The following is a 66,643-nucleotide window of genomic DNA, read 5'->3' as shown; positions in this document are numbered from 1 at the left end:
GTCACACATAAGATGTGGAATACACATAGCCCATCAAGCCTTTGGGGGCAAGGGTCTCCAATTTGTAAATCCACAAGGATTCTTTCTGCATTATTAATAAACCTCTGTTTCCACCCCTACGTTGCACAGGGACATGATCTATTAGCATGTGACGAAACTGGGGGAGAGTATGTTTGCACTTCAACCAGTGCTTAGATACAGGTTGGTCAGCTTTGCCCGTGGACAAAGCCAATCTGATCGCGCTTCGATGATTGTTCATTCTTTCCCTGTATGTCATCACAGTTTTGCCAATATAATATAACCCACAGGGGCACCATGCCATGTAGATCACGTGATCAGACGTACACGTTAGTCTATGATTGATACTGTACCTGTGGCCAGTTCTGGGGTGTGAGAAGTACGAACCCTGAAGCATTCCACTACAGGTCAGGCAATTGGAGCATTTAAAACATCCTTTTTTCAAAGGCTTGTTGAGCCAAGTCTGTGACCCCTTGGCTTCAGCTGTTACATCCTTCACCATCAGAAGATCACCCAAATTCTGTCCTCTACGGTAAGCTAATAAGGGTCTCTTTTTATCAAGAAAAGGGAGATGTGTGTCAGTGTTGACAATTTCCCATCTGTCGCTTATTGCCCTCCTCAACTGCGTGCTTGCCGTAGACCAGTGCTGTCCAACTTCTATGGTACCGAGGGCCGGAATTTTTCTAATCTACATGGTGGACGGCTGATAACGGAAGCCAATGTTAGCCACTCCCTGTTTTTGACCACACCCACTTTAAACCACACCCATGTTACCGCAAGACCATGTCCACATTAATAGCACACCAAAAAACCAAATGGTTGGTGCTCACTGCAGGGATCAGGGCCGGAACTAGGGGTAGGCAGAGTAGGCGGCTGTCTGGGGCGCCATCATTGAGGGGTGCACTTTTAAGGGGATTTTGTTTCGTTTTTTTCAAGCGTTTATTTAATAATTTTTTTCAGTAATAATGGTCACCCAGTCGGGTGGTATTCATCTCCTTCCCCTTCTCCCTCTTGCCTGCATGTAAACGCTCCTTCTGTGCGGTGCAGCACGATATGCGTACACGCGTCAATGACGTCACTGATGTGTTGGATGACAGAGAGAGGCAGAGAGCTGGCCGCCTGCTTGGTGTGGCTCTCGCTGCTCTCAGCCTTGCACAGTTTCACTGAACTGAAGACATTCTTTATATTACTGTAAAGTGTGAAGCTTCCTGCTGGCACAGCCAGGTAGAGATTTGGGGCCCATATGTTTGCTGTTGCTGCTGGGCTGGGCGCTGGCACAGGTACATAAATACTTGGGGGCAATAAGATGTGTTCAGATTTATTTTTGGCTGCTGCTGGCACAGGTAAAGATTGGGGGCAATATGATGACTGCAGGAGGGCTGTATGATAGATGGCTGCTGAGCTTGCTTGCACAGGTATGGGCAGGGTGTATTATGGATGGCTGCTGGGCTTGCTGGTACAGGTACAGGGGGCAGCAATATAAATTAAAAAATGTTTTACACTTTCTTGCTCTCTTTATTTAAAAACCATCATGGTAAGGAGGGAAATGGTAATGCAGGACAGGGGGGCACGGATTGAAGCTCTTGCCTAGGGAGCCGAACTACCTTGTGCCTGTCCTTGCAAGGATGTCACTCATATGTGAAAAAAGCTAAGTCATATAAGACATAAATCCACATGCCTCCTCCTCCCCTGTGTATAATACAGAACCCCAACATCTGATTAAACACCTTAGGGGCCACTTACAATAATTTTCAAATGCTAACAAACCCCCAGAACAAATACCAAAGTATGACACACACAGGGAAGGCAGAACAGAGCAGGAGACAGGAATCAGGACCAGTCTAATATGTACTACATACAGTGACACAGTGCTGGTGCTCCATTGGCATTTTGAATAACGTGTGAACAGGTGAACAGGTGAACAATGTGGTCAGTTTCAGTCTGGGTCTCGGGTATGAACAGTACAGGGCTGTTGGTGTATGAACAATAGAGGTGTCACAAGTGTGAACAATGCAGGGGCCAGTTAATCTCTGTAGTGATACCTTTTAAATGTTACATATGGTAAGTAGACACAGCAGGCAGATTTTGATGTGAAGGGCCATATAAAGGAGGGCGCGGGCAGCCAGTTGGACAGCCCTGCCGTAGACCATTGGGTAGTAAAAATCAATTCTGGTTGTACATTACTTATAATCTGTTCCTGTAGCAGAGATTCCTGTCTCCACGCTTTGGCTCTCCGTAGTTGCTTGTCAATCAGCACATTAGAATAACCCCTGCAACGAAACTGCTCAGCAAGTTCTGTGAGTTGTAGTTCAGTGTTAGAATTGTTCCTGATCACTCTCAGGAACTGTGAATATAGGACCCCTCTGGGCATATGGGGGGGGTGGAATGAGTTAGCCTGTATTAAGATGTTCCTATCTGTAGGTTTTTTGTACAGTGTAGTGCCCAACCCCTCTCCCTTCCTGTAGATCGTCAGGTCAAGGTAATGAATCATATGCTGATCGTAAGTCATGGTGAGTCGGATGGGTGAGTCAAGGTTATTTAATTGCTCACAGAACCTAACCAGTTCATCAGAGGTGCCCGACCAAAGCAACAGCAAGTCATCAATATATCATTGGGAGTAACCTCTCTGTCTCATACTGTTGCATGTAAATATTCGCAAAGGATGGAGCTACGTTCGAAATCCATAGCGGTCCCTGATATCTGTAGAAAGAAAGAATCTTGGAACATAAAGTAATTATGTGTTAACACCATGTCTAGTAATGCAATCAAAAATTCTAATGTTGGTGAACCATGGTGATGTTTTTGAAGTGCCCTCTGGCAAGCCTGCAGTCCCTCTGTGTGTGGAATAACAGTATACAGACTGGAGACATCCATCATCACCAGTAAACAGTCTGTGGGAACCTGGACATTTTTTAATAAATCCGGTAAGTGAGATCCTTTGATTGTTTTTATTTATTTCACTCACAGGGTATGCTTTTCCCTGTCACAACAATCACGTAATTTGATACTGGGTGTTTAATTAGCATTGGGAGTCACTGTAGTATTCACCTATACGTGATAGGTGCACTCCTATGACACTACCACTGATAACTGATATAATGCACATGTAAGGATCAGCCCGGGACTCGAACCTTTATTTCCCAGATTCTGGACATTGTGTGTTCTTTTGAGCCACTGGGGGCTCTTTGAGGCTGATCCTTACCCTTGTGTGTCTTGTGTTTCATGTACCTGTCAGTTTCTAGTGTGTTCCTCCCCATTCTCCACCCACCTCGTTTACCCTCATGTGTTTCCCATTCCCAATTACCGTCCCTTTATTAACCCCGCCCTGAGCTTTGCTCAGGGCTGAGTCATTAATTGTAATCGTATCCTGTATCTGGTTGCTGTATCTTGTTCCTGTGATTCCTTACCTGTATCCCAAGCTCCTGGATTCCAAGCTCCTGTGTTGCCTTGTTCCAGCATTGTTTCCTTATCCTCACCTTCCTGGTAATTACCTTATTTTGAACTGTTCCTGTGTTATTTGCAAGCTCCAAGTAAACCTGCTTTATTTTCACCATGTCTGCCTCCCTTATCATCTATGGGTACACCCCTGGGCTTCCGCCATATCCTCTCCCAATGGAATGGCTATCCACTATCACAGCGGTTCCACGCTGTAACCCTTACAGCACACGATTGGCTCAGCTCCATGACACTATCACTGATGCACTCAGTACTATAACCTCACCCACTTTTTGTGATGTCACTGGCATGATTTTGGCGCCATTTTTGAATCCTGTGTGTGTATATAACTTCATGTTCACTTTAGGCTCTGCCCTTCCTGATGACGGCTAGAGTTTGTAAGCCGAAACGTTGAAATAAATCTACCATCTTTTTTTCACTTATCAAGACCTATGTGTGCGGACGTTTTTTTGCTATATACCCGGGTGCACAATAGATTAGGGTACAGTATTCATTAAGACCAGCAACACTGGGATTTTATGCTAAACAAAAGCATTGTATTTATGTGAGCATATACATCTAATATACATAGTTTCTCTTCTGTATAGGACAAAACCAGTTGGCCTTTTTTCCTACCAAGGCTGCAACCACACTACAAAAATTTCATAGAAAAGCATTGCAAGTTGCTATAGCGAAGTTAAGAAACTAGCACACTAGCACAAGTGCAACCAAGCATTCATCTTTGTTTCTGAGTTATTATTTTACTTCTGTTATCAAAGCAATTTTTGTTTGTCTTATATGCCAATGGATTATTCCATGCATTTTGTCCAACAGTTTTTCTGCAGAAATGTCATGGCTGTTATATGATTATGGTGAAAGATAAATTCATTACTCAACCATGCAAGGAAAAGGGAGAATAGCTAACGGCTTACCTTGAACTTTTATCTTGATAACAAAATAGTTATACAGGTATGGGACCTGCTATCCAGAATGCTCAGGACCAGAGGCTTACCCTCTCTCGGCAGCCTGTCTCTCTACCGGCAGACTTTGTGTTCTATATTTTTTTGATTGACACTTATCTCAATATATCATTGGTCTATGCTCTCTTTGCCTAGACACTTTATTCTGGCTAATGCCTCCAACACAGAGTCTGCATATAGAGACAGATTGCTGAGAGGGGCAGAGTAACCTGATTATTATATTTAGAAGTTTCTTATTTCCTCAAAACTTAGTTTATATATTTGGGTTATTTTATGATAGTTCATCTTTAACTGACAAATCATTAGCACCCTGAAAACGAGAGCATACGAATGAACTTGTTTCAGTTAACTGGCAGCGTGCATTACAGTGCACTTGAGAAAGCACAGTTTGGTTTAAATGTTACATTGGATGTTTGTTCCCTCTAGGCAAGAACTATATAACAATCATATGACAATCTGTTACTTTACTTAAATCTCAGACAGCATCTGTTATAAATAGTGGATAAGGCAAAATCAAGGTAGGTAGCAAGGACTAAAGAGCTGCAAGCATAAAGCTCCAAGCATAAAGCATCACGAATCCTCAGAGGAACATGAAAATCTCCTGTCCTCTCTACTTCCTGAAATTTCTCTTGTCATTGGACAAAGAATAGCAAAGCAGATACTGTGTGCTTGTTAAAATCCAACTATTTTATCCTAATACTCCTGTTACCGCAAACGTAGCCGTCACAGCTTTGGCTTCACATATATAACACCCACCAGTTATATAAGCCTCCAACGGAGATATAACAATTAAACCTACACTTGAGTGAAACTCTCAACACAACAAAACCCAACAATCATACAAAAAAAGTTTCTAGAAGTAGGGCTATGGAGGTTTTCCTTCATCCAGTTCATGGTATATCTAATAGAAATAAATATTGAGCAACTGGACTTGCTGAATAATCATTGAAGACATTTCACTACTTATCTGAGCAGCTTCTGTATGGGATACGTAAGCAGGACTAAACACTACCTAACCAGAAATAATACACACTGAATTGGTGGAGGAGAAGGCCACAGCTTGGTTTTATTTTAATCTTTAGTTACGCAATCACATCATAACCATTTACAAACAATATACATATTAATTCTTACCTGACCAGCCTGCAAGCTGCAACAATTGTTTAAAAAAGTTTTTTTTCCTTGTTTTTTTTTTTAAAGTTATTTAATTTTTAATATATAACTTCCATTCTAGGATGGGAGGGTGGGCAGCTACTTCCCTGCTGCTGCCATGAAGCTTGCCATCTCTCAAATCTTTTGGGACGTCTTAAAGGAGAAGGAGAGGCAAAAATGAAGTAAGCTTTATTAGACAGGCTTCTCTATTCAGTTAAACTGACTTGGTATGGGAAGTCCTCAGCATTTAAATTATTCTAATGATCCAATCACCAAAATGCAACCTAACAATTCAGAGGAACACAGAGGTTGTGACTGCTGCAGAAGGTGTTACCAATAAATCACAATTGTCACTGTTCTCAAGCCTGGCAGAGCCAGTACAGCAACGTCCCCATAGTAATAAATTCCTGATATTTTACATGTTCTGGGATCAGTGGAGCCACAAACTGCTTGTTTATGCAACTATATGGCTCCACGTTTTCTAGGGATTTGTAAGATTTATTTTCTACCCAGAAGTGTTTTGCTGATGCTGCGCATTTTGCCAGCCAGTTACAGAATTCTCTGCAGCTTCTAATTTGACATCTACTGAAGAGTCAAACATGAGCTAGTTTGTTTTAACATTGGTAGGTCTGGGCTGTCCGTAGGCTCAAATGGTACAATTCTGAGTAGTTCCAAAGAGATTTTGAATATTTATAGGCCATATAATTTCTTTCCTTATACTGTAATAAGTTGTAGGGGGTGATTAGTTATAAATATTTTAATACATTTAGATGTCTAATGTATGCTTAATACATTGCATTGTGGGAATGCACTCAAATGACAAAGGTGGAACAGATAATGGATCCCTTATCTGGAAACCTGTTATCCAGAAAGATCTGAATTATGGAAAGGCCATCTCCCACAGACTCCATTTTAATCTAGTAATTCCAATTTTTCAAAATGATTTCTTTTTTCTATGTAATAATACAACAGTACCTTGTACTTGATGAAAACTGAGATAGAATTGATTGATAGACAAAGTAATCCTACTGGGTTTATTTAAAAGGGTTGTTCACCTTTAAAGGAGACATGTAGGATAAATGAAAAGAACCCTCATTTTGTTTGAGTGAACAAGAGCACCAGCCTGGGGTACCTTCCATAGGAAGGTGGCAGCTATGTTTTGGTTGTGGGGGTGTTTGCCTTCTATTTTCCCTCTTTATTTCTGTAATAGTGTAAGCTTTGTTGACAGTTTAGTATAGTGAGAAGCTGAACCTCACTTTGGCTTGTGTGTGAGCTGTTGGGCAGATTATAGAGTGTTAACAACAGGAATCAACAGAAATACTTTCTGTGTTTAAAGGACAGGGAAAGGCTGGACCCAAAGTATGCAGTATTTAATAGTATCCCCCATGCTGTACCTGATCGCTTAAGTAATATGTTTTCTTTTGCTGTGCCCTTCGATACTATCTTCGATAAATATGCCGTTGCAACTTGTTTCTTCCCCTGATGTCACTAAGATGGCTGCTCTGAATGATCTGAGCATGAGCCAAAATTCTGCTCCCCAGAGTGCATCACTTATTTATACTCAAAGTAGAATTCAAACTTAAAAAAACCCTACCCCCTACCCTACATAGTACCCCCCTCCCTCCTCCTCTCCAGCCTAAGTGTTAACCCAGGCAAATGCCCCTAACATTTTACTTACCCCTCAGTGCAGATTCAGGTATCGGAGTTAATGGGCGCTATTTTCAGCCGCTTCTGTAGTCTTCGTAATAAGACCGGCACTTTACCAATTTTCGTGAGTTTCGGCAAATGCGCAGTTGTCACAAAACAGAAAATTGCTCCAACTGCGTATGCGCCGCCATACCGGTCTCATTCCGAAAATTTCCGAAGAGAAGAAGGTGGCACCCGTGAACTCCAATGCCTGTATCTGCACCGAGGGGTAAGTAAATCGTTAGGGGCATTTGCCGGGATAACACTTAATCTGGGGTGAAGAGGGAGAGGTGTCTATGTAGGGTATGGGGGGTAGTGGGTTTTATGTTTAGGGTTGAATTTTCCTTTAATTCTCTCAGAGTACAAGACACATTTGCAAATTTTATTTATGTGCATGAACCTCCTGGTGATTCAACGTTCAGTGCAAGCTCAGCGGTCTTGGAGAAGTAGAGGTACTTAAGTCAGCAGTTTTTACTAAAGTGAGGCAATTGAACTGAAAATGGGCTTGACATAGAGGAAAATGTATATGACAGATGGCAACACTGGAGGTATGCCTTGCAATGGAGGTAAATTCTTTACTAGCCTTTCCTTGTCCTTAAAGGTGAGGAGCTGTCACCTTTCAGTCATGCGGTCACTGGTGGATCAATAAGTGGAAGACCTACAGAGGCACAGAAGATGCCTTATTGGATCAAAAAGTGATGTGGGAGAAATAAAGACCAAGTCACACTAAGAAGCAGACTAGTCACCTTCAAAAGAGGAAATGACACCTCCAAAGGTAGAGAATGCAAATGGGGGTCAGACAACACCAGAAGAGGTCTTTCAGCTGGGAAAGAAGAAGCAAGTCCAGCCTAGGAGGTGATGAAGAGGTCGGTTGGGTCTGAGCAATGGCCACATAATATACAGTAGGTGACTATATCAGAAGCATATACATTGTTGAAGTCACTTTTTTCTGCTTTCATACCCAATAATGTCTCCATGCAGTGAAGTACAGGCGTGGTTCACACCATTCATATCTATGTCATGTAAATCCATATTACTGGCTGTTTTATTTTTATTATAGAATTATTGTCCTTCTTGCTCTAAAGGGGTGAGAGACATAGAACCAAAGCCAGAACGTTCACTAATTGGATAGAGGCATTTTATATATAGGCTAATGTTTTATCTGGTCCTAATCTGGTCAAGCATATTGACATTATCCTTGAGCTGCCCCAATCCTAAAATATATTCCACCACATGGGAATAAAGTATATAGAAATTTGATTGATGGCCATCTTATCTCCTACATCTCCATTTTACCCAGAATGTTAGATATCAGTATAATAACCGAAACAGATACAAAGAATTGCCTTGGCAATGTCAGTGTTTTGCCCAGGGGATCCCTCAACATTTTGCTATTATAAAAGATTGGGTGTAGCGTTCAACAAGTTCTTACACATCATATCGAATTCCACAACAGAAAACCTTGGTGAAGCAGAAATGTAATTCGAAGGAACTTTCCAATATATGTTAATTAAACATTGTAATGGATTTGTAAATATAATTGTAGTTGAAAGCAGTATTTGTTTATACCATTCTGTTCTCTGGTTCTGACTCTTTATCAGCTGCAATTACATTTACAAATAACTGTGAAACCGCTGAACATTCGTAATTAATGCCCATTGAAAAGGTGCTTACCATTCCATTTTCTTTCACTATGCAAAGAAAACAGTTGTTGGTGGTGGACCAATTTAAAGTTAATTGAAAGGTGAACTTCCCCTTTAAAGGTCTCTATCAATTTGGCACACTAACCAACGTGTCTGTTCACAGAATTGCTGCCATAGCAACACATTCTTTTAGTGACTTGTATCCATGGAGACTGGGTCTTGAAAACCTAGATATTCTGAATGCCATAGTAAATAAATATGTAGACTTAACACAATATTCATAAAACTGGTCATAAATATTGACAGAAACAGAAGCAATGTTGAACATGCATACTGCAAGGCTGGAAATTATTTAACTATTTGCTTCCTAAAAGGCAAAATATAAATATATATATATATATATTTTTATATCTATTTTTTTTGACATACCTGATTCCACATTTTAAAGGTAACTATGATAATCTGCCTCTAAATCACAGAGCAGGGATAGAACTAGAAGCAGTGCCCAAATTGGTCATAAATGGGGTGAGGGTGCAATTGAAGGGGGAAGAGAAGACTGGAGAACAGTGGGGGTAGTGTGCAAAGAAGCCAGGGTGCAGGGAAGGGCGGCAGTCAGGGAACCAGGCCTTGGGTGCCAATACTGGCCAGGCTCTGCCCATAGTCATTCAACCCCTCCAGCATTTTGTTCCATTGTAAAGTGTTGGACTCTGGGATTTACAGTCCCTCTGTTTTCCATAGAATCTGCACATCACCCACTATCAAAAGCAGAGGCACTTCGAGTTCCAGGATCCGTCACTTCATCAAAGATGGATGAAAAGAGAAATTAAATTTAACTGTGAGCATATGGTGGAACTGGAAATGGTTCTTACTAGGGATGCACCGAATTCACTATTTTGGATTTGGCCGAACCCCCAAATCCTTCCCGAAAAGCCGAACATCCAAGGTGCGGAACAGCTGAAGTCCCGAAAGCGGCAAAAAGACCCAAAGTCCTGAGGCGGTGAAAAGACCCGAAGTCTAGAAGGGGCAGAAAGACCCAAAGTCACAAAAGGAGGCGAAGTTGAAGTCCTGAAGCCACGAGTTCAATTCTACTGAACACCAATTTTTTTTTTTTTTAATCCCCTTGCCACCAATGTATTATTTTAATACTCTATATATATATATATATATATATATATATATATATATATATATATATATATATATATATATATATATATATATACCCTGCCACCAATGTTTTTAAAAAAAATGTTCTCTGGGGTCCCAATTTTTTTTAACTTGTAAGGGGGCCCTGGCGCCAATGTTTTTTTAAAAAAAAATATTCTCTGGGGCCCCACATTTTTTTTACTTGTAAGGGAGACCCTGGCGCCAATGTTTTTTTTGAAAAAATATTCTCTGGGGCAACAATTTTTTTTACGTGTAAGGGGGGGGCCCATGTTTTTTTTAAAAAAAACTCTTGGGGGGGGGCCCTGGTGCCAATTTTTTTTTAACTTATAGGGGGCCCTGGTCACCAATTATTTGTTTTAACTTGTAGGGGGGTCCGGACCACCAGTTTTTTTTTTTTTTAAAAAAAAACTTTTATGGGGGCCCTGGTGCCACAGTTTTTTTTAACTCATAAATGGTCCCTGACCATTAATAACTTGTGTGTCTGTTACCTTTTTTAGCGCTGATGTCTGTGTGGTGTTTTAACGGTGGTGTGGAGTGGGCTGGATCTGGGGTGGGGCTTGAGGTGGGCGGCCCAGGGGGCCCCAACAATTTCTTTGTACAGGGACCCATGATTTCTAATGGCGGCCCTGGACAAATCCGAATACTGCTGAAAGAGGCCAAATCCAGGCCGAATCCTGAACTGAATCCTGAATTCGGTGCATCCCTAGTTCTTACAGTAACATCTCTTCCATTCAGTCTCTGGAATCGGGTATGTTTGTGTAAAAAAAGAAAACATCTACATTTTTTTATCAGAAAGTTTAGATTGTATTAAGGCATGTTTTCTGCATAAAACACAGAAAGAAAATGCCAGCGCTCAGTTTAACCCACAATCTGGAGTTGACCAGCTGCTATAAATGATAAAAAGCCAATATTTGTGCACAAAGAGAAAGATTGCCAGTGCACAGTTTGCCTTTAAAAATAATTATTACAAAAAATGAGGTGTTAATACCACACATTGGCCAAAATATGTAAGCTCACGTGTCACATCAAAGCCCCTCATTGTACATGAGTCCTATACTATCCATTACTAGTAGTGCATTTAAAATCAAGTCCCCCAGAAAACAGTGTAGTAAGACCAACAGTGCACTTACCCTTAACTCAGAAGCTCTGGTGAGAAAGCAAGGAGCTTTGAAGCCCCAGCCCATTAATAAACTCCTGTAAATCATTCCCTGTTTTAAAGGCTGAATGGCAGCTATAGGCAAAATCTGGCTACAATTTGTACAAAGAAATCACCAGCGCTCGGTCTAACCCATGAGCTAGGGCATAAAAGCTCCCTGATTTCTCACTAGAGTTAAGTGCCCTGTTGGTCTTACTACTCAGTCACACTGTTTGCTGGGGGTCTTGATTTTACATGTACTACATACTTAGAATGCTAATGGATAGTGTAGGACTCATGTACAATGAGGGGCCTTGAGCTTTTCTTCATAAGCCAAGCTGAATGAGCTCATGTCAAAAAGGGGAGGTGTATTCTTCGTTAAAAGGGACAACCATGACCTAAATGAATGACCTACAAAACAGAAATTCGTATCACAGGCCTTTGTGCATGGGATTACACAGTGGGCTCACAATTTAAGCAATTGTGCACAGTCACTGTGTCAAGCAAAATGAAGGAACTTGACAGTAAATTTAATATAAAGCAGTTGAGAGCAAGGCCATTATTGTTTGTAACATTATTTTAACACCCCGGTTTGCTATAAATTATTGTAAAGCGCTTTTGCTATATAAATAAATGATGGTGATAAAATGCAGGCCAGAAGGTCAGACATTACCAATTACTATCAAGTGTATAGTATTATAGTGTTCATTACTCTGAAAAGAACAAAGCGATGTGTAAGATATGAGTGGAAGAACAGAGGGCATTGATAAGCAGGGCTTTTAAACACAGCGAGACCTCAATTTTACATAACCTAGTTTTAAGTTTTATTTCATTTTACACTGTTTTTCTGAGGTCCTGCCAATTTATAATGCATAATGCATTTCCGTGATTTTACATTTTCTGGATTATTTTCCGTGTCCTAAAAAATGTAATGGGAATTCTGCTGTAACATTATATTGCTATGGGTGCATTATTAAATATTATTAGAAGGATCCTGTCTCAGAAAAACATGTTTTTACAAAATGTATCAGTTAATAGCGTTCTTCCAGAAGAATCCTGCATTGCATTCAGTTTTTCAAAAGAGCAAAACTGTATTTTTTTTATATTTCATTTTGAAATCTAATACGGGGCTAGACATGTTCTTAGTTTCCCTGGTGCCCTCAGCCATGTGACTCCTGCTCTGATTCACTATTTACTGCTGCCCTTCCTCCCACCCCACAACCCCTCCCCCCTCAGGGGCAATCCTGGACATTTTGCCGTCTGAGGCGGCCTTCCTTTTGCTGCCCCCACCCCTCCCCACGACACACACCTTGCAAGTGCTGGAGGGGGTCAGGGCAGTCCACGTCGTTAGTGTGGAGATCGCAAGTGCGCTCTCTGCACTGGAAGAGCTGAATTTCTGGGTTGAAAAACTGAAATTCGGCTCTTAGTTACCAGGAGCGGCATTTCAGGGGGGCACTGCCGCCTGAGGCGAGTGTCTCAACTTGCCTCATTGGTGGAGCGCCCCTGTCCCCCCTGTAGCATATCGCTAAAATATTAGAACAACACTCAATTGTAAAAATTCAACTCCGGCTAGAGTTACACATTGAGTAGGAGAAACGGTAGTTTATCTGAAAGTAGTTCCACTGTGAAGTGCTGACTATTTCTGGAAGCACATGACCAGACACTATAACCTGAGTTGGCCTACACACCAATATTACAACTATACCAATATTCTCATTCCTCCTAAAGCTTCTATTTCCATTCTCAACTCTTGATCATATAGCTGAGCCTGAAGTCTCTAAACTTCTCCTATCCTCTCCATCAACAACTTGCTCACTTGATCCTATCCCATCACCTCTACTAAAACCGTGTGCTCCTGTCCTTACTCCAGCACTTACTTATATATTAAATTCCCTGGTTCTCTTTCTAACTTTCTGACCACTCCTTCTCTGTTACTTTTGCAAACAAAATCTCTTCTCCTGTTCATCTTAATGTGGGGGTGCATCAGGGTTCAGTACTTGGTCCTCTTTTGTTCTCCTTGTACACTCTCCTTGTACAAACCTTATATCTACATTTAGCCTTAAATATCACCTGTATGCCGATGACATTCAGATATATTTAGATACTCTCTCACTAACCGCTGATGTTCAAACCCAGATAGCAGACTGCTTAGTAGCTCTCTCTTCCTGGATCACCCAATGGACACCTCCCACCCGACATAGTGATGTGCCAGCAGACAGCTCCTGAGTGCCCCCAAACAGAGATTTTTGAGGCTTGCAAGTAGCCCATGATTAAGTGCCAGCAGGTACAAAATGTGTAAGGGTTTTTTTTGTTAAAATAAACTGCAGTTACTTTGGCCAGTTCAGTGGCGTAACATATACATGTACAGCAGACCCCATGGTCGGGGGGGGTGGATTTGGGGTTGCCTGAACTGTAGGGTCTGCTGTATGTTAGCCAGTGCCGGATTTAGTGGGCAGGCGCACCTAGCACCCGCATACCCCCCTCCTGTGCTCCCCGGAAAGCAGTAGGGTGGCATGCCACTCTAGGCCAGGGCCTTAGTGGCCTTGCCACAAATCTGGGCCTGATGTTAGCACCCTCTCCCCAGACCCTCTGCTACCTCTAAAAAGCTGAGATATGAGCGGGCTTGAGAAGAAAGGGGGTATTGGAAATGAGATTATTCCTGCCAGGCCCCTGGCCTGCAGGGAGGCCCAGTCTTTGGTTACATTTGGAGTACCAGTCTCAGGTGCCAGTGGCAGTCTCAGCCCAGTCTTTGGTTACATTTGGAGTGCCAGTCTCAGGTTACATTATTTACAGTCCACTCTTCTAGCTGAAGGTTTGGGGCTTGGCTCCCAGACCCCACATTTCTGCTGGTGAGCATTCTTACATTTGTACCATTCTTATGAGAGGTTTCTCTTTATATTTCTATCTGGAAATAATTTGCACCAATACTGTGCCAAGGTCACTACATAATCCATGAAGTACAAACTTCTGATTTACAAACACTCACAGATAGTCTAAGGGGAAAGCCCAATATCAACTTTTGACCATTCAGCAATCCAAATGCCTCCAACCTGAACTGCTATATTTAGATGAGCCAAAACATTTAAAAAACCTGGTGAAACATATAGGGGCAGATTTATTTTAAGGTTAGAGTTGTGTTTTCCACAAAAAAAAAAGTTTTCGAGGTTTTTTCTCTAAACATCAAAAAACTAGAATTTTTTGATATTTATTATACCCCGGCCCTGGAAATAGCTTGAATCCGAAAATACACCATCTAAAACCTGTTTAGGTCATGTAAAAGTCAATGCCAGAGGACCCTTGAACCATTTAAAGATGTTAATAACCTTCATGATGTTCAAGTTTTTTTCTGAGGGTTTCACCTGCAAACTCCCTCAATCCGAGCATTTTGAGATTTTTTTTCGCTGAATGAGGTTTTTTTTTTTTTTCTTGATTTTTTTCTTAAATTAGAAACAATTGTTGTGAGTTAATTTGAGGTCTAAAAAAACTCTAAAATCGACCTTTGATAAATAACTCACATAAAGGGGCAGATTTACAAAATTCGAGTGAAGAATTCGAATGTAAAAAACTTCGAATTTCGAAGTATTTTTTGGGTACTTCGACCATTGAATTGGTTAAATTCGATCGAATTCGAACGATTCGAAGTAAAAATCGTTCGACTATTCAACCATTCGATAATCGAAGTACTGTCTCTTTAAAAAATACTTCGACCACCTACTTCAGTAGATAAAACCTACCGAAGTCAATGTTAGCCTATGGGGAAGGTCCCCATAGGCTTGCCTGTGATTTTTTGATCGAAGGATTTTCCTTCGATCGTTGGATTAAAATCCTTCGAATCGTTCGATTCGAAGGATTTAATCGTTCGATCGAACGAAAAATCCTTCGATCGATCGATCGCAGGATTTGCGCAAAATCGTTCGACTTCGATATTCGAAGTCGAACGATTTTAGTTCCCAGTCGAATATCGAGGGTTAATTAACCCTCGATATTCGACTCTTGATGAATCGGCCCCAAAGTCTTTGGTGCTGAGGGTCTAAATAGCTGCCATTTGGGAATTAAGCATTTCTGGATATATCATTGGCAGCGGTTGGAAAAGAGAGAGCTCATTGGTATTGATGGTCGAATTTGGGGTGTTTAGTTTCGCCGATAAATGTGCGAATTTCCTGCGAAATGGCAAAAAATGTGCGAAACTGCACCAGTGTCTCGTTTTTTATGCCGGCGTCCATTTTTTTTTTACGCCGGTGAATTTTCACGGCGGTTTCGCAAATGTATTCGGAATGTACTCGGGAATTCGCCGCACATTTGAGCCTGGCTAATAAATTCGCCCATCACTACTCATTGGTGGCTCAATGGGATAGAAAACAGAGGACACGCGAATGCTTGCCTACATGGCTACCTTTTCGGTGTTAATGGGGGATCAGTACACTGGAAAGAAGAGGGAACAGCAAGTGGCATCAACCAACAAGCTCATTTATGAAGCCTTTAAAACCAGATTTAAGCCTGCTGCAAAGAATACAAGTGGGAGTATGCTTAAAACATAGGTACAAATGAATTCAGGTGTTTGGGTGGTTGTAAAAGGTGCCTTGAAAAGATTATAAACCCAAAAATAAAATGTGCCCAATAAACCAAGGTGTAATTCTAACCAGATTTCTAATATACATTTCAATGTACTTTTTACTAGTAAATGTTATTGAAAGCAGTTATCGGTCTGCCCATTGCTATTTCCTACAAGTGCAGCACAATTACATTATTTTACATATGAAGTATTATGACCCCCCTCCTTTAGCAGACATAACCGGATCCATTGCTGTATGTAGAAAGAATTTTGGTTTCATATGGAATTCTACAGAGTAAATATACGACAATGTATTCAGTAAGCACTTTTGACCAATCAAGATTCCGGCCAGCATCCAAATTATAGCAAATGGTTAAGGTTTGCACATTTAGCTAAACTCTCCATTCTTTCATTTTCTAGGTATATACAAGTCAGCTTTTCTTCCTGAAATTGGGAGTCTGTCCCAACCTTTCATTGAATTGCTCTTTCCTCGTAATGTATCTCAAATGTTTGAGGACATAGAAGACCATTTACTTTGAGTCAAGGATAGCGATTGTGCTACAGATTGACAAGTGAGCAAGAAATGATAGAAACAACGCTTTTCTATACGTAAACTATTTTTAATGTCACATTTTGACAATTGTAAATGGATTATGCGATCTGCAATAGATGTGGTCAAAAAAGGCAATAAAATGATTCTTTTTTTTTTCTTCCTGTTTTAACAGTGAATGTAATAAACAGAGCTTGTCCTCATTAACATATACACAGTTCACATCAAATTTATGACATCCCAACTGTATTCCTTTTAAAGGATAACGATCTTCAGAGATTTTGTTGGTTTTTTTTTTTACAATGTAACTAATACTCTGCTACAAGAACGCTTTGAAATTAAAATAACATAATTCAGTAAAGGTCAAGTTTTCAGTCACTAATTCATTTCATTGGCCAGATGAAAGAGGAAAGAAAGCAGGAGAGAGCTGTTACGGAGTTTAGATGAGGCAATAGAAAGGGGGCGCACTAGTGTGCGATGCTTCACACAGATTTAGGATAGACAAAAGATAACATTAATTCCAGACACTTTCATCCTGCATGACAAGACTATTCTCAAACAAGCAACAGAAACTGCTGCTGGTGAACTTCTGTGCGGTTCTGACCCAAGCATTCATGTCTAGTAAAATATATGAACAGCACTGAGGTTTATATGGATCACAGGGAATCCTTTAACCAGGTTAGTTTTGTTTTCACCCATTTATATCTTAAATGATCCAGCACTCTCGCCAGCTTTCATTTCTAAACCACTTTTTGGGATAAAATGCTGATTAGATCTAGAAGAGAAATTGTGCCTTATAATAGACTCTGGGCATATTTATCCAATTTTGCACCATTCCCCCCCCCGTTTGATATTTTCCCCACTTGACCTATTACCCAGTGAAGAGAGCTGGGTCAATTTGTCAGATGTGTTCAATCTGAGCAGTCAAATGCCATTCTGCTTGATGGGGTGTTAGAGTTCAGCAGCAGCACTGAGTTCTAACACCCCTCTAAATCATGAATCACCACTGCTTAACTGGAAATGGGGATTTATGGATTCAAACAATTTCTTTCCACGAAGGATCAGTCATTTCTATTACAAGGAAAGACACATCTAAACACATCCTATTTGATGGCTTGCAAGAACACTGCCTTTATCATTGCAGGCTATTACACAGATTCCAACTAAGCATCTATAAAGTTTATTATAATAATACATTTAATACACAATCGTAATTTAGTAGAAATATTCGAGTCCCTTATGGCCATGTAACTATAAGAGCTTACACCTGATCTAGTGACAGGTCTAAAAAAAAAAAAAAACATTTTATATTATATATATATATATATATATATATATATATATATATATATATATATATATATATATATATATATATATATATATATATATGTATATATGTATAAGGAAAATTGTTCCAATAATGCTTTCAATATGCTGCTTTGAAAATGGTATCTACAATGCAACAAAACTGCCCTAACGTACCAATCTCACATGCTCTGGCTTCCCTGGGCAGAACACAAATGTAAAACAGGTTTCTTGTATTAAAAAGACATTGTGGGACATTTGCCGATATCACTCTCGCTCTCCACCCACTGGAGTTAATGGAGTTAGCTTGGTGGTCAGTACAAAGTAACCAGTACCATATTCCCCGTCTAAATAAAACATACAAATGTAAAAGGGCTGGTTAAAATATACTCTTTTTATCCCAGAATTGCCACATTCACAGGAAACTAGTTAAGCACATATTGAAGACAAAGAACATCACTGCTCTCCTTGAACTGTTTAGGAAGTAAACATTGCCGTGCATAACTTGTTCTAGCAACATTCTTATTCTACCAACCTCCTTATTCTACCAACCTCCTGAAACCTCAACTAAAGTGCTGCAAAACTTTACAAGAAATCACAGATCCCTGCGTTCTATGAATAAAGCGCCTTGCTTTTAATAGGAAATGATGGCTTATTATAAAAGCACCATTTATATAGACTGTCTGGATAAATATGAAGAGACTCTTCATTAAATGCTTCAAAGGTTTCAATCGTTATTTCTCTAGCACAATCACATTTTCTTCCAGAGGTAAATCCTTACAGACAGGGATAGAACACATGGAGAGAATCAAAGAGAAAACAATACAATAACTACAAAAAGGAAGGTATCCCTGGAATAATTATTATATACTTCCCCTTTACTCATTACTGTTCCTTTGACAGTTTGAAGCCAGATTTCTGATGGAACATTTTTAATTCATGTGACTCCAGATCTAAAAATCTATTCTACAGAAATACTGCTAAACATTATAACCAGTTTGATTTTTTTACTATTCTGCTATACTTCAACGTTTTTCGCCAAGTTCTAATTGGTCACTTTAGAAGGAGCGAATGGGAATGTAGAGTCTGTTAGCCTTCACTGAGAGCTACAGCATTTATAGCAAGCAAGACAAGGAATTTAAATTATAGGGGTAGTTCACCAAACAGTCCCTATATTATAGAATATGCCTATCCTTGGCAACTTTTCAATTGTTTTTATTTTTTAATAGTTTTTCAATTATCTTTCTTCCTTTTCTGTCTCTTGTGCTGGTTCTGCTTCTTCTAGGAGTACAGTAAATTGGAGGCTAGCAACCAGATTGCTACTTAAACTGCAAACAGGAGAGCTGCTAAACAAAAAGTGAAATAATTTGATGGAAAAAAAATGTAAAATGTAAAAAAAATGAAGACCAATTGCAAATTGCATTAGCCTATCACTTAAAATGTAATTTAAAGGAAACTACCCTTGATAAAGACGAATCTCCATGTTATGAGACACACAGTAAAGACATGGCTCCCTTATATATTTAATGAGAAGTTTTGTATGGAGTAAGACAGTATTATATAGAGAACTTTTTTTGATTCAATTATTTACATTTCTGTAGAGCGGTTCTCGGACTTCAGATTTTAACCGCAGGGGGTTTAATTATTCTTGCAACCAGGCAGCAGTTTGAAAGTCAAAAAAGAAACAAGGAATAGGAGAGGGAACTGATACAAAAATAAGCACTGAGATATGAAGTGATGCATCAGTGTCCATCTGTTTTTTTGACATGATAGCATTTTTTAGGTGCATACTGGAAAGAGGCAGAATATGATCCCTTATCTGAAAATAAAAAATGACCTGAATTATGGGAAGGTCATCTCCCACAGACCAATTTAAAAAAAAAAAAAAAAAGGTTCCTGTTCTTCCAAGTTAATACCACAGATTCTGTGATCTAGATTATTCCTATGGGAACTGTTGGAGGGCATTTGGATGGTTAAACATTAAGAAAAACTAACCAGCGCTGTTTTGCAATAAGAATATAGTTATGATATTTAAGCGAATGTCAATTAAAGGGCCTTATTATTACACAAGAAAAGGCAAATGAATTAAAATGAAGATGTTTTTTAATAGGATACTATGGGGGAATGGCATTTCCAAAACACAGACAGTATTGCTACTTTGGATAAAATAAGGGAGGCCTTAAGAGGCTGCCCATAGAGCTTATACTATGGAAACCCACCATGCCATGAGCACCAAACTGTCCGCAGGGATTTTCAGTTTAAAAGCATGATGGCAGCGCACATATTGGGCAGTTCGCTGTGAAGTGCGGATTTAAGTCTTTCACAAAGCAATTTTTTTGCAGTTTATAACATTCATACAGTCCATTTGTTTTGCATTAGACAAATGTAGAGGGGTTCTGTTTGTGTCCAAGACTCACCGGGTCCATTTATAAAAGCTTGAAAGAGCCCTGCCTAAATCTGTAGGGTATGCTTACTGTACACACACATTAGTTTAGCAGACAAAACAATAGTATCTTTGATATTCACAGAAAAATGCAATACCGTTGCCCAAGACTACTAGTTATCTCATATAAACATTATGGAGTATAAACAGTCACTACAAATGCTAACCATGCACCATGAGATTTTGCCTTAAGAATAAATAGAAGCTGAAATACTACTTTTTCCTCTGAGATGAGATACTTTCCAAAAACGATAAGGGAACCCAGTGGCCAAATGAGAAATAGGATAACTCTTGCAAAGACAGGACTGTCCTATAGGCTGGATGTGGCCCTTCAAAAGACTGTGGAACTAGGCAATTGATTTCTGTATGACATGTAAATTGCCCCAATCTCCCCTCAAAACATTTAGTATAGTGGTTGGAAAGCACCGTTTTCATAGAGAAATAACACTTGCTCTTAGCATCTCCCTGACATGGGATGTATTGTTTTATTCATTAATGGCACATGGCATAATGGGTTTTTTATACTTTGCTTAGTATACATGTCTCTTTAAAGCGATATTGCCTTGCCTTGTACTGAAATTGTTTTCTCATTCCCAGGAAATAGTTCCCACAGTTTTATAGGGGGTCCAAAAGCACCTGGACATTTTTCTGGCCACTCACTGCTCATTTATAAACACTGGGCAAATTTGCACCTGGGCAGTAATCCATAGCAACCAATCAAATATTTGCTTTTATTGTTCAACCTGCAGCTACAGAAAAAAAGCTGCTATGGGTTACTGCCCATGGGCAAATTTGCACAAGTGTTTATAAATAAGACACTGACTCAAAACTATGAATATCATTAAGCTTGCACCTACCTACTGAGTTACCAGACATACAACTTTGTTATTTAAAGGCAACAACATAAACTGAGCAACAATAAATCCTGGATGGACCAATCAACCATCTCAAAACAGATATAAGGTAACTGGCTTGTGCAGAATGCACAATGTACTTAACGTCAAAGTGTGCCAATATAACTGACCAATGGTCCCATAAAAAGATTTACGAAATGCAAGTGAATGAAGAAAGCTCATGGGATTGGGAAAGTTACACATAGGAACTATTGCTAAATCTATTATAATTGGCCCAAAAGATGTACATTTTGGTTAAAGTGCACTGCTTGCTTATATGCAGACTGAAGGAAAACTTCCTTAATGGTACTAGAACAATCTCCCTGCCCAAAGAGATGAAAATGAGTGAAAAAAGGAACATTGCTGAAAAACCTTTTACTGCAACAATGCATCATTATCATTTAATAGCATTAAAAGTTCTCACTTGATGCACTGTTGCGTTCTTCAGAGAAAATGTATTATGGAACTGTAAGTGCTTCAATGGGGAATCAATTATGCATTACCTCTGGGAAATATTTCTGGCGTACGCCTTTTGTTTGTTTATTTTCTGCTTATTAGCAAATTTGCTGCTGGCGATAAAGCAAAGTTGTTCTTAACTGTGACAAACAATGGGAAATTGAAATAAAGATAACAGAAAAAAAAATAAAAATTCTAGTGTAAAATTTCACGTTTTGTTAAGATTACCGCACGGCGAAAATGTTGGAAATATACCAAATGCACTTTCCAGTAGAAAAATAAAAGGCATATCCACTGCTCAATATTAGTTTAAACCATGAATAATCAGCCTTCAACAATCTAGGTACAGTAGAACTACAACTGTCAGCATTGTAGAGCTAGACATGATAAAAGTGTTGCCTTTCCTAGAAAGATGGCGCTCCAAATGTAGGCTAAAGGAGTAGTTCACCTTAAAACGCCATATACAATAGTATTTTAAAGCAACTTGCAATTGGATTTCATTTATTATTACTTTTGGTTTATGAATGGAACTTTAACAGCGGATTGTGAATGCTTAATTACCTTAGCAACCATGTAGCAGTCATAAAGTGAGACGACCTTATGAATAATTGAGGGACTAAATACAAATTTGCAATAAAAGATTTACAGTAAAATGAAAGGCTCCCAGACAACCTGATTTGGGGTTGCCGGGGATCCAGATAGCATATTCAGTTGCAGACGAGAAAGAGGCAGAACAGGAAGGATTAGAATTCATTTAAGGAAAAAATGAAGAGCAATTGAAATGTTGCTTAGAATAGGTTAATCCAGTGATCCCCAACCAGTAGCTTGTGAGCAACATGTTGCTCCCCAACCCCTCAGATGTCCTCAAAGCAGGTGCTGATTTTTGAATTCCAGGCTTGGAAGCAAATTTTAATTGCATAAAAACTAAGTATAGTGCCAAGTAGAGCCTCTTGTAGGCTGCAATTTCACATAGGAGCTACCAAATAGCCAAGCACAGCCCTTATTTGTTTGTTGCTCCCCAACTCTTTTTACATTTGAATGTGGCTCATAGGTAAAAAAGGTTGGGGACCCCTGGGTTAATCTATAGCATACTTAAAAGGCAACATCCCCTTTATATAGTCAAGGAGCACTTGGTAAAATGTCTAACTGGATGTCCAGTAAGGGGAATGGGCACATACACACAGGTAATAGAGTACATTCATTAATTAATGCATAGCAACCAGTCACCTGTATCAGTCCTGATAAGCCAATACAAAACTCAGACATGGCTGTACTTGCCTCTAAATACATGTGCCAGAGCTCGGCATACCTGTAATTCTCTAGCTTTAATAAGCACCCACTTACTTACTTAATTAATTACAACAGCAGAACTAGAAGTACAGAGGCAACATTATACTCCGGATCTATCCCCAGCACCCGTAGCCGTGCTGCCCTTTTTCTATGGTAATCTAAATTCCAGAGTTCGGTAATCTAAATTTCAGAGTTTGGTGATTACAGCCATAAGAAAGAGCACAGAGCTTCACGTTTCTAAGGCATACTGACAGATTGAAAATTAATTTCACATATCAAGATAGCTAGCAGAAGCCTTTTTTTTCAAAAAGGCAATTCATTTTTTGAGTTAACTTCCCTTTTATAAACATTGCTACTGGAGGTAAAGCAGTTTGGCAACATAACGTGCCAATAGAAAACGTACATTTAAAAAACTAAAAAAAGTGAAGCCAAATAATATTTCTTGGCTTCTTGGTTTCTAAAGATGATTTCTATGGTTGTAAAAATATATTAAAGGAAAACTTATTTCTAAAATGACAGGCAAGGTAATACATTTTTATTAGAATGTCTGAAAAGTACCAGCCGGCCATGTGTTTCCCAAAGCAGCAGGGGCAGATTTGGGAGCTTGAGCATTGGTTGAAATACACCCCGTGTACATCAGTCATTGCATTCAATCACTCTGCTTCTATGCATACAGCTTCCACAATATAATTACTATGCTATTCTCTTACTATTTAAAACAGAATCAGTTGGCAAGACATCTGGGGGGCCCAGGAGTTGCATGCAGCAAGGATTTTAGGACTCACTTGCTCAAGGGTTTTATACTTACTATACGTAGAGCTATTTTCTACACTGGATAATTAGCTCTCTATATGGAAAATCGGAACAGTACTGAGCTGAATAACTGGTATTTAACACTGATAAGGATTTTGACAAGGAACCATTTGTTATTAGCAGGAAAGGTGCTAAAGGAATGTAGACCCTCTATCTTAAAAATATTTAATTTTCCCTTTAAATCAAGACCCTAACCTAAACAGTGTTCTTCAATGCCTCATAAGCCATTCTGGGTAAAAAAAAATAAAAATAAAGAAAAAAAAAGCCATGAGCACCAATATCCATAGAAACATTCATTTGGCATTTCACATAGAGATATGATTTTGGATCAGCTAAAAAAAAAGCACTCAAAGTCCAGCACATGGTTCTGGCTAGCTAAATGTTTTCTGGCTGGATACATCTGAATCTCTACTACTGCAATACAAGCAGCTGAGAACATACAAAACAGAAGTGAATACTCTTGACTGCAGTTACACAGATAAAGAACTGTTATCGCTACACTTGACAACTCTGCACATTAAAATTCGAGTGCATATGGCTTAAATACAGTGTTTCCTTAAAATAAATGCACTGATACATGATTTATGATCTTGCATAACATAGTATGAACTATACAGAATATTAACTCAGCCTGTGTAATTAAGAACCCAACACTCTCATTATCATCACTTACACATTTGCAAATGCAATTTGACTGCACTAATAACACTGCACAGAGAGGCGGGTCGCTATTTGGCTTGGTGAATGTATATTGTCTTGACATTGTGCTGCAGATCCTTACATTAGGTGGGTGTCTGTTATAGAAACTTGGGCACAATAAAGTTCAAGTCTCACAAGCCTTGGGCTGCTGAGCTCCAAATATCAGAACTATGCACTGTAACGAGGAAAGGCAAAGTGGCCATAGAAGCAGTAAAAGAGTAGCAGAGAGATGGTATATGTTACACAGAAGAAATAAAAGATGATGAAGCACCAGCAGAATAAAATCAGTGGATGGATAACAAATCTGTGGCCCTCCAGTTGTTCCTCTTCTGATCCTGAACAGGCAGAGGATGTTGGGTGCTGTTTATCAGGGCTTGAGAGACACAGGTTGACAATCCCACTAATAGCAGAATATGTTAGTATACATGAATACTGAAAGAGTGAATGAATTCACGTTATGGGGTTCGGAGAACAGCAGGCAGAGAAACCTCATATGCTGAAGCAGGTGCCAGATGACACGAACGTGACTTTAAAGGCACTTTAAGGGAAAGCTTAAAGAAGATCCTGCCATTGGAACATATGATTTTTTTTCCCCAAGATACTTTCAAGATATTATATAGTGCAATGATAAGGGAGTACTGTAATTCACTGAAAACACAAAAGGTGAGAGTGATGCAAGGTCCTCTTGCTTATTAAGATTTCCATTATCACAGTTGTCTACACTGACTTGAGAGCTACCATATGGGCTAGAGATGAAGATTTTATTAAAGTGCATCTAAATGCTTCCATTTTATTTTCCTGCATATCTACCCCTGTGAAAACTTGGTGTGATCAGTACATAATACAGACCACTGAAGCAGTTATGTGTTCTAGAACATTCGTTATTGGCACTATGCTTACATTTCTGTCCATATAAAATTTGTTTCTGGCTTCTTGTTGAACGGGAAAATGGTTCAGAAAAATAAAAGAGCACCTTTACTTAGTGGAAATTGATAGAAGTGTGTGTATGTATATATATATATATATATATATATATATATATATATATATATATATATATATATATATATATATATATATATATATATATATTTGATAACATCTCCCTTCTGACACATCTAATGAAAAGAAACTGGAGTTTCAGCTACAAACTACAAATTCTTATGACAATATGTTCTTTTAAATACATTGTGCAGTTGAGAGAAGAAATTGTTCCCATTATGCATTCAGGTTTTACCATCTAAATCAGCTTGTTAAGGTCCAACGATAGCAGTCACGATACCTTAACGAGGAGCACTTTAAAGAGAACAGATTTTTCTGGATAACAGTCCTATTGTTGGACTACAAATTACATGTCTACACTGTAGAGATGAAGATGCCTCAATATGAAGAATGAACCAGTCCATGTCGGGTGATGCAGAGAAGACAAGAAGGATTTCCAGATTGAGCCTAAATATATTTGTAGTTTTGGGAGCTGACACCATTTGTTTAAAGGAAATAAGCCTTTAAAAAGTCAGATGTGATTATTCCCATTGCTTTTCTTCACATTCTCTTGCCTTTTGCTCAGTTTTCAAGTCTGGAAAGGAATGCAAAAAGTTTATGGCTGTATAGTTTTCTGTTACAAGAGAAAACTAGGTTTAAAGAAGAAGGAAAGGTTAAAACTAAGTAAGCTTTATCAGAAAGGTCTATATGAATTCACTAGTAAACCCTCAAAGTAATGTTTCTCAGAGTCCTCTGTCAAAAGAAACATTGCTTTCCTTCTATTGTGTATACATGGGCTTCTGTATCAGACTTCCTGTTTTCAACTTAAACCTCCAGGGTGTGAGAATGCTCAGTTTGCTCCTCTCCCCCCTCCCTGCCGTAATCTGAGCTCATTGCTATGAGTGAGCAGGGAGAGACTCAGGCAGGAAGTGATGTCACAGCAAGGGATGTCATCTGACAATGATGCAATCTACCCAAATAAAAATGGCTGTCTATAAAAAGGTGCGTTATTTTTTTTTTTGGAGCTTTGCTTTTGATCTGCTTACCAATTCTTTACAAAGACAATATTCGTATGTGGTTTTTGTTTATTTCACCAGCAACATTGTCACATATTTCACATGAAACGTATGGTCTGTAGCCAAAGTATACTGCACTATACATTACCAGTCACAGCGATGTACGCTCTATTCTACACATCTTCATCTGAAGCTTTTCTGTTGTTGCATGAGTCCCACATTTTCATATACTCTGCCAGCATCTTCTCTCATCCTGTAATACACACAAATCCTACTTTCCATTCTCAAAAAAACGTGAATCAGTATCGTGTGAGCCTTATTATACATGCACCAAACAACTTCTTTCTCTAACTCAGGCTCGAGTACCAAAACCGACAATGTGGACCTAGGCAATAACCCACAATAAAATAAGTGGGGTATTAACTAGGGCCTGGAATATGCAAGATCTTTCAGCAGACTGTTTTATGGACATGTGACATAGCACCCTGGCACATAAAACAATAACGAGAAGTAAAGCAAGGTATAGCTTTAAAATTTATTGACGTGGCCACTACACACACACAATTGCACACATACAAACATACAGTTCAAAAATTTCAACAATTAAATCCGCACTGGGTTACTTACTCTGGAAGGGTAGGCGTTGGTAATGGGGTTGGTGTACAAGGGGGTAGAGGGCTCTGATCTCCTGCCTGCTCAGAGAGTGAGTATTTAATGTTTGTGTACTCGTGACCTTTTCGCTTACTTTTCTGCAAACAGAAAGAAATAGTCAAAATAATATGTCTATGCAATAGACAACTGCCAATACAAAGCACATGGGCCTGTGTCTAACAAGATATACATCCGAAGGCCACAATGACTTAAAGGATAACTATACCCCCCAAACAATGTAGGTCTCTATAAAAAGATATTGCAAAAAACAGCTCATATGTAAAACCCTGATTCATGTATACATTATTTTCATAATAATATACATTAATAGAAAATTGCCATTTTAAAAAATAAGGGCAAATAAGGGCCGCCCACTGGGATCGTACGATTCATGGTGCACACAAACATACAGGCATGATATAAGTACGTGCTTGCTAGTGTGCACCAGCTATGCATTTTGGTTCCTTTCTTTTGAGGTACTGGGTAGTCATTTGGGCACAGAAAATACCTGCACTCTACTAGATTACAAACAGATAGCTCAATTGACACAGATAAAGCTAATGTTTTATAAACTTTATTTTTTTCTAGAATTTAAGGTTAAAGTGGACTTGTCATCCAGACACAAAAATCTGTATAATAAAAGTCCTTTTCAAATGAAACATGAAATCCAATTTCTATTTTTTATTAAAGCATCAATAGTTGTTGTAAACTCATTTAAAATCTCAGCTGTCAATCAAATATTGTATGCCACTCCTCTATGCCCTGGGCATAGAGGCGGGCAGACAATTACTTTCACTTTCCATTCAGCACTTCTTAGATGTCACTGCTCTCCACATATTCCTCCGTTCTCTTTACTATTTAATTGTGTAGCCAGGGCATGGGGATGGACATCGGGTCCCCCATTCTGGTGCACAAACAAGATTTTGGGATGATGCAAGGCTTGCCTTAAGAACAGTGTGCACAAAATGGCTGCTGCCTGCTTGCTATAATTCTGAAATCTCAGACTGAAGGAAGCAAGATTGAAATAATTTATATAGTGTAATTAAAGTTCATTTTGCTTGACTAATGTGATAAAATAGGATTTTGAATAATTTTTTTGGGTGACGAGTCCCCTTTAAATCTTTTGCCATGTTTAGCCTTGCTAACAATTAGCTTCATGCACTATTCTTTTCTTCTGTTCCATCAGCTTTTACCTCTTTTCTCCTTCTGACTAACAATTCTTTTTATTTGTAACTCCTTATCAAGTTTCTTTTTCCTCTCACACACAATTACAGATTTTATCTGAAAGACAAATTAGAGAACCAATACCTGTTCTTCTTCAATTCTGCGCTGCAATGTTTCTATATAGTGCTGTACTGCCATGTATATAAATCTGTATTGTGCTTCTGTTTGAACCATTCCTGACCTCTGAGATCTCACCATCTGAATAGTCTTGGGGACATCTATGTCACAATCAACACCTGCACAATTGGTAAAACAAATGGTTAATTTAAAAAAAATAAATCATTTAAAAAGTAAAGGAATGGGCGGTAATGGGAATCAATCACATGTTTGTACTCATTGGTCTACCTGCAGCTGGCTGAAAAAAGCGAATCAATGATTGGTTGCTATGGGTAACTGCCCAGGTGCAAATTTGGCCATTGTATGCACATGAGACCACTGGGTAATGGCACATGTCATATTCTATTTGCAGTATTTTCTTACCCACGTAGCAAATGGCATGAATTAAAGTTGAAGGAAAGTCTAAAACACATAGGGGTAACAAATGTTAGGCACCCCCAGTGATTGAAATCACATACCCTGGACTGGTGATCCAGTTAGCAGAAAGCTGCACCAGAACAGGGTTCTTCTCAGAAAGCACCACTGAGCGGTCCTCTTCTTCTTTTTTTTTTTTTTTCCCCAATACCCCCAGGCTGACGGATGGGTGTCGAAAAATGCAGCTTTTTCATTGAGGTGTGGCTTTTTGCTCTATTCTGCATAGGGATGCACCAAACCAGGATTCAGTTCGGTATTCGGTCAGGATTCGGATTCGGCCGAATCCTTGTGCCTGGCCAAACCCAAAAAAAACCATGTGACTTTTCGTCACAAAACAAGGAAGTAAAAAAAATTTTCAGCCGCGCACTTCATGCCCACCTCTCTTTTACCCTCCCCCTCACTGGTTTGCATATGCAAATTAGGGTTCAGAATCGGTTCGGTATTCAGCCGAATCTTTCACAAAGAATTCGGGGGTTCGGCCAAATCCAAAATAATGGATTTGGTGCATCCCTAATTCTGCATGCTCTTCGCTCCATGGTGCTAGCACAGAAGTACCTCGGTAACACTGTCTAGGATATCAGGTCATTGATTATAATCACTGGAGAGTGCCTCGCATTTTGCAAACACCCAACCCCAATGATTTAGACTTTCCTTCTCCTTTAGAATAGTCAACTAATCGGCTTATACTTTCATGTCCTGTTACAAAAACCTTAGAGGGGAACTATGAAGATGAAAATGTAATATAAGCTTCATCATCCTGAATTAAGAAACTTTCTACATACAAACAATTAAAAATTCTGTATTCATTTCTGAAATAAGAAAAGTTTATCTTCTCTATTCTTCGCTCAGCATCTGTTTCTCTTTATTCTGTCTTCATAGTTGGATGTCAGATAGTCATTGACAGTTAGATCCAATATATCTTATTAGGAGGGTTCCCTTTCCTTGCAAATCTATTAGAACTCACTCAAATAGCTGATTCCAGTAAAAACAAAATGTAACAAAACAAATTCTGCATGTAGAGAGATAGGATTTCTAGTGATTTTAATAGCGTAGGCTCTAACACATGTTGTAGGCAAAAGGAGCCCCCTAAAAGATATATTGTTCTTGAATATTTAACTCCAGCATGAAGAGATGCTGAGAGGGGGAGAGTGAAGAGTAACTTGAATATTTCAGAAACGGTTCAGAATTTTTAAATGATTATATTTAAAAAAAAGGCTTATTTCAGTATGATGAATTATAATTTTTGTTTTCGCAATAGTACTCCTTTGAAGGGACATAATACAAGCCAAATATAGATTATAGAAAAAGAAAGTATAGTGTACCCTTTTGTTGGTAAAAGAAACCAGGGTACATTACAAGGTAAAAAAAAACAAAGCAAAACAGAAGCAGTAATAAATGCAAATGCTCAACTAAAAGGTGTCCAAAAGCTTACATTGAACACACAGACTTACATACAAAGCAGCCAATAACCAATACAAGAGGTCCTAACAGTGGCTGAGACAATAAGGGGCAGAACATATGAGCTTAATAAATAAAAACAGACCCACTTTCCCTATGGGATTTTTAGAATTGTATTAATCAATGGGTGCAAGTTAGAACTCACCATTTGATAAATCCCATATTGTGTGCCTTGCATCACTAAAATAGTAGTCTTTCACAAAAAAAAGGTCTATGGATGCAGCAGAGAAAAAAATCACTACCCACCTTTCTCTCTAATTACATCAATAAGAATATCAATCACAATAAAGGTTCCTGTCCGTCCAATTCCAGCACTGTTGATACAAAAAAGGTTGGACAAAATGTTTTTAGGTCTGTAGAATATAGAGTGAAGAATTCTTTTTACATATTATATAAAAAGGCCACTGTAGATTACATTTTCTAGCTCGGTTTTGCTTACTACTGGTGTAGGAACTTTCTAGATAAGTGATCCTTCTGCAGTTTGGGTCACCATACCTTACGACGGCTAAAAAAATGTAAATCATATAAAAACCAGGATAGGTTTGCCACCAAGGTGAATTTATGCAGCTTAATTAGGATCAAGAACAAGTTACTGTTTTATTACAAAGAAAAAAGAAATTATATTATAAAATTAGAATTATTTGGTGAAAATTGATTCAATGGGAGATTGCCTTTCCATAATCCAAAGCTTTCTGGGTAACAGTTTTCCGCATAAGGACCCGCATACCTGTACAGGGAAATACCTTCTAATAGCTTTACAGTAGCAAAAAACAGTTAGACCTTTGACTAGTTCTCTTAATTAACTAAATAACAAATCCTACACATTCATTTTTTTGAAAGCACCAAAACGACATTTTTTATTATGGCATGAGTTCTATGTTCCAAAACAATCTTAAAGCCATACCTTCATAATAATACAAGTATTTACTTGAAAAGTAACGGGTTAGTGGTACATTTTTTGCTTGCGAGGGAGAAACTATTTCTGGAACTCACCTGATAATTTCTTTTTACTTTCTGGCAAACAACAGAAGCCTCTCTTATTTTTTGCCTACATTTCAATATAGTTAATGTGTTTTTCAATGGAAACCACCTGTATCAACAGTGTCAGGTGGTTTCCATTATTCTCAGTCAGAGGCATCACAGGGCATTGGCTTTACAGTGAGAGTGAAAAAAACATCTAACAAAAATGTATCGAACACTTTGAGGCATGTGTAAAAAATAAATTATATTATGAAAGGGTTAATTATGTGATGACGCTATCAATTTAAGCACATAAAACAAATAAGCAGTTTCCATAATTTTCTGCAATAACACATTGTTTGGGGTATGCAGTATCTTTGCATGCTCTTCAGGAATTATTTTGTTATAATTTTCCAGATTAAAGAAAATATTCACTGCCTTGGTACACAAATACACATTTGAAGAGAATATCTGAGTTTTTTTTACTCATTAAAGAGAGAATTAGTCACGGGATTGAATACTTTTGGACTGTATTTCTCTGTAAAGGTGAGGATTAAATTAATGGAGGGTTATTGCTGCAGCAGCTAACCCTGCATTTTTATATTTTTGGCATTATTATATTTGTCTGGCAATAATTCCAGGTCAATTTGCCAATACCTTTTTACCAAAAAGTGTCGTAAAAAGGTAGGGATGTACCGAATCTACTATTTTGGATTCAGCCGGACCCCCGAATCCTTTGTTAAAGATCCGGCAGAATACTGAACCAAATTAGGGGTGCTAATTAGGGGTGGGAAGGGGGGGGGAAATGTACTTCCTTTTTTTGTGAGGAAAAGTCACGTGATTTCCCTCCCCACCCCTAATTTGCATATGCAAATTAGGATTCAATTCGACTGGGCAGAAAGATTCGGCCGAATCCTAATCCTGCTGAAAAAGGCCGAATCCTGGATTCAGTGCATCCCTATAAAAAGGGCATTATGCCATTAGACGTAAAGTAGCTGCTAAGGACAGTTGTGTCAGAGAGAACAATGGCACATTTTACAGGAATGAAACTGCTGTTAAATCCCTTTATAGGAAGTTGGGGAAAAGTTTATATTCTCGCCTTTTGATTTATAAAGTGGTTAATCACTGCGTCATTTGTTAATATTTCCACTACACAAATACAAAGGGAAAATTAAGTATGGTGGTAATATAATAAAACATAAAAATTGCATTAATATGTGTGTTTTGAGAACAATAACATACTTACAACCTGATACAAGCCTTACCTGCAATGAACAACAACAGCCCCAGCATCAGTGATACCATCTTGTTTGTGGTGCACTTCCTCTAAAAAGTCCAAGACTCCACCAGGGTCAGTTGGGACACCATGATCTGGCCACGTTTTAAAATGGTATTGCCATACTGTCCTTTCTGTGTTCCCCTTTAGTGAAAAAAAAACTCACTTGTTACATATTACCTAGAAGCAAGAAGAGACTACCCATAATTAAATTTTTGCTCATTCTAATCATTAGCTCCAATTCCTTGAGTATTCACAGAAGTTCAAAAAAAATGCACAGAAAAGCATTTGGTTTTAAAATGGGAAGATCACCTCTAAGGACCAGTAATATTCCACTTTCTAGTTCTTGGTGCAGTGTGTTTGTTATCAGCTTGGGCGTGTTCAGCCATCGCCGTTTAAACAAACCCATAAAAGGGCATTCACTTGTGCCTTGGCTAATACATAATCACAATCTTAGCTAAAACAGAACTAGTGGCTTTTTTTTAAATAAAAATGTCATGCTTTCTAGAAATGATCCTTTCTCTATACTAGAAAAATTGCTATATAAGCTCCACAGTAGTGGGTGCTGAGCTGAATGATTAAATATCCTTTTGTACAGTGTAGCACAGAGGTTTGCAATTTATAAATAAAGGGAAATAAATATTATTTGTAAGAGAGCTTTACATTTTTCTTTTTGCATCTGAAATATTAAAACTTTTTACTCTGCTGTCCTCAAATTTGATGAATAGAGAAGGACACAAATGGATCAGCAAGTAGTATTAATTCACTAGAAATCATATCAGTTCTCAGCTTTCTAGCAGATAGGGTCACTCAATCCAGGAAACAAACAATTGCAGGGTGGAGTCAGTATAGAAAGCAATAAAAAACAGCCATAGAACGAAATATTACACACTTTAAAGTTTTTATAGTGAATAAATTACCCCCTCTTGTAAAATATAAGGATATTATAAGTTACCGAGGAGTTTCATGACCATATAAAAACACAAGGCCTCAAATTTTGCAACAGGGGGTACTTTGTTTATTATAATACACAAGTTTTAGCGAGTCATGTGACAGAAACGGCATCAGAACTCACTGTTTATAAGGATATCATTTAAAGGATATTCATGGCTTTTGTGTATTATATATATATATATATATATATATATATATATATATATATATATATATATATATATATATATATATATATATATATATATATATATATATATATATATATTACTTTAGTAAAGAAGAAAACAAAGGAAAAAAACAAACACATACTTGCCCAACTTTGGAAAGCTTAAGCTCTCTTAATATATAGTCATGAGCTGGAGTTTCTTTAACATTTCTCACACGCATAACCCCATATTCCTTTAAAGCAAACTCGTCTGGCCAGTACTTCACACATTTACTCTGAAAAATAGGACATTTAATTAAAACCACATAAAGCGAAATTTGCGACCTACTTTTAAATCTGCTAACCCAGAATGCTATTACAGAAAATATATGAAAGTCAAAAAATGTCAGCTTCTAATTCGTTAAGGATTGCGACTATCTAATCTTTTATCCATATTTGCATCACATTCGGGTGCTGAATTACTTGGCTGATTAAATGACAACTACAAATTATAAAGTCTACGCTGTATCTGTCCTGGAAGTATTGATCCATGGAGATCAGACTGAAAATGGGGTAAACAAAACATGTACCTTTCCTCTTTCAACTTCTTTTGTGGTCATGACAATAACTCTGGAATTTTCTTGAAACACCATTCTCCAGAAATCATTCACTGTATTTTGTAGGCAGCCTTGTGTAGCAATGTAGCTTTTCCTGGCTTTGGAATTGTTGCATTTTGTTTCAAATTCAGGCTAGATATAAGTGGAGAGGAAAATACACACTGATAATACATACCCTAACAAAGAAAACAAGACAAAGAAAATGAATTATGAACATACTTACCATAATAGTGTTGGCATTGATGTAATCAGAGACCTGTTCATTGGGGTCCCCATCATGAAGCTCAACCCTTGTGTGATCAACTAAATGTAAACACAAAGCTGGTTAGTTTTTAAGAAATTCGTTTCTTGGACAAGTTTCTTCATTTTCTATAATCATGTTCCAAAGCAACATACCTAACATGACATTGATGGAGGCAAGCAATCAAAATAGACCCAGAGTAGCATAAACAGTGGACTTTAAAATGGTTTTACTTTTTGTGGTACTTTAGCCTACTACATATAAACAAAAGCTATACATTTAAGATAGGTAGTGTATATAACAAGTCAAGTAGTCAGTGGCAGATGAAATATCACAAACTGATCCAAAATAAACGTAGACACACAAAGTACTGGATAGGAATAATTTCACATTTTGCTCATGATTTTTCAGTCCATTTGCAAGGTTGTTATAAACTGGGCAGACATGTCTTACAACATAAGCTACTGCTAACAAGTACAGGTACTCTAAAACAAGTACAGGTATGGGATCAATAATCAATATATTATCACCAAGTATTGTAAATACCAAAAAAAGAGCAAAATTCAACTTGGTTAACAACAAAAATTCTCTCTAGGAGAGAAGTCTTTTGGATTTTCAATCCCAAAACTAGGATACCCTCTGCAAGGCATGAACTCTGAATTCGATGTGACATGCTATTACTCTTGACATGTTGTTTACACTTTCTACTTTCAATATTACCTAATGTTTTTATATATATATATATATATATATATATATATATATATATATATATATATATATATATATATATATATATATATATATATATCTATATATATAAATAAAAGAATCTTTTAGATTGATTAGGTACATTTGTACTTCATCTATTTATATCCCGTGTATTTTCTATCATCATTATACATGTTCTTATAATGTTTTTTATGATGTTTCTATTGTATATCTTTACTAAATATTTTGTACATTTTGCATATTTTTTTAAGAATTTTTTGCGCTATCAAACCTCTTGAAGATACATAAGAGACTGTCTCTTTAAGGATTGGTTTTTGCTTTTTTTCTTTCTTTTTTCTTTGTGTTTTGATTGGTTGTTCCCTGTATAAATGCTCATATCCTAGGGCGGATGGAGATAATACACATTTTTTAACTTTGTATAAATAAAATATATTTTTAACTAATCCTCTCTGGTCCTGTGGATCTGTTTGAGTGCCGGTCAGCCCTGCTTCCATTTATCCTTTGCTGTAACGCTCCCTAAAGCTGGGGTTCTGGGGCTGAAGCACCCGGACCACATTCACTATTTGGTAAGTCACTTACTAATCATTCTGGAGCACCATGTTTCTCTTAACTATTTTAAATCAATAATCTGGAAACCTGTTATCCAGAAAGCTCCAAATTTCACAATGGCCACCTCCTAAAGCAGGGATCCCCAACCTTTTGAGCCCGTGAGCAACATTCAGAAGAAAAATGAGTTGGGGAGCAACACAAGCTTGAAAAATGTTCTTGGGGTGCCAAATAAGTGCTGTGATTTGCCATTTGGTAGCCCCTATGAGGATTTTCAATCTATATTGAGGCTCTGTTTGGCAGTACATCTGGTTATTATACAGCCAAGACTTGCCTTCAAGCCTGGAATTCAAAAATAATCACCTGCTTTGAAGCCACTGGGAGCAACATCCAAGGGGTTGGAGAGCAACGTGTTGCTCACGAGCTACTGGTTGGGGATCCCTGTCCTAAAGACACCATTTCATCCAAATACACCAAATTTTAAAAAATTATTTCCTTTTTCACTATAATAGTAAAAGGTACCGAAAGATTCCTTATATGGAAAACCCAGGTCCCGAGCATTCTGGATAACAGGTCCAGTACATGTAGTACTTTATGTGTAAGGAACAAGTTGTTTTTTGTATATCTAGACAGGCACATAACAATGACAAACAATCACCAAAAAGGTGAGATGCACTAAAGCAAAATATCTGCCCTCTCAAAAGCCAAACTAGGTATTTCTACTAATGAACACAGCACTGTGATCACTCACTTTGCAGCACTCTATTATAAGGAACGGTTGTGCAAAGCAAGCGGGTGGCTACTACCCCTCTGTGGCTTGGTTGTCTGTTCAGTAGTGACTAAACGGACAACCAAAACTAAGCTAAACTAAGGTCTGTTGGGCTTAATGAAGGCGTTTGCACGTGAAGGCGTTTGCACGTGGATAGGAAACTGGCTACAGGATCGGGTACCGAGGGTGGTTGTTAATGGGACATTCTCTACCTGGAGTAAGGTTCTTAGTGGGGTGCCCCAGGGCTCAGTATTGGGTCCACTTTTATTTAACTTGTTCATTAATGACTTAGGGGAGGGTGTTTTAAGTAATGTATCAATGTTTGCAGATGACACAAAATTATCCAGCCCAATTAATTCCATCCAGGATGTGGCATCCTTGTAACATGATCTTGACAAACTGGCAATCTGGGCAGCTAAGTGGCAAATGAGATTCAATGTTGATAAATGTAAAGTCATGCACCTGGGATGTAAAAATATCCAAGCCACTTATACCCTTAATGGGACTGCACTAGGCAAATCCATTATGGAAAAGGACCTTGGAGTCCTTGTAGATGATAAACTTGGCTGTAGCAAGCAATGCCAGTCGGCAGCATCAAGGGCAAATAAGGTCTTGAGTTTTATTAAAAGGGGCATAGAGTCAAGGAAGGAGGGGGTCATTCTTCCACTGTATAGAGCACTTGTAGGGCCCCATCTAGAATATGCCGTACTGTTTTGGTCTCCATCACTCAAACAGGACATTATTGTATTAGAGAGGGTACAGAGAAGGGCAACTAAGCTGGTAAAAGGTATTGAAAATCTTAGCTATGAGGAAAGACTGGCCAAATTGGGGATGTTCACACTGGAGAAGAGGCGCTTAAGGGGTGATATGATGACTATGTATAAATATATAAGGGGATCATATAATAATCTCTCTAATGCTTTATTTACCAGTAGGTCTTTCCATCTGACACGAGGTCACCCATTCCGATTAGAAGAAAAGAGGTTCCACCTAAATATTCGGAAGGGGTTTTTTTTACAGTGAGAGCTGTGAAGATGTGGAATTCTCTCCCTGAATCACTTGTACAGGCTGATACATTAGATAGCTTTAAGAAGGGGTTGGATAGCTTTTTAGCAAGTAAAGGAATACAGGGTTATGGGAAATAGCTCATAGTCCAAGTTGATCCAGGGACTAGTCCGATTGCCATTTTGGAGTCAGGAAGGAATTTTTCCCCCTCTAAGCAGCGCCGATTCTGGGGCTGCTGCCGCCTGAGGCAGCAGCCCAGATGCCGCCCCCCTCCTCTCCCGCTCCGCGCTTAAAAATTAGCGTCGGAGCGGGTTTCAGGGGGCAGTATCGCTAGTGCATTGAGCGCAATAGCGCTCTTTGCACTAGCGGAGCCGAATTTCCGGGTTAAAACCCGGAAGTTCGGCTCTTAAAGTTACAAGAGGCGGCTTTTTGCCGCCCCTTGTAACTGGCCGTTTGCTGCCGCCTGAGGCAAGGGTTTCACCTAAGGCAAATTGGAGAGGCTTCAGATGGGTTTTTTTTGCCTTCCTCTGGATCAACTGGCAGATAGGTAGTTAATAAAAAAAAAAAAAAAAAAAAGGTTGAACTCGATGGACATGTGTCTTTTTTCAACCTTACTTACTATGTTACTATGTAAATAGGGTTTGCAGTTTGTGAAGAATACGCCAACCACATTCTATCTATACATAGTGCAGGTGATAATAACAAAATCTAATTAGCACCTAGCCATTTATTATTAACAGAAATTTTCTGTGGTATCGGAAAACTAATTAACAGCCATAAATGTACTTGTTCTGCTGTAATATCATATATTCCACCGGGGTCTCTCTCGTTTTACTTCCTACAAGTTACTTTTTAACTCCAGATAAAAGATGTCTGCAGACACCAAAGCTCAAAGCAAACACAATAAAATGAAAAAAGGGATTTTGCTTCGTTTAAAACTTTCTTTGAAAAGGAAAATAAAACACCGGATGTTATATCAAATTAATATTTTTTTTGTTTTGTTCTTACTGATCCTTTAAAAAGAATTTCCAAACCAACCCCTTAAAAGTAATTGAAATCGGAGCCATAAATAAATACATGGAAAGTTCTGACCAAAAATATACGGACACATGCCTTTCCAACATCTCATTTCAAAATTAAGGGTATTAATATAAATATGGTCTTCTCTTTGCTGCTACAGTATATCAACCCTAACTGCTCTGGAAAGGCTTTTTTTTTGTCGCTGGCTTTTCCGCACATTCAGCCACAAGTACATTAGTGAGGATAGGCACTGATGTTGGACAGTCTATGAATCTCAGCTAGGTTATTTCACTCTCATTTATAGTTCAGAAGGACCCGCACTACATACTGTACAGTATAGTGTGAATCAAACTTCTTTATTCAATAATGTGTTTCCTTTCTTTGTGTTCAGAAGGACATGCAGTCCATATATTCAAAGTATATGAAGGTATAAAGTATATGTATGATTTTCTAGATTACGTTTCTGCAGTGTGCACCCAGGCATTTTTCTCCAATAAGTAAGTGCAGCTATTTTTCTTATAAACACACTTTTCAATACAGAGTGCTGTATTTTGTTAATTATATATAGTTCCCCAAGCCGGAACTTACGTCACACAAGTCCTGCTTGCCTGGGTGCAGGATAAAATAGAATAAACCATGTATAACTGGCACCCAGGCATCTCATCACAACTAACAAGGAGCAGAATTGAATCAGTCAGCACTTACAAGGTAATATATTTTTGTATCTGTTCTTGTTTTTGTTCTCTGGTCTCTGTCCCTCTTTCCTGCTATACAGCAGTTTGCATTCTTGCTGCTGTAGAGTCTGAAAAATAAATACAAAATAAGTAATCGCAAATAATTCCTGGAAGGACTGATCCTAACCACAGCAATGTGAAACTCTTGAACTACCAACTGATACTGAACTCAGGCCAGATAGCAGGTTGAAGGGAGTTCAGCAAGAGCTGATGTCTCACATTTAGTGATGGGCAAATATATTTGCCAGGCGCAAATTTGCGGCATATTTCCGTGTTTCGCTGCTGGTGAAAAATTCGCAAATTTGCCGCCGTCGTAAATTTTGACGCCCGCGACAAAATTTGTGTTCAGCAAATTTTCTGCCGTTTTGCAAATTTTGTAGGAAATTCGCTAATTTTTAGGGCAAAGAGAAAAATTCACCCATCACTACTAACATTTTAACATACCTCAACAAAGTTCTGCAGTAGCATTTAAAAAAAATGAATATATCATATGTAGTCTAAATGTAATGTACACTTACCTGCAGCATGTTTAAAAAGCACAATACACTTTATCTTTTTAGGCTTTTCATAGCTTTTTAGACTCTTCTCTAAAGATATATTATGTAAAAGTTAGTGTTGGCCTGGGTGCAGGAATATGAGGCTGATTTCAGTGAGGAAATGAGAGACTTTGCATGTTTGCCCTAAAATCAGCAATTTGTGCCTGCACAATTGTTCCAGGTTCAGGTAGGAGAGGATGCTAAGCCAGGGTAGGGGCTGATTCCTGGCCTGCATATTTCAGCAGGCCAATTTTTAGCCTCATCTGGCATTATACTAAAGATGAATAATTGTGTAGATAAAAAGCCTATAGAAAAAAAATCAAATCAAAGAAAATAATCAGATCCAAAGATAATTGATAGCATTGCAAAAATTAACCAGGGCCTATTTGCTCTGAAGCAAACAGACCCCTGAATCAGACATTCCAGCAGAGAGCTGAATAAGAAGGTGCTGCATTTGTCTAGTGACAAGACTAGCTGGAGTCAGGCTATTTTGTGTAAAAAGTTTACAACAGTTTGGTTTACTTTGAACTAATAATCACATAAAAGGATTGGTGGACCAAAGCATGCTGGGGGTCAGTTATAAGATTATATATGGATTACAGAAATGGATCTGACTTGAGGAGTCACAGAAATTACATACTGATTATGAGGACATTACCACCAGACAGGGTCATCCTACACGCACCTGTCGCTAAGAATAGTTTATGGCAGTGCTGTCCAACTTCTGTGGTACCGAGGGCTGGATTTTTTCTGGCTTACATGGTAGAGGGCCAATAATGGAAGCCAGTGTCGACCACTCCCTGATTTAAACCAAACCCAATTTAAACCAAGCCCAATTTAAACCACGCCCAATTTAAGACACACCCACACCCACTTTAAACCACATCCACTTTAAGTCACACCCATGTTACCACACTTTTAAAAACATGTCCTCATTAATGTTGGTAGCACACCAAAAAACCAAATGGTTGGTGCTCACTGCAGGGATATCACTCATCACTCATATGTGAAAAACATACCCTTAAATCCATATGCCTCCACATCCTTTGTGGATAACATGGTGCCGACCCCCCCCCAGCATATGGTTAAACACCTTAGGGGCCCCTAACAACAATTTCCAAATACTAAGAAACCCCCCAAAACACACCCCTCTCTGTGGGTGCAGTACCCCTTATTTTGATTTCTTTTTTTTTTTGTCTTCAGAGGCTTTTCTACAATAATGGTTATTTGTGGAAGCCTGTATTTGACGTTCTTTCCCTCTGCGTGTTAGCTCACTGTGCCATTTAATTCAGGATTTCTCATTATGCAGCAATATAAACTACCTGCAATTTGTGTAATACACTGCAGTACAACTGAAGGAGTGCTGATCTAGATTACTGAGAGAATACTGCAATGCTGCAAAGTGTCTTGGGAAATTGAGGAATGAATTGTATTTCTTTAGGGAAATAATTATTAAATCATATGTGACTTAAGACAAACGGAATTAAGAAAAAAGTTCTCCGGGCACTAAAGGTTTGTAAAATGAAATGGTTTATCTGTAACCTGCCAAAATGTAATGACTGCAGCAATGGAACAAAAATGATGCATAAAGTTTTCCCAATATATGTAAGGTAATGGCCCCTCTTATTTTAATTTTTTTGATGTACCAAAAATCTACGGGTGATCTCGTTTACAGAAAGTCAATCCATGGCATAGTATATTGTACTGATATGTAAATTATATTACGTGCAGCTGTTCAATATTTTCTTCCCACAATTACTTGGGCTTGGCTCTGTGCATAGTTTAGAAGAAACACTGATGGGGTATTATGCATCAAAACTGTAACTCCAAATGAATTAAGTTAATCTTAAACACACAAGTAACAGGCCAACCAGAGGATAAAACATTGGACACAATACTATAAACTTACCTCAAATTCTTCCCAAAATCCTTGCTTAAATTTATCTGCAGTCTCAGCTGGTTTGCTAAGTTCCTTTACTCTGCTTTCAATTTCTGCAGCATTAATCCTGGTTGTGTTCAGTGGCTAAAAGAAAAGTTAAATACTTAGTATCTGGGGAAAATTTAGACCAGTGGTTTATTGTGACATTTTCCACAATCTTACCTGTTTTAGCTGCAGTACAGTTCCTAAAGTCTCTACCATAGGATTCTTTTTATAATGTTCCACAAGATCTGTCAAAGAGTCAAATTTCTCTCCCCCTCCAACATCATATTTGACGTCCTGAAGAAAGCAGATAAAATTACAAAACATCTGCATAGTGCAGACATTCAAAATACAACTTAAGTTTATGCGGTACAGTTGGGGGGAACCAGAGTCCAGTTTAGGAATTATGCCTAAAACCTAGGTTAGTCTTTAAAACGTGGCTAGTATGAACCCTATAAAGGTATGGGACCTGTTATAAAGATTGTTCGGGACCTGGGGCTTTCCGGATAATGGATCGTTACATAATTTGGATCTTAATACTTTAAGTAAACATTAAATAAACTCAACAGGCTGGTTTTGCTTCCAATAAGGATTAATTATATCTTATTTTGGATCAAGTACAAGGTACTTCTTTATTATTACAGAGAAAAAGGAAATCATTTTTAAAAAATTTAATTGTTTGGATAAAATTGAGTCAATGGGAGATGGCCTTTCTGTAATCCTGAGCTTTCTGGTTAACAGGTTTCCAGATGGATCCCATACCTGTAATAGAAACTAGCTTCAAATACCACTTCAACCAGGCATACTCATGTAGACACCTATGATTGGACATAAATATGGCTCTGACAACAAATTCTAGAGGACAACAATGTGTGCCGCCATGAAGGAGGTCTTGGAACTCTGAAGTGACTTCTAATATCCTCATTATATTATTTCTTATAATATACAATTCCAGTGAGTCATGTGACAAATTGCATCTAAACAACTTTTTACCTAATGAATCGTTTTTTTAAATGATTGGTTAAGGAAAACCAAAATCTTACGGCAGTTGTTAAGCTTTTCTTTGTATAATTTCTAACCATTTTCTTCTCCTTTTAATCAAAATTACTGAATGAAATGGTAATAGTAGGCAGTGTCGGTGTCTGCCCATACTTTTTTCTATTACACTTTATTTCAAGAATCTGAGCAGATATTGTGCACATTTTTTTCTCTAAGGGCATTGCGCTTGTGGTTTTATAGGGTAATTAGTCTGTTCACAACATAGTAATAGGGAAGAAACCACAGCCCTTGGGTTCTTGTCTTCCCCTTGGCAATATCCCTAGGGATTTCATTAAAATCAATTTAGTTTTCTTTCAGATGTCCACCCTACTATGATTTCCTTTTTTTTTTAAATTCAGTTAGTATTGATGAACTCTAAGACATTGATTCACCAGTGAACTTTTAAAACAGAGCACTTGCACTTTAACAGGATTCTAATGTGGTAAAAACCACCATAAAAGGGTTATACACTAATAATGTATTAGTAATTTATTAAAATGTTAAAATTAAGGGGAAAAAAAAGATATTTTCTTTTATTGAACCACAGCACAATGCAACAGATAAAATTGTAAACATCTGTTCATCAATACTTTAAAAATATGCACAATATGGCATATTGTTTAATATTAAGTAGCGATGCACTGAATCCAAAATTCGGTTCGGGATTCTGCCTTTTTCAGCAGGATTCGGCCGAATCCTTGTGCATGGCGAACAAAATCCAAATCCTAATTTGCATATGTAAATAAGGAATGGGAATGGAAATCCCGTGACTTTTTGTCACAAAACAGTAAAAAAACATTTTTTCCCACTTTTTCCTTTCCTGCTCCTAATTAGAATTCAGCCCAATCTTTCATGAAATATTTGGGGATTCAGACAAACCCAAAAAAGTGGATTCAGTGCATTCCTAATAATAAAGGAAGATTATAAGTACCAAATATTCAACTAGGCGGGCACAGAAATTAATTTGCGATTGCAATTCCTAAGAACACAGATTTGCCACTCCATTTAAGTCTTTAATTAGCAGGTGAAATCTTTGTGCATTAATTAAGGCAACGTACATAGTCTTCCAAAAAGTATGTGTACCTGGCATCGTATCATGACGTGTGTCACCTTGGACTTTCCATCATTGCTTTCTGCTTTATCATCACCTGTCCGTACAGAAAGGACAAAATCTCCAGGATGGCTTTGGCTTTCCCGTACCAGAAAGCTTCCATGTTTACCTTTCTCTGTCAACAGCTTCTCTGCTTCCTTCCCTGAGAGATGCCCATGAAACCACCTGCAATCCAATAATGGGAATTAACAACAAAGACTAAGAGAAAATCAAAAAATCAAAACAAAAAGTAAATCGTTGCTATCTTTATCAATGAAGGCTTTTAACAGGCTAGGCTATTATGGTCTGTAAGTGGATCAATATTTTTGTCAATATTACTGTTTCATTAGATCCACTTCCCAAGTGCATGTGCTAAAGCTGAAGACTAATCCATAAGGTAACTCCAAGCATTTAAAGGAAATATTTTGAAGGTTACTGTATGAAAGAAAGGTCAAAACATGTTCCAAGGTAGAAAACCATGCTCACTCACCTCTCAGATGTTGGGTCTGCGCAGTTTAAAGGATATTTCAGTTCAATTACATCACCATTCTTTTCTTTCAGTTGCCCATGGTGTTCCATATAATACTGAACAAGTTCAGCCAATGTTGCAAACTTTTCCCCACCATACAAATCATAGTAATCCCCAGTATTCTGGATTTTTATGTGTGTCACAGCTCCGTTCCGCCTAAAATGCAAAACAGCTGATTTAAGGAGAGAAAGAAATTCTTTTGGAACAGAAGAGCAATGGGGAGTGACTTAAAGTTAGCTCAGTGTTAAAATAAAACTGGTAAAATGATAGGCTGTGCAAAATAAAACAAAATGTTCTTATTATAGTTAGTTAGCCAAAAATGTCATCTATAAAGACTGCAGTGAACAGATGTTTAAGATCATAGCCAGATCCCAAGTTCCTCCTTTGCATGTCTCTAACCAGTTAAGTCAGTCAGCGACTTGAAGGGGGGGGCATATGGGATAGTTTGCGGAGCATGCATATCAGATTTAAAAGTAAACAAAATGAACAGCTATGTCCCATATGGGACATATGTCCCCTGGAAAATGTAAAATCTGTTTGCTTCAGAAAGACTACTATAGAAATAAGTTGTGTAGCCATGGGAGCAGCCATTCAAGCTGGAAAAAATGGAGAAAATGCACAGCTTACATAGCAGATTATGGATAAACTCCATAGACTACAGTGGTGTTTTACAGAGTTTATCTTTTACCTGATATGTAACATGAGCCATTCAGTCCTGTTTCAGATTTCAATGGCTGCCCCTTGGCTATACAGTAGCTTTGTTTATTTAAACTATAGTAGAGCTACTGACGCAAACTCAAAACTTATCCCAGTGAAGGGCAACTGTACAATATATTTTAATTACTCTGATACTGTATACTTTCATTTTTTGTAACTGTTCTTTTAACATGTAATTCTTATGCACACTGGTTTCTTAGAAAACAAATGGATTCTATTAACAGCATACAAACCTCACAGACAATGTGAAATCTCCTGGATTGCTCTTACTGGGGCGAGCCAAGAAACTTCCATCCACTCCTCTCGTCAGGAGTAAATTTTCTGCTTCAACACCAGTGATATTAGGGTGAAACCACCTAGACACAAATATATAAGTCAGCCTCTGAAAAATAATTGTTAGAATCTTTCACTTGTCAGGGGAATTAGCTCTCGGCCTCCATAAAAGAACTGCATTGTTACAGCACTTTTTCCTTATGTGCAAACACACTCCACTTAACTCACCTTTAATAATATTTGTAGGTGAAGAATTTAATCTATTAAAAGCAGTATTAAAAGTGCAACTAGAGTTATCTACTTATACTATATGGCCAAAAGTATTTGTGAAGGTTTATATGGTCAAAAATATCCAACCAACCCTCCTAAATTGTGCATCTCTGTGTTTATCCCGGCTGCTAAGTTCCAAACTATCTTTGACAGACGTGGTGTAGAGATGTATTCCATTGGGCTCTGGTGTGTGTGTGTGTATATATATTATATATATATATATATATATATATATATATATATATATATATATATATATATATATATATATATATATATATATATATATATAGGCACAACTGACGCTCGCACTCACAGGTCTTATGAAAGTAAATAAAGGTGTTTATTTGGCAAAAACAACTCAACGTTTCAGCTAGCTCACTTGCTTGAGCAAACTAACTGCAACCATTTAAAGCCCCAGCGGCGGGAAAAGACACTTAGGGGCCAATTCATTAACTTCGAGTGAAGGAATAGAAGAAAAAATACTTAGAATTTCGAAGTGTTTTTTTGGCTACTTCGACCTTCGACTTAGAATCGAAGGATTCAAACTAAAAATCGTTCGACTGTTCGACGATTCGATAGTCGAAGTACTGTCTCTTTAAGAAAAAACTTCGAACCCGTAGTTCTCCACCTAAAAGCTACTGAACCCAATGTTAGCCTATGGGGAAGGTCCCCATAGGCTTGGCTAAGTTTTTTTGGTCGAAGGAAAATCCTTCGATCGTTGGATTAAAATCCTTCGAATCGTTCGATTCGAAGGATTTAATCGCTCGATCGAACGATTATTCCTTCGATCGAAGTATTTGCGCAGAATCCTTCGACTTCGATATTCGAAGTCGAAGGATTTTCATTCCCAGTCGAATATCGAGGGTTAATTAACACTCGATATTCGACCCTTGATGAATTTGCCCCTAAGTGACGTCACTAAGCAATTACTGATGAAAACAGAAACAATATAGGTAAAATCCCACAACCACAGATAAAAACAGGGTAACAATAATAGATGTCCCTATTAGTATACAGTTCATCCAGAGAGGACACGACAAAGCAAAATACGTGATTGAAAAACAACGTTTCAAAAGTACTTGCATTAATGTAGTCGGAACACAGTTGCTATTAAACGTATCTCAATGCTGGCATTAGAAAAACCTATCACAGTGTATAATCGTTAAGAGATTCAGTTACACCAATTAAGGCATTTGGTGTACAGTGTCTAGAAACTGTGATGTAAGCACGCTCAGTATATACATACGGATCAATTGGGGAAATACCTTGTTCAAAATCTTGCTGGTACAGTGGTAACTATAAGGAAGGTTTAGAGTAGTCAAATGCTAATCAAAAATGGTATAAGATGTACCTTTGGCATACGGTGAGCTTCAAATCGCATATAGGAGCGCTGGGTACTTCCGTGTTCGGAGGTCGGGCTACATGTACTGGTACTGTGATATCTGTGAATTGACACTGCGTGGCCCGTAGATGGTTTTATTACCTTTATCTGAGTGGTACCAGTATGGGTTCCAACATGGCAACAACCTTTGCGAATCTCTACATGGCACATTTCAAACAACAATATATCCTACACCAATATGGACCCTTCATTCACAAGATGCTATATTTTGTTCAGATGGTTCATGATCTAAATACTCTACCAACTTCAATCAAATTCACAGCACATGTTGACACTATTGAACTCCCGTTTCTGGACTTTCTGTTAATGAAACAGGGCACCCAACTTACTACCCCCATTTAGCGCAAAGAGACTGTCAGGAACACCCTATTACACCATACTTCCTGTCACCCACTACATCTTCTCAAAAGTATCCCATACTCCCAAATGATCCGGATTGTGAGAAACAATACAGATTTGGGATGACCTTCCTCACTGCATATTTACCCATACCCATGGCTATCGGTGCACGGACTGCACAACTTGCAGGTCCAAACATGAACCGAAACTTTGGAACACTAATATGTGTATTTAAATAAATATTAATGATTTCACAAAGGGAAGTGCTGGTCCAGGGATGGTTCATTTCAAATTTATATATATATATATATGTCATTTGTTCTAAATAAATATTATATATATATATATTATATATATATATATATATAAAAGTGCTATTTATTGCATGCAAGATCACAAAAAATACAGTTCAGCACAAAATGACATACACATGCACCCACCCAAAACCCACACACATATCAGGAACTAAACAGCTCTGTGCAGCATGCCAGACTCTTTCTCAACCATGCCCTGTAAAGGCACTTCCACTGTTACATCATAGGCAGGATTATTGCAGAAGAGCTGAAATTTTAGAAAGCTTAACTTTTCGCTGCAAATACCCTGAACTGCCAGTATCAATCAAGTAATGCCCGCACTAAACCTAAAAAGTACTATTTTGTAAACATAACAAATCATATAGTAAGTTATTTATTTTATCTAATTTAATCTCTGGCTATACAATTTAAACTGCCAATGTGGCCCCTTCAGAGTGTGTCAGCAGCTTTGTGTCTCTATATGGGTGCCCTGTGAAGCTGATATAGAATATATATATATATATATATATATATATATATATATATATATATATATATATATATATATATATATATATATATATATATATATATATATATATATATATATATATATATATATATATATATATATATATATATATATATATATATATATATATATATATATATATATATATATAGGAAAAAACAGCGCTCTCTCAATAAACAATCCCACCCAGCTGAATAAAAACAAACCAACAAAAAAACAAAGGTACTGAGAGAAAGCCAAAGAAGCAGAGCCAGCTAGCCCTGACTTCTTCCCAAACAGCTATCTGCCAGGTTTGAAAGTACCATTGAGTGAGAACTAAATAGGCACTGCAGTCCTCTCCCAATGGTCTTGCATAGGCCCCACTATATGATTAGATGTTGGCCAGCCTCATTTAGCCAAGATCCGCTCATTTGGCAAACTTGCAGATCTGGCTGTGTATGGTCAGCTTTACACTATAGCGTAACTTATTCATGGAATATTTTTTTCTTGCCCGTAAGAGTTGGCTTTATTCATTTATATATATTTTAAACACACCCAATATTACGTTTTATATTGTTAACAGATGCTACAGGGAAAACTTGGAAATTTGCATTGCTACTAAAGCTCTAAATAACAATCAAACAGGGTTCTTCAGTCTGATGACTTTCTTCTAGATAAACCATGAGATTGACTATGATGCCTCCATAGACTAGAGGCGATCATACATGAACTGATACCATACAGCAGGGGTCCTCAAACTACGGCCCGCGGGCCGGATACGGCCCTCCAATGTCATTTACCCGGCCCCCGCCCACGCTGGCAATTGCCCCATATTTTTTTTAAAAAAAATATAGAAAGCTCGAATCTGGCCTCCCGCTGGACTAACTATGGGCATTTGAACAAGCGGTGCATCAGTTATGTATGTGCGCATGTTCACGTCGGCCCCCTGATGACGTCACTGAGGCGTGCTACGCGTGGGACGCAAGAGGCGCATCAGGGAGGGAGCGCTCTGGATTTGGCGCTTTTCCTGACATCCTAGGGCAGGCTGTGGCTGCGCATTTTGGTGGGCTGCAGGCTAAAAAGTAACCTACTGCTCCTCTGCCAACTGATCGGAATCTGCTGCTCCTGTCTCTTCTATTGCGCTGGTGAGCAAAGTGAATTGGGGGAACATGTCGGCCTTAATTATTCCCAAAACCCACACACACACTGTGCCCACCACCAACTTCTTTAATTTAATTTTACAAGGTTTCTTAATTTCTGTTTGCCCTATTTCTCTATTTCTTCCCCATTTTTTTTTTTTAAATCTTGTTGCATTGCCCATCTCCATACATTCTCCCTTGCATCTCCTCACTGAATTAATTATTTTTACATGATTAATGAAGTGTTTTAATTTAATTTTACAATTAAACCCCAGAGCTCTCTTAATTTCTGTTTGCCCTATTTCTGCCCCATTTTTTTTATTTTGGTGCCCATCTCCATCTCTCTTTATCCCTGGGTATGCTATGATTTTTTTACTGGGAGTGCTTACGATGAATGTTTTAAAAATTGATTATATGCTTATTGAATTAATTATTTTTACATGATTAATGAAGTGTAACAATGGATTTGTAGTCAATAAATGTCAATGAATTACAAGTTGATTAAATGGAATGGCAGTTCATAAAGCTATATGTGTGTGTGACTATACATAATATATATAGTCACACACACATATAGCTTTATGAACTGCCATTGAAATACTGGTAAGTTTATGTTAGTTAAAATTGTTCTTCATTGTACATTTTTTAAATAGTGTATTGTTTCTTCATGATTTTTTTTGCACTACCTGTACTACAAATAAGATATATGCAGTGTGCATGGGAATTTGTTCATTTTTTTTTTTTTAAACTATAGTCCGGCCCCCCAACAGTCTGAGGAACCGTGAACTGGCCCTCTGCTTAAAAAGTTTGAGGACCCCTGCCATACAGTATCCATTTTATGTGAAAAAACATAATTTTGGACTTATTATGATGCAACCACTTCTCTGCACACAGTTTTTTTTTAGATCAGTTTTAAACGTGCATACAAAACATAAGTTCTGTGAACGTAGCCAAGAAAAAATTAGAGGAAACAGTCTCGGATCAATTATCCAGAAAGCTCCAAATTACAGGAAGGTCATCTCCCATAGACTGTAATGATCACCAGCCCAGCATAAGTGTACAGCCAGTTTGAGAGTTATCCCACACTTGCAATTTTCTCTGCCAGCAGAAAAAAGTCTATAGCAGCTGTGCCCATTGCCAGTAAATTCAATAGCATTCGCCCTTAACTGAACACGAGACAAATTTCTGAAACAGAAGGCAAGAATCTGTATTTCTCTTTGAACAGACAATATGCTTATATATATGTATATATGAGTAAATAAGTATACCTGTATGAAAAAATGGGATATTGAGATGACCTTGAAAATTATGAAATATCTACATAATGAAAAATATTATTCAAATACAGTAGAACCCCCATTGTAGTGTTCTCCGGGGACCAGAAAAAAAATTGTAAAATCCAGGAAAATGTAAAATCAGGGAAATGTACTATGCATAATATATAGGTGGGACCACAAAACAACAATGTAAAATGAGTGAAAACGTAAAAATCAGGGAATGTAAAATGGGGGTTCTACGGTATATTGTAAAAGTGCTCAGCTGATCATATCTCTTTACTCATTAACTACAGGTATGCAATCTGTTATCTGGAAACCAGTAATACAGTAAGCTCAGAATTACAGAGAGGTCATCTCCCATAGACTGCATTTAATCCAAATTTTTCAAAATGATTTCCTTTTTCTCTGTATTAATATAACAGTACCTTGTACATGATCCAAATTAATATATAATTAATTCTTATTGGAAGCAAAACCAGCCTATTGGGTTTATTTCATGTTTTAATGATTTTCTAGTAGACTTAAGGTATGAAGACCCAAATTATGCAAAGATCCGTTACCCGGAAAAACCCAGATCCTGAGCATTCTGGAGAACAGGTAGCATACGTTTATTTGAAAATCCATACATTTCTTCAATGCCTGATGTGCCCAAGCCACATCCCATTTTGCCAAGACCTGAACCATGTAATAAACCACTATTTTTCTTTTACATACTGTATGTAAAAGCTCTGGTACACCTATATAAAATGTGAGTACACCCAAGTATTTTTACAATTATTATCATTTTACAGCATCTGCACTTTTAAATCCAATGGACAAAGCTGCAAGTGTAAAACCTGCATAGACATCTGTGTATTTTCTAGAACTTCAAAAAAACATATTTGCAAAAACTGTACTTATACCATGGTTACATTGCTGAATTATTTTTGCAAAAATTCCAAATATAGGTTTAATTGTTTACAAATGCCTGAAACTGTAACTGTAAAAAGGAGTTTGGGCGTTGAAAAGAGGACAGTAGATAAAGAGAATATTCATCTTATATAAACATGCATGTTGTGTATTATTTCTACAATAACTCGGTCGAATACATTAAATTGCAGGGAACATTATGATGCTGCAGCTCCCTCTAGCTGAGATTTACAGGAAAATCAGAACAGATCACAACTGTAATTAAACAGAAACAAATTAAAAATGGCAAACCAAAGCATAGTTTGACCCTCACTATATATATATATATATACTGAAATGCCTAGTATAAAAGTGTGTGTGTGTATATGTATGTATATATATATATTATATATATATATATATATATACATATATACATATATATATATATATATATATATACATATACACACACACACTTTTATACTAGGCATTTCAGTAATCTTACATGAGCCACAAATAAATAGTGTTCAACTGGGTGTTGGACTTTCTGCTTGTTATTTGTCTATAATGCCTACTACTGCATGTACTTTTAACTTTCAGCTTCTATTTATCTTTAAAGCAATGATTTTCAGATTTCAAGATGCCAACCCCTGTGAGGATTAAGATTGGCGATGTCACCCAAAACTGCAAAACTACCCCAATTGTGTGTGCTTCTTTTCCCCACTAAACTCCTGTGCATCAAGATAATAAAAATAAGGTGCTGTCACCTTATTAACACACTCCTGCACATGTGCTATTTCCTAGTCATTTTTTAAATTATTTATATCTTGTAAATTATTTTCTTATAAACGGTGAGTAGTGATGTCATCAGTTATAAACGGTGAGTAGTGATGTCATTTCTGTCACATGACTAACAGAAACTTGTGTATTATAATAAACAAAGTATCCATGTTGCAAAATATGAGGATATTAGAAGTTACCTCGGAGTTCTATGACCTGTATAAAAACCACTCAGCTTTGTGTTTTTATATGGTCATGAAACTCCTTGGTAACTTATAATATCCTTATAATTTACAAGAGGGGGTTCTTTATTCACTATATATGTGATAAAATTCACGGTGATGCTCAAGTAGTCAGCATGGGCTTGGAAGATGCTGCGACTTTAGTCCAAGCTGATCAATTAGAAAGAAATTTGTATCTTTATTCATACAAAAATGTAAAAAAAAAAATTGTGACTTTTTCTAATATTAAAGTGGACCTGTCACCTACACATAAAAAGCTGCACAATGAAAGTCCTTTGCAAATTAAATATGGAACACCAAATTTTTTTTTCATTAAAACATCCATACCTGTTATAAAGTTGTTTAAAATCTGAACTGTCAATCAAATATTACCTGCCCCACCTCTATGCCCGTGGCATAGAGGAGGGGCAGTCAATTACTTTCACTTTCCATTCAGCACTTCCTACATGTCACTGCTCTCCTCACATTCCCCCTTCCCTCCTCAGGCTCTATAATTGTGTAGAGCACTGCACATGGACATTAGGTCCCCCATTCTGGTGCATACACAAGATTTTGGGGTGATACACAATTTCCCTTAATAACCGTGTCCACAAAATGGCAGCTGCCTGCTTGCTGTGATTGTATAATTCCAAGACAGAAGGAAACAAAATTTAAATAATAAATACAGTGTAAATAAAGTTTATTTTGCTCAACTAACATGATAGAAAAGAATTTGAAATTATTTCTTAGGGTGACAGGTCCCCTTTAAAGTGTAAAGTTTAATTTTACACCTTATGTCTTTCTAAAGCAGCTTGAGGGGTGGGTTACGGACTCTGCAAACTGTTCTAAATTGATATTTAGTTGATACATTTCTTATCTTTGTCCCTGCTGAGTAGAATCCCTCAGTTTCATAACGGCAGCTAATAGAATAGATACAATAGTTACCAATAATACAGAGATGCTGCTGAGAAATGTATCAACTAATTTGTCAGAGAGAACCATTAAATCTTAAACTTAGATTGAAAAATTGTAAAAAAAAAATAAAGAATAGAAAGCAATTGAAAAAAAGTCTCTCACTTTAGCAGGACAAACAAGACAGACAAACCCTGCACAGTGAACAAAGCTGATGACAGAAATAACTGGTCAGTCTGTTTGGTCAGAGGAATGTCTGCCCCTTTTGCTTTCTTGGTCAGATTCAAGTTTACCTCTGCAGTAAAGTTAAGGAAATGTGTGGACAGCTGTGAATAAGGAAAAATGACCCACCTTGGATCCACAAGATGGTAATAATATGTGTAAAAAGGTGTTGCAATCCTAAACCGACAAGCAAGAAGAACCCCAACAGTAATCTTCAAATTTTTACAAATAACATCTATGTTTGCAAAAGCTTCAGTACAGGCAGACTATCATATGTAAACATCTTTTTGGAGTTTCAATTTTAATTGCATCTATGTAATGGTATTAAAGTTATTAGTAAATGTATCTGTTAGTGTAACAGTATTGGTCTGCCGTTTTGTAGTCTCTGCCCTGGTGGCTCTGAGGTTTGCAGCAATGTAGCAGAAGCAAGACGATAAACAGACCGAAAAAAGAAACAACAAGGCCAATTTCTGCTACAGTGTGTCAGCCACTTGGGCAGAGAATATTAAATCAATTAAATCAGTTGGTCTTCATTAGTTATTTTTTATAGTTTTTATTATTTGCCTTTATTTTCTCTTTTCATCTTTCAAATGGGGGTCAGTGACCCCATCTATAAGACAAATTCTCTGTAATGCTAGAAATGTATTGTTAGTGCTTCTTTGTATTACTCATTTTTCTATTCAGGGCCTCTCCTATTCATATTCTGGTTTCTTATTTAAATCAGTGCATGGTTGCTAGGGTAATTATGACCATAACAACCAGATTGCTCAACTTGCAGACTGTAGAGCTGCTGAATAAAAAGCTAAAAAAAAAAAAAAAAAAAAAACCTTTAGACCCCCATCTAAAAAAACTAATTCTCTGTAAGGCTACAAATGTATTGTTATAGTGCTACTTTGTATTATTCATTTTTCTATTCAGGTTAGTGTTACTTTGCATTGCTGATTTTTCTATTCAGGTCCTCTCCTATTCATATTCCAGTCTCTCATTTAAATCAGTGTGTGGTTGCTAGTGTAATTTTGACCATAGCAACCAGTTTACTCAACTAGTAAACTGGAGAGCTGCTGCTGAATAAAAAGCTAAACAAATCAAATAAAAAAACAGGTGGAAATTGTTTCAAAATATCATCCTCTACAGCCTACTAAAAGTTAACTCAAAGGTGAACAATCTCTTTAAAGGGGTTGTTCACCTTTGAGAGAACTTTTAGTATGATATAGAGAGTGATATTCTAAGACACTTTGCAATTGGTTTCCATTTTTTTATTATTGAAGGTTTTTGAGTTATTTAGTTTTTTATTCAGCAGCTCTTCAATTTGCATCTTAACCAATCTGGTAACTAGGGTCCAAATTAATAATAAATAGTGATGGGCTGGCACAAACAGGATCACACTCCAAAAATAGATGTAGTAAAAAAAAAAAAAAAGTATTTTTATTAGAGCAAAAACATCACAACAAAGGCCTTACGTGTTTCGTGCCATAGGGGCACTTAGTCATAGGCTCTTATTACCCTAGCAACCATGCATTGATTTGAATAAGAGATAATAATGAATAGGAGAGAGTCTGAATAGAAGGATCAGTAATAAAAAGTAGCAATAACAATACATGTGTAGCCTTACAGAGCATTTGTTTTTTTAGAAGGGAGTCAGCGACGCCCATTTGAAAGCTGCAAAGAGTCATAAGAAAAAGGCCAATAACTATAAAACTATAAATAATGAAAACCAATTGAAAAGTTGCTTAGAATTGGCAGTTCTATAACATAATAAAAGTTACCTTAAAGGTGAACCACAACTTTAAGGGACAGACAAGGCACATGTTATTTTTGGGTTCACATCCCCTTTAAGAAAGACTTGTGGTATGTAACTAGCGTCTCTCTGTGGAGTTGCTATATATATATATATATATATATATATATATATATATATATTATATATATATATATATATACACACACACACAAAAGCCATGGATATCCTATAAATTATATCCTTATAAACGGTGAGTTCTGATGTCATCAGTTATTAAAGGTGAGTTCTGATGTCATTTCTGTCACATGACTCACTGAAACTTGTGTATTATAATAAATAAAGTAACCCCAGTTGCAAAATATGAGGATATTAGAAGTTACCTCGGAATTCTATGACCTGTATAAAAACACTCGGCCTTTACTTTATTCACTATATAATATGGCATTTGTTATATAAACGGGTGTCAACTAATGCCACATCTACAACGAGTGACTGAGCCATTAGAACTATCAGAAATGGCACTTGTTTTTGGATACAAGACGTTCTGTCTCAGCTGAGAGTTGTAGCTCAACAGGGAGTTGCAGTTGCGCGGAGAGTGTGGGACAGTAGAAGTTTTGATACCCCACAGCTGGATTGTACTAAAACCCCGAGCAGAGGCGGGTGTAGGCAACGAGCAGACAGCAGAGGAAGCCAAAAGACAGCACAAGATGCCGCGAAAAGGAAGCGCAGGCAATTGACAGCCCTGACAGAACAGGTCTAATGAGCAGTGCGAGACTTTGCGCAATCTCACCTCCTGGATGTCATTGTATGCGCCCAGCTCCTGCTGTGACCCCCACTCATTCACGCTCTAGATCGCCCCCTTTGTGCGCTTCTTTGGGACAGAGTGACCCGCCGCGTATACCCCTTCTCTCCTAGTCGGTGGCTGATTTAGAACGTTTATTCGAGTGTTAGCTCCATGGAGGCCTCAAACACTACAACCAACACTGCCTGGTCCGCGACGGATGACGTCATTAGACAGCGCCAAGTCGCGTAGATGGGGAATTGTTGTGCTATAGAGCTGCTAACCAAAATTACACCAAGAAACTTGAGCAGGGAGTACTATATTCGGGAATGATATCTGTGTTGGCTACGATTTTTGATGAAATTTTCTGTATGTAGCTTGTGGGTGCAAGCGGGTCTTTATTTCATCACTTCCGGCTTCATTGGATGGCAAGATAGTGTAATGATTTGTGTTTTTAACTGTCAGCTAGAGGGCCAGCCGCTTAATAAGGGCGGTGGTACTAACGCATCATTTGATGGAATTGCTATACCGCTTCTATCTGTCTTTGGAGTAGTAACAGAATGTTAAACTACGTTTCCCAGAGTTCCCCGCGGCGGCTGTGACGTAGCACGGCAGGTTCTTAAACGTGCGTTGCCCGGATGTTAATTCTTTTTCCTTTCAGCCAAGGTAGGAATGGCGCATCCTGTTTAATAGACGCAACAGTGTGTAGTTTAATCTGCTGTAATCCTAACCTAGATGATTGTCCACATCCTTTAAAGTCCGCTATATGTGTTACCGGCGTTGTCTAGGATTTATTTGTTTATGTATTTTTGGTCTTCGGTAACTTGTTTGGCTCAAATACGGGATGATCGGACGGAGTGGTGTTTGAGGCCGCCGAATGCATTTTATTTACTGAAAGAAATGGCTTAACGCTTAGATTCTGCTTCATATGTTTCCCCGGCCTTAGATCTTAGTGTTACTGCTTCAAAACGCTGAAGTAGTCCTTGTTTGTATGTCTGCCACTGAACTGTTAATAGGCTGCAAAAATAGCTTGCAAAGGCTGCTCAAGAAAATGCATTGATATATTCTAGGGCTTGCTTCCTACATCTGTAACTGAATGCACAAGTAATTTCCTACCCTACAACGTCTCTGCCTCATGACAATTAAATGTAATTCTAAGTAACTTGGATGAGAACTGCTTTATTTCAAGTGCAAGACCAGAACACTGTTCGGGATAAACAGCATTCTCAGAAACTTGTAAAGCTATTCACATTTACACATCAATTGGGAGAGTAAAAATGACAATCTATCATTCACTCCTTGTTTGGAGATCCATTTTTTAACCCTGCACCCAACCTGTAACTATTGTACATCATGGTGGCCCCAAAAGGTCACGTGATCTATAGGATCTTGAGTTGGTGATTGCTTCTTTAGATCTTCAGCTGGTGATGAGTAAATTCTTTAGATCATCCTCTTGTTTCTTGCTGCGTGTATTGAAAGCATTTGAGTTGTTTGCTTAAATCAAGCTGTATGTATTTCTAAATGGCATGTTCAGGTAGTTGTGACTGACCCCTATCCATTAATTTATTGTGGTAGATCTTGCATGAATAGTCTTGCTATAAATGCTTGAACAAAACTGGCCACCCTTGTTATATGTTCAGCTTTAAAGGGATTCTGTGACATCTGTGCAGCGCCTGGTGTATTAAAATCTTCTTGGATGTTGTTTTATTTTACTTTGAGATGGCAGGTTATATACATGAGCTCTATCCAAATTTAACATGTTTGTTTTGAATCCAGTTTACTGCCAACAAATCTAACACCTAGTGTGCGTGTAAGCCCTTGAAACCCATTTGTTTTCTATGTAACAAATAATAGGCTTTATAGAAGCCTTTATTTTACTTACAATTCCAAAGAAATGTTGAAAATGGCATTTCATTAACTGAAGGCATTTGCAGACTTTTAATGCTACTTTTGTGACTACAGCTTTATTTTTACTGTTTACTGATTGTTCGGTTTCATTTTTAATTGAACAGATGGCGGGAGAACAGCCTGTTAAGAAGGCCAGGAAGCACCATTGCAGTCGCAACCCAGTACTGGCCCGGGGTATTGGGAAGTATTCCCGCTCTGCCATGTATGCAAGGAAGGCCCTTTATAAGCGCAAGTTTAAGGCTCCAAAGACTAAGGTAATAATGTGTCTTTTCTGTACTGGATAGTTACCTTTCTGCATATTTTGTGTTTAAAGAGTAACAATGATCTTCCTTTTACAGATTGAAAAGAGAGTGGTAAAATCTAAAGTAACTGTAACCAAGACAGTTGGCGGAGATAAGAATGGTGGTACCCGTGTAGTGAAATTGCGTAAGATGGTAAGAAGGGCTTCGAATAGTAGCAAAATTGTTGCAAATTCCAGAATGCACATTCTATAACGAAAGCTGTATGTACAAGGCCCCTTTTCACACAAAAAATTCACGGCACTATGTATATAGTATAGAACCCAGTACAGCTTTAAGTGACAATTACCCTCATTTTTCCCTAGTGTAACTTGGGGATGGTACTGTGGTAAAATTGCATATCTTTGTTTTAGTGGACCGCATTAACTTTCCTTAGTTGGATGGAAACCGTCAAACATTGACTACATAAACACCCCGCACACGCAAAATTCAGTGCACAAATATCTTTCTATTTTAGGCCATTCTTCTAAAAGTTATCTGACAAAAGTACAATTTAACTAATACAGTTCAACCCAATCTTACTTTAAGAGTGTCAAATGTGAATGAGATGTATGTACCAAAGCTTTACTTATATAAATTATACTTCCCAGCAACTGTAACAGTGAGTTTGAGGCCTAGCCTATATAGATTGCATGATCATAGATGTGAAAACATTTCTCTACTTTCCCACTTGTTCGTTTATAGTATTTTATTTTCTATGTAGCTGTGATGTAGAGACATTACCTGTATCCTTATGAGTACATTCTTCCTACAGCCCCGTTATTATCCCACTGAAGATGTTCCCCGCAAACTGTTGAGTCATGGAAAGAAGCCTTTCAGCCAGCACAAACGCAAGCTGCGTTCTTCAATCACTCCTGGAACAGTGTTGATTCTTCTCAATGGACGCCACAGGGGAAAGGTAGTCCTTTTCTGTTGCTATGTAAACATCTTCAGCTAATGAAAATCTGACCTGCTCATGTACATGCCTTTTGGAAGCATGTTTTGGTTTCAGAATTCTTACCTTGTAAAGGTGCTGTTGCCCCATTACTTGGCATTTACATGTTTCTGCTTTGGTTACATAATTTAGCACTACATCTGGATATTGCACTTAGCTAGAACTGTTTAAGCAGTGGTAAAACTATTGTAATGGCTTATTGGCCTGGAATCCGCATTGGTATTATATTGCTCTTAAATCCAGTTTGCATCTAGTTTGACTTAATTCTACTCATATGTAATCTGTCCTAAATAGATATTTAATCGAGCACTTGATGTTCAGGGGTTGCATAAAGAATTCAAAGCTATGATTTCAGACCTGCTGATTTATAAGCAGTAGGGATAATTATTGGCTATTAAAAGTGTCTTAAAGTCTGAGCAGAAGAGCTTTTATAGCTGCAATTGATTTGTATTGGAGGATATCGCGAATGACACTGAAACCAAAACACTGGCAACCAGAAGATGCAAAAAACGTCATTAGTGAGCCGCATAATTTTCATCAACTATAACCCCACAAACTTCTTTTATATGGTGTATCAAAACATCAAATCCTGAGAGGACAGCAATTCTAGTAACTCCCGAACAAGTGTACACCACGTTAAATATTAGAGTAATTTAGTCTCCATGCAAGAACAGCTGTTTTACTGGATTGCAACCTCCGATTTCTTGAAGCAAATGTAAACTAACATCTGCTGGCTTGTACACTGAAGATTGCACAATTATTAAATTTGCTATGTTACAGCAGTCATAAATCTGTAGAAGATCCACTGTAAAGCTGCTTTGAAGCTTTTTGGGGCCAGGCAACTATGAACTGGGTTTGAGCTTATAAAGAAAAAAACGTTTTTGGTTCACCTTATAACAAATATTTTTCCCACCTCCCATTCAGCGCGTTGTCTTCTTGAAACAACTTCAAACTGGCCTTCTGCTTGTAACAGGTACTTTTGGATTTCCATTTTTATGCTTTTTATTTTATTTTTCAATTACAAATGGGTAGTTTTATATTATACTGAAGTTATTTCTGAAAATACACAATTTAAGATCTTGATACACTTAAGAAATGGTAAATGCTACCAAACTGACTTAATAACTCCTTAGTGCAAATGTCAGATTTAAGTTTTGCGAGTTGCACAACCCTTTCATTCCTCTTTTGCCCCCATAGCCACTGCTCTAACCTAAAATTAAATGTGTCCCCTTTTTTTTCCCCCCCAACTCTTCTGTTGAAGTGGTGTTTATGTATTTTAGTGTGTTAATCCCAACTGTGGCATTCATGTCGCTGAAACTTTCCATTCCATATTTTTATATACTTTGGATTTTCTTAATATTCAATTGCAGTGTACTTCTGGTATCCAGCATATTCTAGACTGGTACTTGGCAGTGCTTTATAAAGGGGAATTACCCTCTCTTCCTAATAACTTGCAGGCTGTTTCTGCAGCTGACTGGCATCGCTTAGTAACTATTGTCAAGTACCCCATTGAGGATTTGCCTAATTTACCCCTTTAAGCAAAACAGGGATTGTTTGTCCATATATTGCAATATATTTAAGCTGGCCAACTAAGTCGGTCATACCTGGTGGCCACTCAACTTGCATCTGATTCATTAAGAATTCTGTCCCTACATTTTACAAATGGACTAAGTTTTACCTGCAACTTCCTGCTTTCAAAGGAAAACTCCCAAAACACGGTTGCCCTCTTATTGCCCACCAGTGGGATCACCTGACTATAGCTGGTAGGGTGGGAGCTGCAACATGGAGCTGGCCATTGCTCCTGTATAAACCATAACAATCAAGGGAAAGTTGTGCTCACCACTAATTTTTAAAACCATTAAGCGGGGGTGCAATGAGCTTGTGACCACAAAATTCACATAGACAAATACAAGAGGTCCTCTGCACTTAACCCATCAATCGCCAGAAGCAACATACTGCTGTGTTTCTGATCATTGTCTGTCCTGCTTGGAGAGATGTAGTATTACTAGATCTTCACCCCCCCAATATTACAACTTATTTTTAGAGGCTGGTTGTTTGACCACAGCAAGTATAAAACTAAACTGGAGATTCAGGTCTATGTGCAATTATAAAATAATCCAGTCAAGTAAATTGACCAATACAATTTTCCGTTAATCTTGTTTCAAGAGTTTGCTTTTGTAGTTTGTGTATTGTACCATTGGTAATATAACATCCCGTAGCATAAAAGTAGGCTTGCCAGGGGTTGGATGTTTTTGATAGACTCTAAACCATATTCCCATTTTAGGGCCCTTGGCTATAAACAGGATTCCTCTAAGGAGGGCTCACCAAAAGTTTGTCATTGCCACCTCTACCAAGATCGATATCTCAAGTGTCAAGATTCCCAAGCATCTGACAGACTCCTACTTCAAGAAGAAGAAGCTGCGCAAACCTAAGCATCAGGAGGGTGAGATCTTTGACACTGAGAAAGAGGTAAGAATTTATTAGCAGACTTATGAAATGTAAACTTTTATACTAAATTTAGTTACATAATCTTTGACTTGCATATTGAGCTTCTATAGTATCGAAAATCCACCACCATGTTTAGCAGTGAAGATCCATGACTGCAAAATGCCCCTAGTAGATGCCTACACATCGCAAGTGTAGTCCAGAGCACCCTGAGAATATGTACTGATATTCAAAAAATGACAATCAAAGTATGGGGGAGCTGCTGTGAACATTGGTCATTAATAATATAGGACTGCTAAACTTCTGGATTGGAACAGTAAATTCAGTATTAGAAGAAAAAAAAAAAAAAAACAGAACTTCTAGCCATATTCTTTTAGGCTTTTATTCTCATTTAACTAAAAATACAAATGATTCCTGATAACTGGCAGCCTTCCTCGGGTACTGTTTCTTCAGGCTACAGGCCCCCATCTTGTCATCACCATGCATATACGTTTGTTGCAAAACTCATATTTAAATTTAAGGTAAAATATACCCTTTTTTATACACTCATTCAGTTAAGATTATGTAAAAAAGATTCATAAAAACATCTGAACTTCCAAAAATAAATTAACGGTCTGTGGAATAAAGTATATCTGTAACAAGTACATTTTATGTATACTTTTGGAAGATCAGCTCCACCTTTCCTATATAACCCCAACTGAATGAGCTTATACCCAAAAGGGTGTTATATTTTTTCCCTTGGCTAACTGTATTAATGAACCAAAAAGTCATTCATTCTTAAATTCATTTTCAAGGAGGCTGAATTTTTTTTAAAAACACTGGTAAAGAAAGTTGCTTAAGATCGTTTCCACTGACTTCTAAAGAAACTTGGCAGGTAAAAGCTGCCGAGTTTCTATAAGTCAGAGGGAATCGATGTTTTATAATGTGAATTTTAGTGTTTTTTATGACTGCTGATTTATTTACAATTCTTGAATACTAAAATTTTTTGATCTCCTCCTTGGTATATTGAATGAAGCCATCTTTGTTAAATGACTTGTATCATATATTTCTAGGGAAGACAAGGTCTTAAAGCTGATGGCTCTCCCATTTCTACCACGTTTTAGTTAAAAATTATACATTGTATGCATCTGTAATTAAACTAGGTAAAATATTACAATTGGAGAAAATATTCCCTTCCTGCCAATTTCATTAGGGGTGATACAAACATTTATCTAATGTATTAGCTTGGTTATTTTGCCATCTGAAAAATATAAACTATTTAAATATTCAATTCATAACCTTGTCACACTTTATTTTTTTATATTTTTTTTCCCCTTAGAAATATGCCGTAACACAACAGCGCAAAGCAGATCAGAAATTTGTGGACTCTCAGCTCCTGCCTGTTATCAAAAAAGAGCCTCAGCTTCGTGGGTACCTGCGTTCTGCATTCTTCCTCTCAAATGGAATGTACCCTCATAAACTGGTCTTTTAAAAAGTGGGCTCATTAAAAAAATTATCTTGTGGAAAAATTAAGTGTCTTGTCATTGTTTCCTACATATTTATGTAAATCTTCATTGCCTTAAAGCAGTGATCTCCAAACAGTGGCTTGCAAGAACCATAGGATGTTGCTCCCAGTGGACTCAAAGCATGTGCTTATTTCCTGGCTTGGAGTCCTTTTTTGGTTGCCTAAAAACTAGGTGTGCTGCCAGTGCACATAGGGGTTACCAATCATTAATCACTGCCTATATTAAGCTCCCCCAGCAACATTTCAATTTTTTAAAAAAATTAATTTTGGGTCAGATGTTAATTTTCCCAGGTGCTCTCAGCCATGTGACTTGTGCTCTGTAAACACCATGACGTCTCCAGTTGCGTTGGCTAGGAAAAAACAGATTATCAGAAAACCGTTCCATTGTGCAGTGTTTGCTATTTGAAAGGGCAGAATCTGGCACAATAATCTGAGATGGATACCGACACCAATATTACAGCTAATACAATACATTTATTGGTTCAAGAACAATTTAAATGGCAGAATGAATTATTTGCAATGTACTTGCAGTAATTAAAAACTACACCTTAAATTTCAGTTGAATTTTGCACTGGCTGCAGACAAAGAACCAATTTTGCTCTATACCACTCGGTGTCAATAGTGAGTCACATCTATGGCGTCCACCTGTCACTAAAGGATGGAAATGTGTGGTGAGTTTTGTTTTTTTTTTTTTTTTTTTTTGCTTGCAAAGAAAACACCTGGGTTCACAAGTACAGATCATTACTTTTCAGTAAGTGTTAAAACTGGTGCAAATACATTCACTATACTCACAAACCTTAATTGCCAAAATTCATACTCAACTGCTGGTTTTTCTATTTTTGGTGAATGGTTACTGACTCTTGTAAATGTCTTTTTAAAAGACAGCGAAAAACCTCTTTAAAATTGAGTAAAGCTCACTGTAACTACCCACCCCTTCCCAAACTCTGGTCCTCAGCTCTGCATTGTTTCCTGTGAATATGCCGAGGGGACTAGCAGCCTTATGTTGGATTACAAGCCCTGTTTTTCTGTTTATAAACTGAAAATAAAAGTGACAGCGCTTACATTTGCATTATTTTATAAAGTAGCAAAAACAAATGTGTAGCTTTACAAAGCATTTGTTTTTAGATGGTATCTGTGAGCCCTGTTTGAAAGCTGAAAGTCAGTAGAAGGCAAATAATCAAAAAAAGACCAATTTAATAAGCTGTTGAAAATTGGCTATTCAAGAACATACTAAAAGTTAACTTAAAGGAAAATAAGTGTTTTAAAGAAATGAAAATATAATGCAGTGTTGCACTGCACTAGTAAAACAGATTGGTTTGCTTCTGAAACACTACTATAGTTCATATAAACAAGCTGTTGTGTAGCAATGGCGAAACCTTGGGGGGGGAAAAGGCTATATGGCACAGGTTTAATAGTGGATAACATTATTTTCTACAAAGCTTATCTTCTGTGTAACCTGAACCTTTTCTCCTTTGAATGGATGCCCCCATTGCTACACAGCAGCATATCTCTCTATATATCATTGATCACATACTGCACTCCAAGGACTTTGTATACAAAACAAGGAAAAGTTTATTTTCTTTTTTTTTTTTCCTTTTTTTTGTATACGAAGTCCTTTGAGTGTGGTTTGTGATCAATATTGTATAGTTTTTAACCTGCACCTAGGCATTGACTGTTTTTTGTTTTGAGTGCAGTTACCTTGGAGTATATAAATTCTCAACTATAGTACCAGTATACAGCCTCCTCCCCACTGACACTTGCCCCAATTTATCTGTGCCCCTATAGTTTGGCCAGAACTACAGAGCTGTTTAGCAGTGTTGGATACCGAAGACTGTAGTGTAGCTTTGCAATTCTGGGCTAACTATAGGCCACAATTAAGTTAGTGCAAGTATAACTGATGTGGTTGGGAACATTTTCAATGACAGATATGGGGAGCACTACTTACACTCTTCAGGTGTTGTTGCATACGGTGGTGCTATTTCTTAGACGTACGGCCATGTCCACATTCAGCAAAATTTCACAGGAAAGGCTGTTCTGTACTTGGAGTGGTAACACTGGGGAAAGGCTGTTCTGTACTTGGAGTGGTAACACTGGCTAAAATAAAGCATTACTTGCACAGCAAGAAGTGGTGAAGTGCTTGCCTTTCCTGTGAAATTTTGTTGAGAAAAATTTGCCAGACAGTTTTGTTTCCCCTTTAACAGGAGACCACAACTAATGGATATAACTCAAATGGTGCTGCATTTATCCATTGAAATTTTAGGCGCTAAAGCATGAGTTCTCCCGTAGTGTCCTTTAAATGGGGGAGGGCAGGGAATCTCTTCTCTGAAAGGCAGAATCATTAGTACAAGGGTAATGTACAGCTGAGAATTACCTTATGGCAGACTGACAGATTTAGCAGGAGTAGCTAAAGGCACAGAAGAGCAAAAGACAAATTCAAAATAGGTGTTCAAAAGACAAATTCGCAGAACTAGAGGTGGATTTGTCGAATTTCCCATTATATTCACAAACCACTTTTGTGAATACTTAGAGGGCGATTGATTATGCTGTGTAAAAAGTGGAGTGAAACATTACTTGTGATGTTGCTCAGTCATAGCAATCAGATCTTTGCTTTTGTTTTGTAACTGTTGAAATCTAAGTGCTGATTGGTTGCTCTGGTCAACATCACTCCACTTTTTACTCTGCATGATAATAGGCCCCTTAGTGTGCTATTAGCCTAAGGTACAGTAATGTATATTATAGAGTGTTGTAGGGTTTGTTTTTGATATTAAAGCCTTTGTAGCAATGTGTTCCTAAACTTTTTATAATGGGTATCATCCATAAAGATGGTGGCAGTCTGGCAGAATCTTATTATGGGTTGGGTTTCCATATAAAACTAGTATAAAAAAGACGAGCGGTAACATTATGATTTGGCTAGTCATATATTGTACCCTAAAACAGGCAGTAAGACTGTAAGGGGTTAACCACTGGAGATATTGTAGGATGATGTTGGATCAACATAATGCATCCTACGCAAGTCAGATGTAATTGAATGGCTCAAAATATAATGCTACTGATACAAATGTCCCATTATAGGATCTTACAAAACACAAAAATATCTCATGTAGTTTTGCCCTTAGACCAAAAGAACTAAAATCCTTAAATCTGTTGCTTAATATTTATTATTCAGGTACCTCTAAGTGCTTCACCCAAACAAGTGAGTACTGTGCCAATATTTGATTGCCCTGTGAACCACCGACTTGCTTACTACAAAGCTGTGATGTAACAGAGCGTATTACTTTCAGCTTCAGAATGCTAAAGAGAAGAGCACTGGTTATGTAGAGCATTTTCCCACTTGTGAGCAGTTTATTTTATTAGGGGTAGCTGATACATTTCTTTTTTTCGTTTGTTTTTTGTAGATTTGCTCAGATGACTTTGAGCATATTTGACTTGATTGGAGTTTGCTCTTTCAGTCATATGTTCTCTATGAAGCAAAGTATGTGCCAACAGGGATTTGAAAACTATTTGCCAAAATGTAATATCAGACAAGGTGAACTACTCCTTTAGCATTCTGCTTTCCAGACAATCTTAGCATCCCACCTAAAATT

At 37.7% G+C, this 66,643-nt stretch overlaps 2 protein-coding genes and 1 long non-coding RNA gene across 3 annotated transcripts; 2 read left to right on the top strand and 1 right to left on the bottom strand.

Moving 5' to 3' along the window:
- Positions 1 to 2,291: 2,291 nt before the first annotated feature.
- LOC121395152 lies at positions 2,292 to 9,763 on the top strand. The gene is made up of 4 exons (XR_005962290.1): positions 2,292 to 2,942; positions 5,668 to 5,767; positions 7,873 to 8,173; positions 9,653 to 9,763. It is a non-coding gene; the product is annotated as an uncharacterized LOC121395152 (long non-coding RNA).
- Positions 9,764 to 23,672: 13,909 nt separating this feature from the next.
- LOC108716965 (tyrosine-protein phosphatase non-receptor type 11) lies at positions 23,673 to 57,394 on the bottom strand. The gene is made up of 16 exons (XM_018263592.2): positions 55,979 to 57,394; positions 45,148 to 45,270; positions 44,159 to 44,353; positions 43,662 to 43,854; positions 41,721 to 41,837; positions 41,529 to 41,642; positions 39,055 to 39,151; positions 34,260 to 34,339; positions 34,010 to 34,168; positions 33,584 to 33,715; positions 32,307 to 32,461; positions 30,328 to 30,395; positions 28,177 to 28,328; positions 26,845 to 26,966; positions 26,366 to 26,470; positions 23,673 to 25,796 (listed from the first exon to the last, which is right to left on the bottom strand). The coding sequence occupies exons 1-15, from the start codon at positions 56,026 to 56,028 to the stop codon at positions 26,401 to 26,403; spliced, it is 1,827 nt and encodes a 608-aa protein (XP_018119081.1). The 5' UTR covers positions 56,029 to 57,394; the 3' UTR covers positions 23,673 to 25,796; positions 26,366 to 26,400.
- A 562-nt stretch (positions 57,395 to 57,956) lies between these two features.
- Positions 57,957 to 63,063, top strand: rpl6.L (ribosomal protein L6 L homeolog). The gene is made up of 6 exons (XM_018263631.2): positions 57,957 to 58,131; positions 58,216 to 58,311; positions 58,931 to 59,074; positions 60,035 to 60,083; positions 61,395 to 61,579; positions 62,874 to 63,063. The coding sequence occupies exons 1-6, from the start codon at positions 57,982 to 57,984 to the stop codon at positions 63,024 to 63,026; spliced, it is 777 nt and encodes a 258-aa protein (XP_018119120.1). The 5' UTR covers positions 57,957 to 57,981; the 3' UTR covers positions 63,027 to 63,063.
- Positions 63,064 to 66,643: the final 3,580 nt, after the last annotated feature.

This window comes from Xenopus laevis, chromosome 1L (genome assembly GCF_017654675.1).
Source record: "Xenopus laevis strain J_2021 chromosome 1L, Xenopus_laevis_v10.1, whole genome shotgun sequence".
NCBI classification, from domain to species: domain Eukaryota; kingdom Metazoa; phylum Chordata; class Amphibia; order Anura; family Pipidae; genus Xenopus; species Xenopus laevis.
This window is presented reverse-complemented; position numbering and strand designations above follow the sequence as displayed.

Coding starts and splice junctions, on each gene's coding strand:
- LOC108716965 (XM_018263592.2), bottom strand. CDS start 56,028: ATGAGTGGGGGTCACAGCAGGAGCTGGGCGCATACAATGACATCCAGG. Junction 26,967..28,176: donor GCAGAATTGAAGAAGAACAG/GTATTGGTTCTC, acceptor TTCTGTTTGCAG/AAAAGTAAGCGAAAAGGTCA. Junction 26,471..26,844: donor CCAACGCCTACCCTTCCAGA/GTAAGTAACCCA, acceptor TGTGTATTACAG/GATGAGAGAAGATGCTGGCA.
- rpl6.L (XM_018263631.2), top strand. CDS start 57,982: ATGGCGGGAGAACAGCCTGTTAAGAAGGCCAGGAAGCACCATTGCAGT. Junction 58,312..58,930: donor TAGTGAAATTGCGTAAGATG/GTAAGAAGGGCT, acceptor TTCTTCCTACAG/CCCCGTTATTATCCCACTGA. Junction 61,580..62,873: donor TCTTTGACACTGAGAAAGAG/GTAAGAATTTAT, acceptor TTTTCCCCTTAG/AAATATGCCGTAACACAACA.